This window comes from Impatiens glandulifera, chromosome 1, assembly GCF_907164915.1.
Source record: "Impatiens glandulifera chromosome 1, dImpGla2.1, whole genome shotgun sequence".
NCBI lineage: Eukaryota > Viridiplantae > Streptophyta > Magnoliopsida > Ericales > Balsaminaceae > Impatiens > Impatiens glandulifera.
Genome location: NC_061862.1, coordinates 41559172 through 41631260, shown reverse-complemented (window position 1 = coordinate 41631260; position 72089 = coordinate 41559172). Strand labels below are relative to the sequence as shown.

Here is a 72089-nt window from a genome sequence, read left to right as displayed (position 1 = left end):
ATCTTGCATTAGCATGACATACCTTAGGTTTGGCAAACTGTGAAGTTACAAGTCTTGAAAGCTTGCTCGGTTGGAATGAAGTTGAATTAACTTTGTTCTCCGATGGATTTATGGTATCATCATCAAAGTCATCTAATGTTTCAAATTTTCTGCATCACAATATCCAATCATTAATCACAAATCATGACGAGGAAATATTATAGCACAGTAGAACGAGACTAATACCTATTTAGCAGTGGCAAACGACGATCTGCTTTATTATCTTTTTGCTTAATAGTGTTTATAATACCCTTGTGCTTCAACTTCTCTTCAAGGGCAGCTCTTACTTTAAGCATTTCTTGGCTCTGTACTCCAAGTTGATCATTCTACCTCATCATAGAAACGGAGATTTTATGAGTGTTCGTTGAAATCACGATGAAACTTGAAATCAAAAGAATTAAGTTTCAATCAATTCACCTGACGCTTGCGTTTCTTCTCTTTATTTACAACATCCTTTGTGCACTCAATGTTTAATGCATCTTTAGGCTACAATAAACAAAATTAGACATTAATAGTAAGACACAGTGTAATACAAAAAAGTTATGGAATTTGAGAAACCAACCATTACCATTGTCTCTGGTTGTTCATGTACGACTTGAAGATTTTTGGCCAAACCGTCAGATGTTAAAGTTGGCAATTTGACAATTTCTTTAATATGTTCTTTCTTGCTCAAAATATCCTCCACAATGTCAGGAAGATAGGAATCAAGTTGTTTCACCTGTCCAGTGGAGGTGGTAAGATCAGCAATGTAAGATAGAAGTATCTTTTTGTTGCATAAGAGATTTTAACCAAAATAACAATGAAAGGGAATCAATAGATTTTTGCAAAAGACTCTTGACCAAGTAATTTTTGGATATTTTTTTAATGGATTTGGCAAAGTGTGAATAGTTTGTTATCAGACTATATTTTGCAACCAAAACATCTGACTGCATTTTTCAACTGAAATGGAATATTAGAAACAGATTGTTTGAACTTAATGAGATGCAGATTCAGAAATTTTAATAACACTTTCTCAATATTACTCCACAAAAATACATTTACAAAACAGAATGTTTGAACTTAGTGTGATACAGATTCAGAAATTTTAATAAAAGTTTCTCAATCATATCAAGATTGAGAATCAGAAGCCAAAGACATGATCTGTTCCAACTGGGGAAGAACATATGTTTCTCAATAGGATTCAACGATAAAGCAAGAATAGAAAGAATTTACCAACCTTGTCCAACAACTCCTTGAGTTCAACAATGCGACCTGTGACAGGATGATCACGGGCTGGCTCCCCTTCGGATTTCAAAAGAAGATAAAAGGTTATGGATTGGCAATATGCTAGCAAGAGAAGTTGCTTTAACTCAATATAGTTTATGGATCCCTTTTCTCCATTCTGTGCTTCCTTAACCTTCAAAATTATAAAGGCAGGCTTAAATAATGCAGTACAAACTCCTATATTTCCTTACAAAGCTAAAAAAAATCACTTCAAATAAGTCAAAGTTCCAGCAAAAAACTCTTCAGCATTTGGGAACAAAAATCAAGTTCTTCAGGTTGTGTAATAATACCTTGCTTAGAAGAGGGTTAACCTTGTTCTCAAGCTCATCCATGGCAGAATTCAGCTCTGAGAGCAGACCAACCAGCTCAGGAGCCGAACTGTCATAAAAACATTTTTATATTAAACCTTAAATATTAGTAAGCATTTAACAGGGGATTTCAATTATTGAACTTTCGTAAGAAAAGCATATTTTTTTCCTTGTTTCTATACTAAAAAGACAACTCACCTATAGACAACTTCCATCTTCTCTTCCTTAGATAATGCATTCAGATCTTTCTCAACTTCTTCATAAGCCATGTCATCATTATCAAAAGCCTCTTTTTCCTTTAAAGCCTTTGCCTTGGCCTTCACCCCTCCAACAAGAATTTCCTATAAAGACAAGTAGAAAATTTATCGCAATCCCACTCTTAACAGTTCTACATTTCCAAACATAGTACAAAAAATAAGGGCTTACCTCCATTGTTGGCTCTTTCTCGTTCTCATCTTCACTAACATGCTCAAGACCAAAGTCTTCTGCAGACAAAGACTTCACTTTCTCTCTCTGAAGTCTCAACACTTCCTCTTCCTCATCGTGAAGCTCTTCATCACTTGATTGTATCTGTAAAATTGTTTAACCAAAGAAAAAAAGCATCAATATGAAAAGGATCAAACTAAACAAATGGTTACTGTATAATACATATATGAAGGGGAATGAATTAACCTCATAATCAACATTCTCTCCACCGTAGTATCCTTCCTTTCTTCTACCCCATACAGTCTCTTTCTCTTCCGCTTCTTCATCATCATCATGTGTTTCATCTTCCACTCCACCCTCCTTGACCCGAAGATACTTTTGTTGCCTTGCAACTAGAGGTTGCAATAACATATATATTAAGTTTAGTTTGATGCAAGATAATGATGTCTATTTAAAATAGTTCAATCCAAATACAACTCCATAGAAGATGCTTTCAAGAAACAGATACCAACTATGTATAAATAATTTAACGCAAAACATTATCTTACTTTTAGCAGCAAGACCCGTGAGATCGCTATCATCTTCCATATCTTCATCATCTTCATCCTCATCGTCATCTTCATCATCATCATCATCATCCTATAAGATTAAAGCATGAAGCAAACATATTACAACAATAATAATTAATAACTTCCAATCAAATAAATCAAATTTTAGTTGATATAACAAATACGAATTTTAATACAAGGAAACACTTGAGGGTTTTCTACCTTGGAATCAAATACGGGGAGATCAGTCTCGTCATCGGAATCATCCGAATCATTTACATCCAAAGGGATGATATCTCTTTGTTTGTGAACTGTAATATATAAATTATAACACAAATTAGAACCAATCGGATGATAATAACATGATACAAGAAAAATAAGCAAAAGAATTATTTTTTTTGCAATTGTTTCCGATTAACATCCAGAATGTTAAAACGATGATGGAGCAAGAGAGAAAACATACAGGTGTCGATTTCGTCGTTCATCATATCATCGTCGCTGTCGTCTGCATGGGCTGTAGCTTTTCTCTTTGGGTTTTTGCTAAACCCCTTCCCACTTTTCATTCGACCCATCGCTCAGAATATTCACGACGGCTGAACCGCTGAACGTGACTGGTAACTTGTGAGATGATGAGTCTGCAAGAGTGAAGAAGAACTGAAGAAACAGAAGAAAACTAGGTTTAGGTCTGGAGAAGAAGAAGAAGTGAAGACTAAAGAGACGCGAATCTGAAAAAACAAAATATATTTAAACGAAAGGAGTGGGCTTCGGGCTACTTGGCCCGTGGGTGTGCTGCTGTATGTTGGGCCTATTTTTTATGGATACATAAACTATTAAAAACATATTAACCCATAGTTAAATTATTTTTTGTAGTGTGAATTAAATTTAAAATATTATTTGTTATACCAATTAACAAAATATAAACTTATGTAAGAAAACAAATGTTATTATTATAAAACATAGAAATTCACTTCCTTGACGTCATTATGCAATATAACCATAATTATTATTTTATTAGTATAATTTATTTTTAAAATATTATATTTATTGTTATCTTGTATGATTCTATTATATATTAATCTCAACAATTTTACTTAAAATATTGATTTTATTTACATTTTGTGTGGATGATATTAAAAGTGTATGCGGTTCAATTAGGTCATAATTTACAAGGTTTTAAAAACCGTTCCGGTTTCATCAACCTGTTTTTTTTGGGCAAACTTCGGTCCGACCGGTACAACTAGTGGAGTTCCATTGGTTGGACCGAATTTTAATTTTTGTATAGGTAAAACCAATAAATAAATAAAAATGATTATTTAAAAGTAATAAATAACCATTGCAAAATCATATACTTTTACTTTTAACTTAACTATGATTAATTTTTAATCTTTAATATATTTTCTCTCTCCAAGTATCGTCTTCTTCAATCTATTGTCTCTCTCCTTCAAGTATCATCTTCTGGCTGTATGATTCACCGTTTCATACAATCTCATTTTTCAGCGAAGTTAAACGAAGGCTCAATCTCCATGTCTTTTATTTGACTTCTCATCTTAGCTGAAAAGATCTAATCAGACGAATGATCAGATCAGACGAAGGAGGACACAGAGGAAGACAAAGGATCGACTAAACTTGAATATATCTGATAAGACGAAGGAAGACAGAGATCTACTAACCTTTAATATATATCTAATCAAAGAGGAAGACAGAGAATCGACTAACCTAGAACAGATCTAATCAGACATCTTCTTAATGCAAAACGATCAGAGTTGAGGTCTCCTCACAAATCCATTGAAATAATGGGTAACCTTTCTAACCGGAAATTTCCGGTTGAACCGGATTTTGACCCGTTCGAAAGGTTACTGTATATAAGTCAAAAGTCGAACTGCCTATTCCACCGTATCGCGGTCGGACAGGTTAGACTGCCGGTCGGACCGCGTATTTTAAAACATTGATAATTTACGCATAAATTCACAATTAAATTATTGAGGTCGGTTTGAGAAAATTTCAAATCATCAATTTCGGTTTATTAATTTATTTGATTGGTCGGTTAAATTGGTTTATTTGTGAGTAAAAATTATTGTTAAATAATAAAATTTATCTAAAACTCATTTAGAGATGTATACTATAGTTTAAAATTTAATTATTAAGATAAATATTTAGAAATCACTCTAAGGCTTGTTCTGGTAAGGTTTTTAATTTAATCTCCACCAAATCATTTTTCTTTGGATCAATTACTTCTTATTCATCACATCACTTAAAACAATTTCCAAAAAACTAAAATACCCTTTTCATTTTAAATACTAAATATTTTAATAAAAAAAATTATTCTTTTCATTTCATTTATTTTTTACTAGGCCTAGTTTTTTTTTTATATTTTACTATATTAATTTAATAAAATAATATTATAATTAGCTTATTAATATTATAAATGCATCTTGTGTTTATTTATTATATTATATTTAATAAATTCTTAAAAATAAATTCAAAATCAAACAAAATTTTATTATTAACACTTTTTTATTTATTTTATTTTTGATTGTACGAGAACAATACTATAAAAAAAATAGTAAATGTTAAGATTCAATAATGCAACAATAAATTTGTGTGAAAATTTCATCTCAAAAAATATTCATGGCATTTGGTTCAATATACCTTTCATCTTACTCGTCTTTCATGTAATCGTCATTAGTAGTTCCAGGTCTTCCTTCATTTTGATGTCTATCAAAATTAATGGGAATTTCTTCTATCATATTTTTTGCATAAAATTATGCAATCCCGTAGTTGCATTAATAATATTCAACTGTTTTTCAATTGAAAATCCTCGAAGAGAACCCGAATAAAATATTATGTGCCATTTGTTTTTCCAAATTCCAAAAATTCTCTCAATCACATATATGATGGACGAGTGTTATTTATTGAACGCCTCTTTATTATATGATTGTTGTTGTTGTGAGGGAAATTGATGCGGGTGATATGGGGTATGGTGATATGGTGCCATGTAACCAACCATATTTTTATAGCCTACATCAACCAGGTAATAATATTTACCTACCAAAATAATACATAAGTTTTGTTGCATATTATTTCACAATTAAAACAATGAAGTGAATAATATACCTGATATTAGATGCGGAAAACCATATATTGAATTATTCCGAACTTTGTTAAGGACCGATGGATCGTGCATAGAACCCTCAACACCAATGACAAAATATGTAAATAACATATTGTGGTCACATATCGCTATGATGTTTGTAGTTGTATAACCAGTTCGACAACGCCAATTTAGTGACTCACTTGCCTTAGGATGTACTTGTATATGAGTGTCATCAATAGCACCAATACAATTCTATTAAAAACAAGACATGAAAATAATTTTTTATTAATAATATATAAAACAAAGTGTTGGGTATTGGTTGGCCCAACATTGTGGCCCAATCTCTAGTAACCCGCTTATTGGACTTGACCTAATAATATAAATAGATACTACTCTCTTGGTGGGAGGCAGATGTCAAATTCCTTTGTGGTGTTTGGATGCTAGTGAGAGGGTTGCCTCCTTTGTGTGAGATAGTGGTGCAACGGAATTGATAAACAAGAGGACTGAGCCAAACTTCAATCGCATTCACACCCAACAGTGGTATCAGAGCTAGGGTTTAGGGTTTGTAATTGGAGTTTGAGATTGGGTTGGAGGATATAAGTTATCTTCACCAATAAGCGTAGATCTGTCCTTGTTTCTTCCTTAATCCTCGTCTTTTATTCTCTACTTCTGCTGCTACTAGAGGAAGAAGAAAGTCGCTGCCGCCTCTGGAGAAGAAGTCGTTGTTGTCTTGTTCAACCGTTGTCGGTGTCGCATTTGTCGCGACCATTGAGAATCGAAGCCGCCGCCGTGCCGCTACTGTGCCTCTACCGTGCCGCTGTCGTGCCGCTACCGTGTCGTTGCTGTGCCGCTGCCGTGCCTCTACCGTGCCGCTATCGTGCTGCTGTCGTGCCGCTACCGTGCCGCTTTCGTGCCGCTGTCGTGCCGCTGCTGAGAAGACGAAGCAGCAAATCCCCGAGCGGGGTGGGTAAGTCGAAACTTTCTTTAAGTTTCGCAAGGTATCATAGCTTGAACCCTCTTATTAAATTCTGCCAATTGATTGTTGATTGCTTTTAATTTGTTTGATAGCATGTCTGGTGTTAATCAATATGGTATGGTTCCGTTTGACGGAAAAACTAGTTTTAGGGAAGTCATGCATGTGAGGGGTAGATCTCAGGGTAGGTCTAGTGCCCAAAAATGTTATAATTGTCATGAGTCTGGTCATTTTATCAAAGACTGTCCTAAGCCTAAGAGAAATCAGCATGTTGAAAATATTAATGTGGCTGTTTGTGAGGGCAATGTGAGTGATATTTTTATGATTAATAATCTATGTGATTATGCTAGCTTGAACTCTGTGTTATCTGATTCTTTGTGCAAATCTGATTGGCTAGTTGACTCTGGTTGTACTTTTCATGTGACTCTATTTAGAGATTTGTTTTCCAACTATAAAGAGATTGAACATGGTTTTGTGTCTATGGCAAATTCGAAAAATTGCAAAGTGTTAGGAATAGGTGATGTATGCCTAAGATTCTCTTGTGGCTCTGTGTTTACTTTGAAGAATGTGGGCATGTTCCTGATTTGCGTTATAATTTGTTGTCTTGTGCATCTCTTGAGAATGATGGTTTGGAGGGAAAGTGGGGGAAAGGTGTTATGAAAATTTTACGTGGGTCTCTTGTTATCTTTACTGCTAAAAACATGAACAATCTGTATGTGTGTCATGCTGAGACTGCTTGTGACTCTGTGAACTCTGTGATTGGTGATAAATCTGTTCTTTGGCATAATAGATTAGGTCACATGAGTAACAAAGGTCTAGAAATTTTGCATAAAGGTGGTCACTTTGGTAGTGATAAATTGTCCCCCATCCCCTTTTGTGAATCATGTGTACTAGGAAAACAACATAAGGTGAGTTTTCCCATCTCCTCTTACCCAAATGTGTCTAAGTGTACTGATATCCTTGAATTACATGCTGATGTGTGGGGTCCTTCTAGTGTTGTTACACATGGAGGGAACCAATATTTTCTGTCCATCATTGATGATTATTCTAGGAAAGTTTGGGTGTTACTTTTAAAACATAAGTCTGATGTTTTTGAAAAGTTTAAAGAGTGGAAGATTTTGATTGAGAATCAAACAGGTAAGAGAATTAAAACTCTTAGAACAGATAATGGTCTTGAATTCTGTAACAAGCAGATGAATGATTTATGTGTTACCTGGGGTATTAAAAGACATAGGTCTGTACCGTACACACCACAGCAGAATGGTGTTGCTGAGAGGATGAACAGGACACTTCTAGAGAGGGTGAGAGCTATGTTAGCGTCATCTGGTTTGTCTAAGAAGTTTTGGGGGGATGCTTTGCATACTGCTGCTTATTTAATAAATAGGTCCCCTAGTGTTCCCTTAGGAGGGAAATGTCCCGAATCTGTGTTTTCAGGTAAACCTCTTGATTTGAGCAACTTGAAAGTTTTTGGTTGTGTTGGCTATGTGCATCAGAAGGTTGACAAGTTGGAGCCTAGGTCCAAGAAATGTGTGTTCTTAGGCTATCCTGAAGGGGTAAAAGGTTATAGGCTTTGGGATATGAGTGAACCTGGGCTTAGGATTGTGATAAGTAGAGATGTTGTCTTTAATGAGAATGATTTTCCTTGCTTGTCTATGTCCCCCACTCCTGTTAATGATGCTCGTAATAAGGTGGAGCATGTGCCTGTAGTTTTTGATCAACCTGTTGAACATGATGTGAATGCTCCAAATGAGGTGGAGCATGATAATGTGCATGATATTGATGATTTACATGATTCAAATGTTTTGTCTGATTCAAATGATTTGTTTGATAATTTGCATGACTATCAACTTGCTAGGGATAGAAGTAGAAGAACTGTTATAATGCTTTCTAGATTTAGGGATGATAATTTGAATGATTGCAATATGTCTGAATTTTCTTTTAACATGTTTGAATCCCTAGACTGTAATGAGCCTAACTCTTACAAAGAAGCTTTGAGGTCTAAGTTTTCTACTGAATGGATTATTGCTATGAATAATGAGATGAATTCCCTAAGAATCAATGATACTTGGAAACTTGTTCCTAAACCTAATAATTGCTCCTTAGTGGATTGCAAGTGGTTGTATAAGGTGAAACAAGAGTCTGAAAAAGTTAGATTCAAGGCTAGGTTAGTAGCCAAGGGATTTACTCAAAATGAGGGAATAGATTATGCTGAAATTTTCGCTCCTGTTGTCAAATTCACTACTGTTAGAATCATGCTTGCTTTAGTTGCTCACTTTGATTGGGAATTGAAGCAAATGGATGTTACTACTGATTTCTTACATGGTGAACTTGATAAGAATATTTATATGCATCAACATGAGGGGTTTGTTGACCCCCAGTTGCCTGATCATGTTTGTTTGTTAAAAAAAGCCTTGTATGGTTTAAAACAATCTCCTAGGCAATGGAATATCAAGTTTGATAAGTGCATGCAATCTTTGATGTTTAAAAGAAGTTCTTCTGATCATTGCCTTTACTTCAAGAATATAGACTCTGTGCCTGTATTTCTTTTATTGTATGTGGATGACATGTTGATTGTTAGCCCATGTCTAAAGTCTGTTATGCATGTGCAAAAATTGCTTTGTGAAAATTTTGACATGAAAGACTTAGGTGATGCTAAGAAGATTTTGGGCATGAATATCATTAGAGATAGAACAAAATTTTCTCTTGTGTTGAATCAAAGTGCATATGTTGCTAAAATTTTGAGTAAATTTTCTATGTCTGATGCTAAATCTGTGAATGTGCCTCTTGCTTCCCACTTTGTGTTAAGTAAGAATCAGTCTCCTAAGACTGAAACTGAAATAACTGAAATGAAGAATGTGCCTTATTCCAATGCAATAGGGTCTGTTATGTATCTCATGGTTAGTACTAGGCCTGATATTGAATATACAGTTAGTTGCTTAAGTAGATTTATGTCTAACCCTGGTATTCCTCATTGGAATGCTTTGAAATGGCATTTGAGATATCTAAAAACCACTGTTGATGTTGGCTTGACTTTCTCTAAGTGTTCTGTAGGTACAAAGTTGGTTGGTTATGTAGATTCCAATTATGCTAATGATAGGGATAATAGAAAGTCTACTACTTCCTATGTGTTTACTTTGTGTGGCTCTTGCATAAGTTGGAAGTCTCAACTTCAACCCATTGTTGCTTTATCTACTACAGAATCTGAGTATGTAGCTGCCACTGAAGCCTTTAAGGAAGCAATTTGGCTTATGGCTGTTTTGTATGAAATTGGTTTTCTTGACAAAAATGTGATTGTGTTTTCTGATAGTCAATCTGCTATTCAACTATGTAAAAATCTTGTTTTTCATGATAGAACTAAACATATTGATGTTAGGTTTCATTACATTCGGGATATTGTTGAAAAAGGCATTGTTAAGTTTGAGAAAATTCCTTCAAAATTTAATCATGCTGATATGGGTACTAAGTGTCTACCTGCTGAAAATTTTATTTCGTGTCAACGGATTTTAAATTTTGACTTAGGGAAAACTCTTTGAGGTTCATCTTTTATGGGAATGGCATGCTTTGTGATCTTGCCTTCAATCTTTGTGATTTTCCCATGCTTTGTGCTCTTGCGTTAGATCTTTGTGCTCTTGCGTTTAATCTTTGTGATTTTCTCATGCTTTGTGCTCTTGCGTTAGATCTTTGTGCTCTTGCGTTTGATCTTTGTGAATTTTGCATGCTTTGTGCTCTTGCGTTTGATCTTTGTGATTTTCGCATGCTTTGTGCTCTTGCATTAGATCTTTGTGATTTTCCCATGTTGTGTGCTCTTGCGTCTGATCTTTGTGATTTCCGCATGTTTTGTGCCTTTGCCCCTGGTCTTTGTGATACGAGTTTACCTTGGGTATTCTCTTTGTTGCCTCGGTGGTAATAAATTGGCGATGATGTGTCTTGCGATTCTGTGATTATGTTTTGCACTGTTTTGGCCAAAGGTGGAGATTGTTGGGTATTGGTTGGCCCAACATTGTGGCCCAATCTCTAGTAACCCGCTTATTGGACTTGACCTAATAATATAAATAGATACTACTCTCTTGGTGGGAGGCAGAGGTCAAATTCCTTTGTGGTGTTTGGATGCTAGTGAGAGGGTTGCCTCCTTTGTGTGAGATAGTGGTGCAACGGAATCGATAAACAAGAGGACTGAGCCAAACTTCAATCGCATTCACACCCAACACAAAGGAACTAATATTATTAAACGTGAAAAATCAAAAAATACTTACCTTAAATAATTTTCGAATGTTAGTGGTGGTGAACTTAACATGTACTTGTGTTTGATCAATGGGTTGCATCTCATACGTGCATAGTTGTATTAATGATTTTAACACTTTTAGTACGATTTTAGACATCGTAGACTTCGAATGACCAAAAAAGATGCCCACCGCTCCCATACTTCCACCATGGGCAAAATATACTAAATTGATTAATACTTCCTCTTCAATTGAAATTTTACGTACACCAACTAAATTGTAATGTGTTACACAACAATTTATAAATCGTCTAACACATTCACAATTCATTCTTATAGCTCGAAAATATGAATTATCATTATTCATTAAGACTTGTACAATTTCAGCACCACGAGTGGAAGAATCTTTAGGTAAACGTTGAACTTGTTCAATCAATAAATAATGTTCCGCAAACATTGTAAAACAAATTGCGACCAAATAATTTACAAAATCATCATCAGATAAAGTACTCGTGTCAATTTCATCTAAATTGTTCATTCTTTCTAATTTTGTAAAATAACTCAGAAATACTAATAATTAAAAAGGAGAAGTGAAAAAAAAAACTCAACAAAGAAGAGAGTGATGTGTTATGATTTGTGAAAAGGAAAATATGAACATAAAAGATAGAAGGATGTATGCTTCTTTATAGGTAAAAACTCAATTATTGTTTTTAATTTGTCCATAAGATAAAACAATGTATGTACTTGTTATTGTTTGTCCATTGGAATAAATGATGTATGTGCATCTTATCTCAATTATTATGTACTTTTGGTCCATAGGATTAAACAATGTGTACTTATTATTGTTTGTCCATTGGATAACATTTGAAATGTACATATTATCTCAATTATTATGTATTTTTGGTCCATAGGATAAAATGATGTATGTCTTTATTGTTGTTTGTCCATGGGATTAAATTATGTATATTGTTTTAATTATTATGTACTTATTTGTTATTTATTAATAAAATAAATTGATGTTTGTACTAAACATAAATTGGGTAAAAGAATGTTATTGTTCGAGTAAAATAATGTTATTTTGAAGATAAAAACATAATTACAAATATGTATTATACGTATATATTCAATGAATGAATAACTTCTGATTTTTTTTTTAAATTTTATTAGTCATTTAATATATTATCATTAATTTCTTATAAATCAGTTTCAAATAATCATACTCTAACATAACATAATATTTAAAGTAATTAATCTTCATTTAACAAAATAAGCATACACCTTACATTACACTAATAAAGGTCATCACAAAAATAAAAACGATATTATAGTTTATAAATACAAAAATGAGCAGTGATTAAATCTTCATAAAGGGAAATATTAACCTGTAAATAATAGAAATCTTTCATTTTTCGGCAGAAGGTAAGTAATATAGATAAAGTAAAGGGAAATACTAACCTTGTTTGTGATTTGAAACAAATGAAAGAAGAAATGAGCGGTGATTAAATCTTCAAGTGGTAGAAAATGATGAAAGACAAAACATTGTGGTGAGTAAAACCTTTTGCAGAAGGTAAGTAATTTATAAAAAATTATTATTAATTAAAGTAGATCTTATGAAAGTGAAAGCTGAAGATGGAGATACGTTAGTTGAAATTTAATGAAAATATAGAGAGACGTCGGTTGTAGCCTTACGCTTTTGAAAAGTGGAGAGCCGGCAACAAGATCTTCAAATCTACTTAGGCCTTGTTCTTTTTGTATTTTACAATAACCCAAACAAAATCAATTTTCTATTCAATTACTTCTTAACAATCACATCACTCATTTCATTAATCAAAATACTAAAATGCCCTATATTTTAAATTATTATTTTTTATTTTATTTATATATATATCAATACTTTTTAAGTATTTTTATAAAAATTAATTATCACATCCTCAAAATCATCAACCATCATTATTGTTTTAAAAAAACTCTAAATCCGAACAAGGCCTTAAAAATAAAGGGAAATAGAAGGTAAAGTATTGAAGGTAGATTGGAAGGTATTAAATGAATGAACGAACAAAGGAAGAAGACTTTATATGAATTTGTAATTAATAAATGGTAATGAATGATATAGAGGGAGAAGATGAAAAACTGGGAGAAAAAAAATAGAGAAAGGTTAAATAAGAGCATCAGCAGCGCACAAGACCTCTGCCATCTTATTTTGTGAAATCAATATTCTACATCAGCAGAAAACGGGCACACATTGTACTTGGCCAAAACACTCCAATGCTTCCGCCCGCCCCTCTTATCTAAATAATAAATTTTATTTATACTATTTTAAATAAATAACTAATTTATAATATAGGAATATTATAACTAATATTCCTATATTATAGGAAAATTTGAGATTTTAAACTCACGTGTTAATATAATTAATAAAAAATATATTAATTTATTTAAAATATATATTTATTAATTAAATATATAAGTAATATTACTGTATTATATATATTATAGGAGAATTTGAAAATTTCACCCTTAAAATATATATTTTTATAATTTAAAATATATTATAATATTTTTATAATTTAAAATATATTATAATATTTTTATAATTAAATATATAATTAATATTATTATAATTTATTATATAATTAATATTCCTATCTTATAGTAAAACTTTAGAATATATATTTATTTAACGTTATTATAATGTTACTTAAAAATAGTAAGAAAAAATATTATAATTAAATATATAACTAATATTCCTATATTATATTATATAATTATGAAAAAGTCAGAAGAGAAGACGGCATGAACGAGGGCACTGCCATCTTTTTGCTTTTATCTACAATGCAAAAAATGAAAAAAAACCAATGACCTGCCCTTTTCCACGTCTGATGCGGGCACAGGTCATGCGCTGAAGATGCTCTAAGGAAAAAATATAAATTATTATTTTAATATTAAAATAGTACGTATAGCCTGTTGGTAATAATTATTTTGAGTTTTTTTAAAAACTCGAATTCGAACAACACCTAAGTTATACAACTATCACTTAGTCAGATGGGTGATTTGACATCATTAAATTGATTATTGAATCGTTGAGTATGATCTAACAGTTTTATCTATGGTTAATCATTCAACTTTATTGATTTATTGATTTTCGGCTTGAGTTGTAGATGGTATTGGGTGCATTTTTATTGGTCGGAGGTTAAGACCCTCAGTCCTGGGTCAGAATTCCTTCGGCTAGGTGCAGAAACCACCGGTCCTAGTTAGCCTGGGGCTAACTTCATCGGTCCCAAATTTGGGAGGTCTCGGTCGGATGCAAGACTCCTTAGTCCTAGGTTCGAATTCTCGGTCGGATGTCAAAATCCTCGATCGGACCTCTCGGTCATGGCTAGAATTTCTCGGTCCTGGCTGAAATTCCTTGGTCGGACTTCTCGGTCCTAATAGAACCTGTCGGTCCTCAAGAATATCAAAACTACAGATTTTGCAATTTTGATTGAGACTTAGATTCTTCAATTCAAGGGTCTAGGTAGTTTCACAAAGTTCTCAAGAACATTATGAACATCATCTCAAGTTTTTAATTCAACCTAGATGATGTTCGTTTTTATCAAAACAATTTTGAGACCAAAAATTAGGATTTTGGTTTTTAAGTTTTAATGAAGTGTAAGGAGTTTGCCAATAGTTTTCTTATATTTCATATGATGAATTTGTACCCAAACATAAAAACTAGTTATTCATTTTGACAAAATCAAGAATTTAAAATTTTCATTTATTTTGAAATTTGAAATTTTGATTAAACATGAACGAGATGAATCAAATATGATTCAAATAGGTTCTCAACATCATTAGAAACATGTTGGGAAGCTTTCTAGGCTGATGCATCTTAAGAACAGAAAACCCGAATTTTTTTTCCAAATTCAAATATGGGATTTTCTATTTTAGACTGATTGTTCGGTTTTAGCTTTAATAGAAAACTTGCAAATGATCCTAGGTAGTGGTGTTCAATATTTGGTCTGAACCGAATATCCGATCGAATTCGAATAAACCGAATTTGAATTATATTTTCGGTTTTTGAATCGAATTTTAAACCGATTCGAATTCAAATACGGTTTTCGGTTTGGTTTTCAAGTTTATGTTTTAACTCGAAAACCGAACCGAAAACCGAATTCATTTTTATTATTTATTTTTATTATATATTATATAACTTATTACATATTATATATTAAATTATCATAGGCCTCCTACTAGATCCCTACATTAAATCCATAATCCCTAATTCATTTTCTCATTTCTCTAGTTGCCCACACCTCTCAACCGCCATATATTATCGTCGTCGACACTATTTTACTTTCTTCGTTTAATTGTCTAATATATATTAGTTTTAGTCACTAAGTTAAGTTTATGTGATTTATATTTTTTATAATTTAAGTAGATAAGATCTCTTTAACAACTTATTTATTTTGTTAACTCTTTTAAAAAAATTATCTTATGGGTATGTGATGTTCTATATTTGGTCTAAACCGAATATCCGACCGAATTCGAATTCACCGAATTTTATAAACCGAATTTGAATTTATTCAAATCGGTTCGATTTTCGAATTTGCTTTAAAAAAATAAAAATTTGAAGAACCCGAACCGAAAACTCGAATAACCCGAAAACCGAACCGACGAACACCCTTAATCCTATGATCGTTTTCAATAACAAAATTCAACAACCAGACAATATAAAAACTTATGAAAACTAAAATATAAAAATTTTAATTTCAAATTGCAAGACTGAATTAAAGGGTGATTGACCAAGTATTTAACAACACTCCTTAGACCTTAGGAAAACTTTTGGGATGCTTGGATCCGAGCTTTAATGCATGATACATAAATTTCAAAAATCCAGAAGCTTGGTTATTTAATGGCGGTTTTTCAGAAAATATAGATTGAGGGCTTGAAAGTTGACCTCTTACCTTCAGATTCATCAAGTGAGGCTATTTATAGCCTCTCAAGGTCGGTTGATCGATCAAGTAGGTTGGATTGAGTCAAACAACTATGATTCTATTTTGACTATTCTTTCGGTTAGTCGTCATTGCAGGACATCACGACGATCATAGGCGTAAGGTAACTGATAATTGAAGTAGGGTGATCATTTCACTTTTTGAATCAAGTCAAACGATCAAGAAATGACGAATTTCCATCTTTGAAAAATCAAAGATGGTTGTGGATTATTATCCATCAGGCGTCGTGATGAAGACGACAATCTAGGAGGAAACGACGACGTTTCAGGCATATTCGGCGAACGTGGGTCGCTTTGTTGGCGTTCTATCAACGTTTGGGCGTTCCGTCCATCTTGGAGGAGACGAGGTTGGAGAAACCGTTTGTTGCTTTGCTTCTTCGCGCACGCGTCTTCTTCCATTACAACGGGGAACGCGAACAACTCTTAGGCGTTGAATGAAAATTTAGCGCATATCTGATGGCTACGGTTTTGTCTGTAGCGATTCTTATGGATTTCGGCTACACCCGATTACATGTTTATTTATTTTTATTTAAACCTTAAGGATGTATTTGAAATTGATTTTTCTTTCACCCTTTTGACTTTATTTTTAAATCTTTTAAAATATATAAAATATTTAAAATAAATGTGTCATATTATTTTAGTTTTGTATATATTTGGGTTTAATAAATAATTTATTTGAGATAAAACAGATACAACATTTATCCTAAATTATTTATTATAATCCCTTTGTTTTTTTTTAAATTAATTTGAGATGAAATGGGTACAACATTTATCCCAAATTATTTTCTTTATTTTCCTTGGCCATTATTTTTAATTAATTTAGGATTTAATTATTAAAATGATTAATCCAATTAATTGTTTGATAAGGTTTTCGCCTTAGGTTAATTATTTTGATTTTATTTATTCAAAAATAATCAAAATAATTATTTTAAAATTTATAAACTGAGTATGTAGATTTTTAGTGTTACAATAGAGTTATAAATGAGTCAAGTTACTCGTGAGCCGAGCCACTCGGTCAAAGCTCGACTCGAGATTGACTTTGATCAAGTTCGAGTCGAGCTCGAGTCGAGTTGTTTAATAATTGAGCTCGAGTCGGCTCGTTTAATAGTCGAGCCGAGCTCAAGCTTATATAATATTTATTCGATGGTTTATCGAGCTTTTTTCGAGTTTGGAAATATATAATATTTATATATTATTTATTTTAATATTAAAACTTCAAATCTAAAATAAATATGTTTTTGTCTCTTCCAATTTCATATGACCGACTATGAATGACAATGAGTACTTGTATACCCGATACTCGTGGGTACCCGATGGTCGGGTTCAGATTCGGGTATTTTAAATCGGGTTTGGGATCAAGGATGGAGAGTGTGTAAAACTCAAACACGATACCCGAAATATTAATATTAAAATGTATATTTGTTAAACTTTAAAATGACTTTTCAAATTTTATATCAATACAATCGTTACAAATTTACAATAAATATATTATTTAATTACCCATACCCATACTACACTCCAAGCATCATCATTTTAACTAGCATTTAGCCCGTGCATTTGCACGAATAATAATATAAAAACAGTGAAAAAAATTACGGATAACATTTTTTATTTTATTTTTAACCGTTTTAAGTTTATGGGTGAGTCAACCCACAATCCGACCCAATTATCCATTTACTCAACATCATTATATATTAGTTAGTTAAAAAGTTGAACTTATATTAATATTAAAACGTCTCGCGTTTATCAAATTTGGTGTTGAATTTAAAATATAAAGTCTTTATAGCTTAGTTGGTTAAAAAGTTGTATTTGTTTTGTTAGGTTGCAAGTTCGAAACATACTTCTAGCATTTTTAATTTTATTTTTAACCGTTTTAAATTTAAAAACGGGTCAACCCACAATCCGACCCAAGTATCCAAATTAACCACAGCTCTCGACCCGGCAATCCGGACACTTTAAAAATTAAACATCATTATATATATATATAGATTAGTTAGTTAAAAAGTTGAACTTATATTAATATTAAAACTTTCCGCGTTTATCAAATTTGGTGTTGAATTTAAATTATAAAGTATTTGTAGCCTAGTTGGTTAAAGAGTTGTACTTGTTTTGTTAGGTTGCAAGTTCGAAACATACCTCTAGCATTTTTAATTTTATTTTTAACCGTTTTAAATTTAAAAACGGGTCAACCCACAATCTGACCCAAGTATCCAAATTAACCACAGCTCTCGACCCGGCAATCCAGACACTTTAAAAATTAAACATCTTTATATATATATAGATTAGTTAGTTAAAAAGTTTAACTTATATTAATATTAAAACGTCCCGCGTTTATCAAATTTGGTGTTGAATTACCTCTAGCATTTTTAATTTTATTTTTAACCGTTTTAAATTTTAAAACGGGTCAACCCACAATCCGACCCAAGTATCCAAATTAACCATAGCTCTCGACCCGGCAATCCGGACACTTTAAAAATTAAGCATCATTATATATATATAGATTAGTTAGTTAAAAAGTTGAACTTATATTAATATTAAAACGTCCCGCGTTTATCAAATTTGGTGTTGAATTTAAAATATAAAGTCTTTGTAGCCTAGTTGGTTAAAGAGTTGTACTTGTTTTGTTAGGTTGCAAGTTCGAAACATACCTCTAGCATTTTTAATTTTATTTTTAACCGTTTTAAATTTAAAAACGGGTCAACCCACAATCCGACCCAAGTATCCAAATTAACCACAGCTCTCGACCCGGTAATCCGGACACTTTAAAAATTAAGCATCATTATATATATATATAGATTAGTTAGTTAAAAAGTTGAACTTATATTAATATTAAAACGTCCCGCGTTTATCAAATTTGGTGTTGAATTTAAAATATAAAGTCTTTGTAGCCTAGTTGGTTAAAGAGTTGTACTTGTTTTGTTAGGTTGCAAGTTCGAAACATACCTCTAGCATTTTTAATTTTATTTTTAACCGTTTTAAATTTAAAAACGGGTCAACCCACAATCCGACCCAAGTATCCAAATTAACCACAGCTCTCGACCCGGCAATCCGGACACTTTAAAAATTAAGCATCATTATATATATATAGATTTATATTTCCAATGACTCTTAATCTTCTGTTTCTTTAATAACTAAATTTTTTTTTTTCTCTCTGTTCACTTTCAATTTTTATTTTCAAGATTAACATTTTTTCATCTTTTTTTTCAACATTCTCTTTAGTTTTTGTTGAACTTCATGTATGTAATAACAACAAAGTCGTTATATTTTTCAACTTCTATAACATAACTATGAAAAAAGTAATATTGTTATTTGTATTTTTAATATTCAATATATTTAGAAAAAATCATATTTTAATCGTGTAATGGGGTACCCGTTGGGGATCACCTGATGAATCGGGGATGATGATACAAATAGAGATACCCGTCAGGTTCAGGGTCGGGTAATAAAATAAAAATCGGGTTCGAGAATGGGTACTTCATTACTCAGCGGGTAAGGTACCCATTACAATCTCTATCGACGACCCACATTATTATATCATATTGGCCTAAAAGTCTAAAGTCAAAACCATAATTCCCTAATTCATCATCATATCCTAGTATAGACTCTTCACTCTTCACCATTTTTCTGACTTACTCCTAAGTCGTTGCTTTATTTCTTCATATTATTTCTTTTGCCTTCTCATGATCCTCGTTAGTGACTTCTACCTCGTTGTTATTATCATTTTCCATCTCAAACTAGAAGGAATCTAGACTAATATGTGATAAATGAGATCGACTTCTGGACTTTAGTGAGTCCATTTTAATTTCGAAAAATTCATTTATCACGTTATCTTCTTGAAAGAAACTTGAGAAATTATATCATCATGTTCAATTTCAAATTTTGGAGCTTCTACCTTCTAACCAAAGATGATATCTCTCACTAAATAAGAAGAAGGCTCGAGATGAACCGGGAGACTAATTACCTGTTTGGGCGATCTAATAACCTCCCTCGCAATGAAAAACTTGTGCGATTTTAGAGACGGACGTGAGAAGGAATCCATTTTGAAATCGTTTGATGGATCGGAGGAGACGTATTTTGTTGTGAAGATTTTCTTTTCGCCGCCAACATTATGGATGTCTAGAAAATTTTTGTCGCCAATATCATGGATTTTTAGGAAACCACGATGAGGGAGGAGCTCCCACTCGTCAAGATCTATTTAATCTGAATTTACTACCACTATCACTACGAATGAATGCACTAGACCAGAGAAATGAATTAACACTTTATATTATTGAATGAATGTAGGTGTATCATGTGATATGATTGAACATGAGTTAAAAAAGGCCAACATATTGAATGTTCAAACAATTTATGTAATTTGGTACTTCGATTTTAGAATGTCGTGTATATATTTTTAATTAGTAATAGTAGTTTAATTTTTGGACTATCATGTTTTGAAAATTTTAATAGTTATGATAGTTTTATATTTCCATTTTGAAATATCATGTTTTGAATGTTGAATAGGTATACAAGTTTGATATTTTCATTTTAAAAATAAATTTAGGTTTGAGTTTAAGCTATAAAATTTAATTTTAGTTCAAGTTTTTCGAGTCGATCCAAACTTATAGGTAAATAGTCGAGTTCGAGCTCAAATTTATAAACTCATTCGAGTTCAAGTCAAACTAATAAATACTAAATTGAGTCAAGCTCGAGCTCAATATGGCTCGAGCTCGGCTTGGCTCATTTGCAACCCTAAATCAATAAATGGGTATTGAAAGGGTGGTAACAAATATAATATGGATTTGTATAAAGGTTTTTCTTAAATATTTCCTTATATTACACATTTTTTAGTTACCTAAAAAACTAATTTTGATAAATTAGAATGCATAAATCTCAAAAATAATATTTATTTTAAAAAAATACATTCAAAATGTCTCTAAATATCATTTTATTCAACAACGTGACAAATTAATTTGATAAACAAAAATAATACAATTGATGTTTGGTTCATTTGGAAAAAATCTTAGGGGTTGAGTATTTTGGAAAAAAAATAATGAAAAGTATGGTGTAATTAATAAGTTTAGAGGGGTTAAGTATTTTGGAAAAAAATAATGAAAAGTATGTATAATGAAAAAAATGGCATAATGCATGGGTAAAGAAGGAAAAAGTTCTATGGAAAATAGAGATGAACTTCAGCAACGGCATTAATAAATTATCTAGTCACTTGACTTTCTTGTGAAATTAAAATTGAAGAATGTTCTATTACTACCTAGAATCACAGTATTAGTTTATGTTTTACTAATAAGTTGTAAAGACAGTTGAAATTATAATAATTTAAAAGTCAGATTTGACATCAAGAATCGTGATCGCTTCAACTTAAAACACATTAAGCTAATAAATTTTCTCACAAATACCAAAAATAAATTTACTAAAATATCGGTATTTACCCGATTCTGATAACTATGTTACTATCCTTTCCAATTCTATTTCATCATGGTTCAATTTTATTTGTGGCTCTATCAAACACTACTCAATTTTGAATTTTCATATAAAGTTCAAATTATCAAAAATTTTAATCATTTGAGACTTTTTTCAAATAACAAAATATCCGTCATATATTTTAACGTACTATTTTTTAAAATTAATTTGTCACGTTATTAAATAAAATGATACTTGGAAACGTTTTACGTTTTTAAAAGATTGAGCTTTTTGAGATTCACGCACTCTAATTTGTTGAAGTTGGTTTGAGTGACTAAAAAATATTTAATTTAAAGAAAAAATTTGAGAAAATTTGAATAAATATATATTTTTTAAAAAACTTAATAATAACATAATTTTGTGCACGTTCTACTAATTTGGACGTATTTATATTTTAAATTGAGTATTTTTTCGAAATATACACGTTCAAAACTATCGAATAAAGTTTCAATGCTTTAAAAAACGATGTAATGTGTGAAAATTTTTTTAGAAAAATCAAACAGAATTAAAATAAAATAGTATTAAATGACTAAAATATGATAAATTAATTAAGAAAAATAAAATTCTATGTTAAAGTTAGACATTCGTTTCGGAAAAAAAATATTAAATGACTAAAATTGTGAAAATTTAAACTTCACCCGACACAATTCAAAGACTCTGTACTTTATTTTAATCTTTACCAAATTAAATTTTCAATCAATCACTTCCCACTAATCACATTTCTCATTTCATTAACCAAAATATTAAAATACCCTCTAATTTAAATTATTATTTTATATTTTATTTATATATATCAATACTTTTTAAGAGCATGGTTATCCATGACCCAAAAATGGGTCATGATGCCGATTGTCGTTGATTGTGTGGGTTTATCATGACCAAAACCACATTCACTTCATTGCGTCTTGCTTTTTGTCAAAATTTGACAAAAATTCCAACCAAACCCATCCAATAAAATGCTGTCATTTGTCAGTTTCTGATTGGTTGCCCATTTTTTTTTATCTCTTAACTTTAAAACCAGATTTTAGCATTATTTATAATTTTAAAAAATAAATAAAATATAACAAAATTCATAATTTTTCGAGATCTATAAATAGAGACCACTCTTACTATATTTCGGAACACAAAAAAAATCATTATTTTCTCCGTTTCTTACTAATTATCCTCCTTTATTTACAATTATCCATAATTAATACTAAATTATTATGGATAACTACAACAATAATCCAAACACTTCGGCTGATTTTGATCTCGAAAATGAAAGTTTTTGATAGTTCAAGCGTAATAATCCAACCGGGTGGCAAAATATGATGTCGCCGAAAGATAATTACGGTATATCTCAGAATTCGCCCCAAAACTTCTATCAAAATTCCCAACAAAATTTCGATACCTACCCATAAAATTACTAGAATTCCGAAGATAGCTATTTCTAGTCATACACCATAGTCCCGGAGACACAAAATTCGTACGACCAATATGACGTAAAAGACGATGCCTCTAACGTTGATGTTTGTTGAGGAAAGAAAGCTGCAGTAAAAAAGAAAAATACGGGCAAAGAAGCTACCGGCAAGGAAAAAATTCCATGGGAGAAAACGGAAGATGAAGTGTTCATCGCTTCGTTCATGAAACACAACACCGATGCTATTGCATCGACTAACCAAAAGGCTACCCAACTGTGGAGTAAGGTGCAGAAGTCGTTTGAGGAGGCTCAAAGACAACGACCGTACGAAATCCACGTACGAAATGGGAACATGCTTCGAAGTCGGTGGAGAAGAATTGCTACAGTAGTGACCAAGTGGGTTCCTACATATGATGTTGCGACTAAGAGAATGAGTAGTGGTCAGAATGAGGGTGATGTCCTAAAAAACAATATAAAGATATATGAACACCAGCATGATTCTTGGGATTCTGATCATGCATGGCGTCTTTTGTGGAATTTCAACGAATGGGAAGAACTAGTCAATCCTAGAGAAAAAAACACCTAAAGTAAGATCGGTAGACGGAAGAAGTTAAGCAGGCTGTATGTTGAACAAGATGGTGATTTTGAGTTCTCGAGTGAACGTATTGTGGATATCAATACGTAATAAGGACGATGTTGGAGATAAAAACACGCACCTGCTACTGAAATCGGACTTGGTCGAAAAATATGGCAATTATATGGAGCGACTGATATGTGAAATATGGTTGTTGGTGTTGTTCTCTTAATTATTGCCGTCTGTTTTAATTTCTACTATATTAGTTTGTAATTTTCGGTATGTTAACAATGTATTTTAATTTCGTGTTTATTATCATTTAATAATTAATTATTATTTTTAAAAATTAAAAAACATTATTATGTATAAAATTAAATATTAAATATTATTTTTATATTTAAAAATTATTTATTATTTTTTTTAATTTAAAAATAAAAATAATATTTTTTAATTTATCATCAAGATTTTTTTTGGTCATGATAAGCACCATGACCAAAATCTTGGTCATAAAACTCTTTTCATTATAATGACTATGATGATGACCAAAAAATTGGTTATTGATAGGGATGTTCTAATTCTTTTTACCAAAAATAATCATTATCTTCTCAAAATCAGAACCCTTTCCTGTCCTACCCATTTTTCAAACAAATTTTCCCAAACTACCCACCTTTTCATTTCCATTCCCAAACTACCCACCTTCCCTCTCTACAATATTAATTAACCCATTAATTAACTCACTCTCTCTCTTAACCCACTAATTAACTCCCCCTCTCTCTAAATTCATTAATTAACTCCTCTCTTTCTCTCTTTCAACTATTAATTAATATCCTCACTTTTAAACTATTAATTAATTCATTTTATCTCAATTAAATAATTAAAATATATTATATAAATATTAAAATAAAATAACACATATGTTTTATTTTTATTTAAATCTATAAATATAATATATATAGTTCAAATTAAATACACTAAATTAAATAATTTAAATAGCTATTATAAATTAAAATAAAATAGAATACATAAACGAAACTTGAAACTTGAAACTTCAAAATAAAATACATTACATAAACATTATAATAAAATAAAAGACATAATAAATATTAATCACGTTCAATACATCGTGAACTCCGTCTTGTGTGTCCTTGTCCGCATCGTCCACAAACTCTCACTTTTCGAGGGTTGTCCATTTGAGTTCGAATACGCAAACTTTGACCCCTCATACCAGGTTTAGAAAAGTACCATCGATGCTAATAACAGGCGGAGCATGCTGCCATCCATCAATCTTGGTTTAAATCCCCACCAAATACGTTTGCACACAGATGTATTGGGTTTGTACTATGAGCTTCAGCATCAATGAAAGTAATTGTTCCTGGATTAAAATGTATCAAAGCGCTAAAAAATATAGGAAGTTTAGCGTAAGAAGTCATCCAATCGCCATAAACATCTGATATTGCTTTTTGCTTTCCGATCCATGCTTTCTTGTAACTAACATGATAGTTGTACATAGATGTAATTTGATTTCGAATGTTGCTTACTTTCAGATAAGGACTATCTATAACCTGACATAAATATAGGAAGATAATTTATAATATGACATAAAATGAATAAATTTATAAGTAATAAAATATTCAATATACTTACTTGTAGTTTTATTACATCTGCAATCATTCTGGACGTTATTTTCTTATGATCTCGTTCTAGTGTCATCAATACACAAGTGTGTTCAGCAGGTAGTTTAGTGGTTACAAACAACCTAGATTTCTTTGATCTCATCACTCGAATTCTCCATGGACAATCTTTCATAACACATGATGCCTCATATCGTGTTGTATCACTTTTCACAACATGAAAATTTCTAGAACTTCTGATATGATATTCTTTTATCGCACTTATTGCAGATTGTTTATCTGTAAAAGATTGACTTTCAAATAAATTGTAATCGAGTGAACCGATGTTTGAACAATTACCTGAATTAACATTAATCTCTTCTGTTTCAAACCAAGGAACAGTTAGAATATGTTCATCATCGTTATCAGTGCTATAATCTGAGTCATTTTGCTCTACATTGTGTATTTCATCGCACTCAGATTCATCACTTTCTAACTCATTTTCATGATTTTGATCAGCATCAACACCACTTAAGTTGTATATTGCATTTGATCTTTCAATTTCGTTGAGAAGATTATCCATCTATCACAAATAAAAAAGTATTAATAATAAATTACAAATACATAAAAATCAAACTAACATAACTAAAAAAAATCTAACCTTGTGAATCTATTTGAATTCTCAATACTATGAGGAGTTATTTGACACTATAAATATAAGATTGATAAAAGTTGTATTGACAAATCACTACAAAAGTTGATATGAATCTTTAAAGTTGAATGGACAAATCACTAAAAAATAAAATTGGCAAAAGTTGGATTGGCAAATCACTACAAAAGTTGATATGAATCTTTAAAGTTGAATGGACAAATCAATAAAAGATAAAATTGACAAAAGTTGGATTGACAAATCACTACAAAAGTTGATATGAATCTTTAAAGTTGAATGACAAATCACTAAAAGAAAAAATTGACAAAAGTTGAATTGGCAAATCACTACAAAAGTTGATATGAATCTTTAAAGTTGAATGGACAAATCACTAAAAGATAAAATTGACAAACGTTGGATTAGCAAATCACTACAAAAGTTGATATGAATCTTTAAAGTTGAATGTACAAATCACTAAAAGATAAAATTAACAAAAGTTGGATTGACAAATCACTACAAAAGTTGAATGTACAAATCACTAAAAGATAAAATTGACAAAAGTTGGATTGACAAATCACTACAAAAGTTGATATGAATCTTTAAAGTTGAATGTACAAATCACTAAAAGATAAAATTGACAAAAGTTGGATTGACAAATCACTACAAAAGTTGATATGAATCTTTAAAGTTGAATGTACAAATCACTAAAATATAAAATTGACAAAAGTTGGATTGACAAATCACTACAAAAGTTGAATTTACAAATCACTAAAAGATAAAATTGACAAAAGTTGGATTGACAAATCACTACAAAAGTTGATATGAATCTTTAAAGTTGAATGTACAAATCACTAAAAGATAAAATTGACAAAAGTTGGATTGACAAATCACTACAAAAGTTGAATGTACAAATCACTAAAAGATAAAATTGACAAAAGTTGGATTGACAAATCACTACAAAAGTTGAATGTACAAATCACTAAAAGATAAAATTGACAAAAGTTGGATTGACAAATCACTACAAAAGTTGATATGAATCTTTAAAGTTGAATGTACAAATCACTAAAAGATAAAATTGACAAAAGTTGGATTGACAAATCACTACAAAAGTTGAATGTACAAATCACTAAAAAATAAAATTGACAAAAGTTGGATTGACAAATCACTACAAAAGTTGATATTTTAAAGTTGAATGTACAAATCACTAAAAGATAAAATTGACAAAAGTTGGATTGACAAATCACTACAAAAGTTGAATGTACAAATCACTAAAAGATAAAATTGACAAAAGTTGGATTGACAAATCACTACAAAAGTTGATATGAATCTTTAAAGTTGAATGTACAAATCACTAAAAGATAAAATTGATAAAAGTTGGATTGACAAATCACTACAAAAGTTGAATGTACAAATCACTAAAAGATAAAATTGACAAAAGTTGGATTGACAAATCACTACAAAAGTTGATATTTTAAAGTTGAATGTACAAATCACTAAAAGATAAAATTGACAAAAGTTGGATTGACAAATCACTACAAAAGTTGATATGAATCTTTAAAGTTGAATGTACAAATCACTAAAAGATAAAATTGACAAAAATTGGATTGACAAATCACTACAAAAGTTGATATGAATATTTAAAGTTGAATTTACAAATCACTAAAAGATAAAATTGACAAAAGTTGGATTGACATATCATTGTAAAAGTTGATATAAATCACTAACTCAAAAGTTAAATGAAAAGTCATTAAAAGATAAAGACCAATGTTGAAAAAAAAAATTGAATTATAAAGATAAAAATATGCATTTTATTGTATATTGAACATGATTAATATTTATTATGTATTTTATTTTATTTTAATGTTTATGTTAGGTATTTTGTTGTGATGTAATGTATTTTATTTTAATATTTATGTAATATATTTTATTTTAATATTTATGTAATATATTTTATTTCAAGTTCCCGTAATGTATTCTATTTTATTTTAATTTATAATAATTATTTAAATTATTTAATTTAGTGTATTTAATTTGAACTATATATATATTATATTTATAGATTTAAATAAAAATAAAACATATGTGTTATTTTATTTTAATATTTATATAATATATTTTAATTGAATTAATTAATAGTTTAAAAGTGAAGATATTAATTAATAGTTGAAAAAGAGAGAGATGAGTTAATTAATGAGTTTAGAGAGAGAGAGGGAGAGTTAATTAGTGGGTTAAGAAAGAGAGAGTTAATTAATATTGTAGAGAGGGAAGGTGGATAGTTTGAGAATGAGAATAAAAATGTGGGTAGTTTGAGAAAATTTGTTTGAAGAGTGGGTAGAACCGGAAAGGTCTACCACATCATTCAATTTTTCTCAATCTTTATTTTTAAAAAATTCCATGGAACAAGACTGGACTCTCATCTAATATAAAATATATATATTTTTAAAAATAAAATAAAAATCTAAGATAAAACAATAAAAAGGTCTATTTTGAAGAAAAATAAAAATAGAAGTTAGATTTCTCTACGAATTAATTTTAAAATATTCAATTAATAAATAAAAAAAACCTTCCATCATAATAGAATTTAAAAAACAAGTAACTGTATTTATTTTTTCAGTCAAATAATCACAAAATTCCAAATTAACACCCAAAACAGAAGCTTGTTCTCATCCGGTAGCAGCGCCGCCTCGCCGACGTCGCCGTTAGCAGCGAAGCTGGCCGTAGATGGCATGAGCTCATGGCATGCAATCTCTTCTTTCTTTATCTCTAGACCTATGCTGCCTTTCTCCACCAGGAATTCCTTCATGATCCATAGATCGGAAACTACGTTATGTTGTCTCAAGAACCCCATTCGAGCTCATTCCTCACTCTTACACTTCATAAAGGTTCTTTTTTTCCTTTATCTGTATTCTAGAGAATGTGAAATTAGTTCCAAGTTACAGAAATTCAGTCTTCATTTATCTGACCTGTGTTTGACGGTCTATAGGCTTACAGAAAGCTTTATGGCAGCTCGAATTCCAATATTTTCGCAACTTCTGGTTCAACGCCCAGAAATTTGAGAGTACGTCATCGAAGCGATGCAATAGCTACTCAGGGTGAAGGTTTTGAAAACACTAGGTCCAAGGATAAATCAATGATATCTGATTCTTCAAATGGTAGAGTTATGCTTATTGACGGGACATCAATTATTTATAGATCCTACTACAAGCTTATCGGTATGTTTAATTCCTTATCTTTGGATAGAGAACTTCTCTGTATTTTAAACTTGTTTTGATTATTGTGTTTCTGTATATGGGTTTTTGTTGCTCATATTAACAGCAAGATTGCATCATGGCTACTTGCCACTTGCTGATGGAAATGGGGATTGGGTCCTGACCATATCCACCGCTTTAACCCTTGTGAGTATTTTTTTCATATTATTTTCTCTACATACCCATCTATACACAGGCTTTCAGTTGCTAGAGGAGATCAGACAGAGGAGAAGTTGCTTGAAAATGATGAATCTTTCTTATCTCTATACTCTATAGTATTTCTTAGTAATCACGGTGTAGTTCAAAGATTTCTTATATCTATTATCTATTCTCTGCAGATACTAGATGTTCTTGCATTTAACCCTTCACATGTAGCTGTAAGTTTCTCTCTCCCTCTGTTTGGCACATGACATTCTCGTAAAATAAAAGAGATGAGCAAAGTTGTGCCAGATAATTGCTCTTTTCTTGTTCCTTATTATCGTTCTTCTTTTTTATTTCTTTTTGTTTTGTTAATAACCACAAACTTAAGATTGTTGATCCCTGTTTATTAACAGTTTCTTCCCATTTTCTCTGTAGGTGGTGTTTGATCATGATGGTAAGTACTATGAATAAACATAATTTTGAGGCGTTCAGTTCATTTTGTTGGTGTTTTCTTGTGCTTTAATGTTCTTTAATCGTTGCACATATCATTTGTCTACTGCATTTATATGTTGGATTTGAGGTGAAAAACAATCAATTGTTGCCCCTAATTAAGCTAAATCCGTCCCACTTTAGTTGGAAATGAATTAGGCCAACAATGTTAACTAGGTATCTGATGCTGATTATTGTGTATATGTCATAATAAAAAAAATGGTCTCTTCAGTTTTTTCCTTTTGCAATTAGTTTTGAATTGAATTATTAAGATGGCGACATCTATTATGTACTCCAGAGTACATAAACACAAACATAAGCTATTGTTCATAAACACAACTTGCTAGAACAATCATGCTGCTAGGAGGAGAGTTTTTGTGGTCTTATTTGAAATCCACCATCAGTTAAGAGTTCACTTGGGAGTTGTGGGACCCTATGCTTTGGTTCCATTGAATTGTATTATCTGTTGATTTTTTTGAACCAGTGTATGAGTTAAAGGTTGAACTAATTAAGTGATATATGCACAAAATATTATCCGGGTTTCAAACAGTACGATGATTCAACACTATTATGATAAAAGTACGTTTTTTTCTTTCAGGAACTCCATTTGGTCAAACTTCTGCTTCCTCCAAACAAAGTTTTATAGCAAAAGGTATGTGGTTCTAGTATTTTGTGCGATGAATTAAAAGCTCGGTAATGTGAGTTGCTCATGAAGGATTTCTCTTGCCTGTCATGCCTAGTACCACTCTGGATTGCAATATACCACTTATCTTTTTTTGGCTCAGACAGGTGTAATGAAATGAATGTGAGTAGAAAAGTTTTAATATGTATCAGAGATGTAAATCTAAATAAAAAACATGCATGTCTATTCCAAAAGGCCATCGACATGGAAAAAACAACACAAATCACCTGCATGATCATGGAGTGCTGTATATGTTAACAATTTTTGTTGTCGAGAAAGTACCATTTTGTTATGCTCGTTCAATTGTTAAGTAGAGATTATAACAGAAATAGGATGAGAACATGGAAGGAAGGAGATGAGAAGTTGAACAATGGGTGGCTAGATGGGACTCAGTCTACTGAACTTTCAGTTCATCCACATCATTTATGTGTTCAATTTTTTTTTTCACTTCTTACACATTCACGTAATCTTTGATCTTACTGACGGGATCTTTGTAATATCGAGTCAGCAATTTCCTGCATCTTTTTCTCCATCTTTATCTTGACTTTTTTAAATTTTATTTTAAAATACCGAATTGCACTGGAGCTAAACAATAAATATGATTTTACTAGCCAAGTAGGTGATATCTCCCTTCCTTTTCTCTCCATTTGTGATGAGTTCATATTTAGAATGTTTAGAACTAGAAAGCATTTCCATTGGTACTATTATCTCTTCTTAGTTATGTCTACATATTTTCACATACGCTTGAACTTTGACTTTGTTGATACAGTCATTCCATCACCTATATGTTGCCATTTTATTTCCTACTCTCCTTTTACTGAACTACTCTGTATCTGTCCATGATTTACCTTTATATCATTCTAAACCAATCATGTGTGTACTGAGATATCAGATGCCTTGAAATTACATGATTTTGTAACATATTTATTGCAATTGTGAATTTGATTTGTCTGATCTTAAGTTGCTGCTAATTATGTTTCCTTGTCATGTTTAAGGTCTAAATTTTCGCCATACGATGTACCCTGCATACAAGAGCAATCGCCCCCCTACACCTGATACCATAGTTCAGGGACTTCAGTACTTGAAAGCATCTATCAAAGCTATGGCTATCAAGGTCATTGAGGCAAGTATACTGAACACATATTTTTCACTGTTGACAATGGGAATTGCTTACAGACTAGCCTAAAATAGGTTCCAGGAGTTGAAGCCGATGATGTTATTGGGACATTGGCTGTAAGAAGTGTTGATGCAGGGTTTAAGGTAGCCACCATCTTTACTGTTTTCCATATTTAAGGAGTGCTTACAGTTCTTGATATACCTTTGTCTGCACTTGAGATCATGGATGGATCTAGAAATTAGAGTTGGTGAGTTTGAAAACAATTTGGGGTGGGCTAAGAAAATAACGGAAAAATTATTAATAAAACGAGTGGATGAACGTAGGTTTTGCCATTTTTTTTAGAATTAGAGAAGCAAATAGTGAATTAAATTAAATTTTTTATTTTCAGGGTGGGCTGAAGCCCACCTGACCCCTAACATAGATCCCCCTGCTTGGGTTAATTATTTGTTCCTTGGAATTAGTTCACCTTTGTCATAAATTGGTACTTCCCATGAAACCCTCTTCTTGATTTACAATTTGTAAAGACAAACGGTACTCTTATTACAGCACTCTAACAACAACTTAAACCTCATTGCACTCAAATTGGAAAAGAAAAGGCTGGGATGGAGAACTAAGTAATTACAAAATGTTCTCATTGGCTTAGGCAAAACCTTAATTTTGCTAAAGAAGTTTGTTGCCAGTTCACAATGATTTTGATCTATACTTTTTGAAACAAGGTTCAGAAGCATTCTGACTAACATGGGATTGACTTTAATCTTCATGGCCTTGGCATCATCTATTTTACTAGTAAATAGAAAATCCACTAAATCTAGTTCAATGTAAGTTGAGTTTGCACCTGTTTTCACTCAGGTACGAGTTGTATCTCCTGACAAAGATTTCTTCCAGATACTTTCTCCTTCATTGCGTCTTCTACGAATTGCACCACGTGGATTTGAGTTAGTATCCCCTTCAAACTTTGCCTTTGATTCTTTTATTAATATTTGATATATGAAATATTGTGATAGAGCATTTAAGGTTGTCTCATTAATCAACTTTTGGGTGTCCACAAATTTTACTTTGTCCAACTTTTTAACATGTTTCAATTCTCTTTTCCAGGATGGTTTCCTATGGAATGGAGGATTACGCAAAGAAATTTGGAACATTAAAACCTTCCCAATTTGTTGATGTCGTATCACTTGTTGGTGACAAATCTGATAATATACCAGGTTCTTTTCTAGGACCTTGAAGATTTATAGTTTTGAACCTTATGGTTCATTAGGGACGTTTCTGATTAGTCTTATGTTATACTCTGTCCATTATTTGGCCATATATAGCTTATAGGTATTATATACTTACTTTATAACAATCAATGTCTATTTTTTGTTATATGACATTGGAAATGGATAATAGACATTGAGTTGATGTATACGAAGATCATTGTGACACTTTATAGTCATTTTTGTTTACTTGCACCAAAAAAGTTCAAATTGCCAGGGAAGATTAACAATGTGTCAGATGGGCAGACTCATTTTGTGAGATCACTATTTTGTTACATAGTAATTGGCCGAGATAGCAAATTTAGGAGAGGTGATGTTACCCCCAATCTCTCTCTACCCCCTCGTAGAAGATAGTGAGCAGTGCCTTTTAGAGCCTGTATGGTTGTGTTTTAACAGGATGTTGAGGTGTAATATATGTGGCATTATGTAGTTGTCATGTAATACAGGGTGCGACATCATCATAACATGAAAATAGATGGTGTTAATGTTATTCCATTAGATAGACCTTTGAATTGATCATACAAATTCCAGCCTTATTTTAATTTCTTATACAAGTTCATTGTAGTTATAATGCTGAAAATAATTGAGCCCTTCAAATTTCTTGTGCAAGTTGGAGCCCTAGTCTGCTATTCCACCCTTTAAGTAATTTATTGTTATACAAGCATCAGTCTCTACTAGTTTACATGATTCATGCATGATACAATCCATTTTTGTCTGATGAATCAATCAAAATATGAGTTTGTGTACTATGAAAAATGTTATGAAATATGGAAATCTTTAATGAAAACCAGCAAAAATTTACATTTTCTTAAAATTTCTTATGCAGGAATTCATGGAATTGGATATGTTCATGCTGTGCAGTTGATCACAAAATTTGGTTAGTCATTTTGTTCTTGGGTGGTCATTGTGATAGTAATAGTTCATGCCCTTACTTGTTCCCAAGAAAATACCAATTTTCATAATACCTTGCTTCTGCCACATGGAAATTAGTTTTAGGATCAAATTGATCAAATGAATTCAACTTACGGAAGCTTGAGCAAAGTTGGTTGCTAGTGACTAATCTGTGGAACCTGTCATTGGGTGCTTGGCTTCGTAGATACATAAATATCTTTTCCTAAATGTCTGTTTATAAGATCTTATTTTTTTCATTTGTTCTATAAGCTCTTTCAAAATTTTCACGAAAGAAAGCTGTGAGAGGCTTTATTGGCTTGGTTTCACTTATCCTCTATGTATACTTGTTTGTAGATTCTCTTAGGGTGCTGTGGGGGTTAAAAAATGGCTAAACTTTTTGCTTCTAGCTGTACACATTTCTAAGTTCATTTTTTCCTTTTGAAAATTTGATCCCTATTAAATTGAAATTTTGCGAAATACGATTTGACGAATGTTCTCATTTCTTCTTTTATATAATTCTATGTAGATTTTATTTTAATGTTTCTTTTCTTTAGGAAAAGTCAAATTTACATTTCTGACTGAATTAGTACATTCATCTATGTGGTTATAGGCTCACTGGAGAATTTGTTACAACATGTTGATCTTGTTGAGGAAGAACGTATTAGAAAGGTCAGTGATTGCTGATAACGACTGATATAATCAATGCCTCATAATCATTATTTGGTTTTAGCATGATGAATCCCTTTTCTTAATGGCACTTATAAAATGCAATCCATGTAAGCAAGTTCTTGTGAAATTTATGTTTTTGGAGAAGTTATAATCTACTTTGGGCATGTCTTACAGATCTAAATATCCTTTACCAATTAAGCTTGAACCATAGGACAAATTCTTAATGACAAATCATTGATTAGTTGACACTCTCTGAGTAGTTTGGGTTTGACTTTATATCACACAATTTAGAGTGTTACTATATCTGCTAGGCTATTTAGTCTTTACCGACGCATTGAATATTAGTTGTAAAATATGAATATATATATTGCAGATTTTGAAAAATTAAGTAATTTAACCATTTGTTTAGTATACATTTTCTAACTCTGCCTTTTCTTTTTCCTTGTATTCCATATTGTAGTACTTGATTGAAAATGCTGATCAGGCCATCCTGAGCAAGAATTTGGTAATCCTATCACTTTTCTGATTTCTGTTCTGCGATTATGCTCTCTTTGATATGATTGTACTGACATATCATCAAATTTGCATCTTGTGGACTTTCAAACAACTAAATGGAGTGTTTACACTTCTGTAAATAACCCATCATTTCCTTCCTACAAGACTGCTACTTCAAGGACATGATAATCTTTCAAGTAATTCACTCTTAACACGTTTCTTGCAATATCTTGCAGGCTCAGCTGCGGTCAGACCTTCCATTTTACATGGTTCCATTTGCTATAGATGATCTTGTTTTTAAGAAGCCTGAGGTCTATCCCTTTCCATGTCCATTCACGATTGTTTCTTGAAGGATGAAACCCTCATTTCTGTTATTCATAAATGAACCTATTTGGAAACTAGTATTTTTGCATGATCTCGTTGGAAAATCACAAAAGTTAAAATTGAGATTGATTATTTTCTTTTCCATCTGGTATAAGAATTTTTCTGCAACGTGATCAAATTATTTTTAATTTCATGATCTAGATTATATTTTGATTGTTGTTGCTCTATTTGGTATACAAATTATTTTATAGATCATGATCCAAATTATAATCCCTGTGTAGTGTGGTGCTACGCGTATCATCTGCGGCAGTTGTGCCCGCTGCTGCTGTCATGGTTCCTGCCGCTGCCCTCCTAATTTTTTGCTTCATTTAGTATAGAGAATTTTCTCGATCATGATTAAATTATTTTCTACTCATTGTGATTTTTGTCAAATTTTTTAGAACAAAGATCAATCTGATATCATTGAAAACAAAACAACCCATATATGTTTGTTGGATAAAAAGGATGATTGGTTGGTTCTTATCATAAAAATATATGGTCAACAATTTAAAGTAGATTATCCAATTTGTTTCTCATTTTCCGTGTGCAGGATGACGGTGAAAACTTTAGGAATCTCTTGACGGCTATCAGTGCGTATGCAGAAGGATTCTCAGCTGATTCCGTTGTTAAAAGAGCCACCCATTTGTGGAAAAAGCTTGAAAGATGATACTAATTGGTAAGCATTCCAACTATATATTTTTTTTCCTTAACTGATTTCAATATGAGTACATGCCCTAGGGCTACAAATAGACAAACCCACACATTTTTTTGTTGTTGTAAATTTTGTACATTCATGTGAACCATTTGAACATAGATGGTCATAGGATTGGACAATGAAGAATTCTCTTTCAGGGAGCAACAGACTTCTTAGGAGGAAATTCGAGGGTTCGGAGTTTAGCAATAGATAAAGCCGAGATGACAATTAACAGAAGAAGCCCGGCAAAGGAGGCAATTAATGCACCACCAGCATGGTCACAGAAGGTATCAAATTTGTCGCAAATCTTGTTCCACATGGTATGTTTATTCCCATTCTTCCCCAATTCACCCATGAAAGCTGCTGCACTAGCCCCTCCTGATACCAGTGCTACATTAATCTGAATAAAAAAAAGTTATTTCATTCGAATATGCCCAATTTAATTTTGCTGAAATGTACATAACTGTCCTTACCATGTCTAGAATTGCAATGATTAGATACTGAGCCTGAAAGATCTTGAAACTCAGTAAGTTTCCAAAAGTTATTGATAGGATCAATAAGTTATGAAGACTAGCAATGCCATTAGCTATCACAAAGAAGCTGCAGCATAAAATAAAATCTTATGTAGTAGTGCATAGAGTTAGATATATTGATAGATAAATAGGTAAAGAGAGTTAGTTATACACAAAGGCTGGCGTGTGTTGAAACTTGGCAGTAATAGTGGCAGTTATAGGGGAACTTCCGATGGTGGCGACAACAATAGTTCTAGTTTGCTTATTTAAGGCCATAACTAATGTCGCTGAGGCAGTTGCGGAAAAACATATCAATCTAAGGAATGGAACTATCCAATTCTTGCATTTTGTTGTTTCTTTAACTTGACTGCTTTCTATCTTTGATTCGCCTCCTTCAGCCATGGATGAGTGTTTTTGTGTGAGAATAGTTAAGATTAGATTATTGGGTTTTTAATTTATAGACATATGATATGGTTAGAAGTGGTGGATTACCTAAGGAAAACTGAATATTAGCTAGAAGTGAGTTTGAGTGTGATCATGTCTTTTGTACTTTTTTTAAGTTTCCTCTTTGGTGGTTGAGAATAGTTAGGTTTTTGTTAGAATATTTTAATTTTCAATTTAAAAATAGTTTGACCAATTTCACAACCTTACTTGAGAATGGGTTTTGAAAATATATGTTTAGTTAGGCATATTACTTGATGTGGGTTAATTTATTTATAAACTAAGGAAAAAGAAAAAAATAATCATTTATGACATTAAAAATTTGAAAGAAACGCTACAAAATATTTATTTAAATATGTATTATCCTTTAGTGACCAGGGCCACTTGGGTTAGGCCCAGAAGACAACCTTTGAAACCAATAATAGGGCATGGTGTTGAGCTTAGCCCTCTCATAGCTAGACGAAACCGGATACATATGATTTTTTTGGTCTTCATCGGAAAGTACCCTTGCCGCTGCTGCCGCCCCAATATGTCCTCGGCTCAAAATTGCAACAATTACGACTATAACCATAAATTTGACAACAATTTTCCTTGAAGAAAACATTTGTTTTTTCCTATTATAATACAATTTCTCTTAACAGGAAACACACACACATCAATGAGAAGAGAAAAGATAGAATGTGGTTTAGCTAAAATTTAAGGTTTAGGGTTTGAATATGATTTGAGTTATTTATAGTAAATAAGTGGAATGGGGCTTGGCCTTGCACCGTACGGAATTGTGTTTGAAAAATTTAATTTTAAAGCGCCATGTTAACGTGTTGACTTAATAAACCAAAATTTTAACTTGTTACTTATTACTGGAGGACTGGTCCATACTTATTTTTCTTAATTTAGTGCGAAATTGGGGGGCCTTTGTTTCTGCCGGGCAATGAGGAGTCGTCAGTCGGTCGCACATCATACCCATAGTGCCCCCACTCCTATATTACTTGGGACTTATTTTTCCATTTAGTGGCCCCATTTGAAAACAGGGTTATGAATCAAACTGAGTTTGAATTAAAATTTCTTCATAAAGTTTTTATTTTGTCATTTTGTTTCATTTGGATGTATGAATAAGACAATGTTTTTAGACATAATTTAGTGTTATATATATATATATATATATATATATATATATATATATATATATATATATATATATATATATATATATATATATATATATATATATATTTACATATTTATATTTACATATTTATATTTTTAAAGGAACTAGAATAGTACCACTTATAAATATTTTCTAGAATTGAACTAAATATATTTATAAATACATGTCTAATTAAATTAGGTTTCAGAAAATTATTCAATTGATGAGATATGACTAATGGGTAGGGACGAAATTGGTATTTTAAATCGGGTTTGGGTTGGACACAAGGAGGAGAAAAAAATACCCAATAGGGGTCGGAGATGGGAGAGTAAGCGAAATTAAAATTTGATACCCGATTGGGTCGGGATGGGAGGGTCTGAAACCCAAATCAAATTATATTAATATTAAAAAAAATATATTTTTTTATTAAGGTTTAATGTGCCATTTCAAATATTTTATGACTAATATTATTATAAATATGTTATTTATTTTATTTTTTTACATCCTATTACAATTTTTTTTTATATATATATATTTTTTATTACTTTCATCTCTAACTCTTCTTTTAATAACAAAATATTATTTCTATTTCATTATTCTTCTCTATCTTCATTTTCAAATTTATTTTAAAATTTTATTATAACTTTTCTTCGACTCTAATAACAACAAAATATTTAACATAAATATATAACGTTAATTTCTTTTTTAAACATTTTAATATTATTAATTTTAAAAATATTTATTATTTAATAAAGTTATATTTCTTTTTTAACCTTTATAACTTTATAAATATTTAATCGGGTAATAGGGTACTGTCAGATCGAGTACCTGACGAATTGTTAGAGACTCACATATCGAGTACCTGACGAATTGTTAGAGACTCAAATGACGAATTGTTAGAGACTCAAATGACGAATTGTTAGAGACTCAAATGACGAATTGTTAGAGACTCAAATGATGGATATGCAAGCATTGAAAATAAGTATTTCACTATTCGACTTAAAATGGACTCCAAATCAACTCTATCAACTCTCATTAAAATGTCCATAAATACATAAAATTTATTATTAATTTTTTTATTCACTCAAATTGTTTTCAAATGACCCAACATTTTTTTTTATTGGCGATCAATTTTATGTTTTGTATTTTCGAAAGATAAAATTATTTCCTACCTATAACAAGACCCTTGATTTTCAGTTTTGTAAGATTTTTTTTTTGTTAAGGTTTATTCAATTATTTTATTTGAAAAAATTATAAATTATTTGAGATTTTTTAAAGATAAATTATAAAATGTATTTTGATATATTTAAAAATATAAATTTAATAAAAGCACAGTAATATTATTTTGGTATTTTAATTAATAAATTAAATAATTAAATTTATACATTTTGATTTTTAATTCAATATATTATTCAAATAAATTTCAAATTGTCCTTTTTCCATATTGTTTGTCCAAAAAGTTAGAAGTGACTTCCAGCGCTGGTGATGTATTGATAATAATAAGAATGCAAATAACATTATTTATCAATGGACTTTCATATATAGTATGTTTTCAATTTTGTTTTTAATAAATCATCATTTTATTAATCTTTTTGGTTAGATAATAACAAAAATACAAGAGCTTAGAACTTATTTGATGTGGGGTTATTTAAATTTTTAAAAAAAATATTATTTGATAAATTATTTAAATTTTTAATTGATTAAATTCTTATAATATTGTCTTTATATATTTAAAAGTTAAATTTAATACAAAATTAAAATAAGGATATTTTGATTTTAATTTAAATAATTAAATAGTTGAATATACAAACACAACATCAAAAAACTCTTATTATCAAATATTCTCTTCTTGTTCAATATGATCCAACAAAAAACAGATAAATCTCCCACATGGGGGCATGAGACATTGTTGAAAATCAAATGCACTATTATGAGTACATCTCTAGACATTCGAACTGTTTGAGTTTCTCTAGCGATGAATAATGTTTTCCATTCTAACCGCCACAAGCTTCGGATCTCGAAACAACTAACACAATATCTAATTAAGATGAACATAATCCAAAAGGAAATATGCCATTTTCTGAAAATCAGTCATCAGATTTTGATTTCATATAGGACTTAAGGATGTACTCGTATTTCTCGATGCTGTCATACATTGTGGGCGTCTGCAAAATAGCGGTTTCCAGCCAATTTTCGACTACTACCACCTCCTCCTTACGGGTCACGTTCTGATAAAATGAACCACATTCGAGGAACAAGCGCTTGAGTCTAATACTCTTCTTTCCACTGAAGATGAATTTGATCATGTCTTGGAATAACCGAGTTATGTCCTCTGCTTCTATTATGTAAATATACTGCAAACAAATCAAAGTGTTAACTACAAAAGATTAAACAATGTTCATCAATTTTCAACAACATAATTAGAAAGAAAGATTTCAGATTTATTTTACCAGAAATATAAAACCCAGAGTTGCCAAAATCACTTGCACAAATTCATCCACTATCCCAGCAATGCCACCTTCCTCTGACTCCCCAGAGCTTCCACCGCCGCCACCTCCACCACCACCACCACCAGGACTGTTTCCACCCTTATTTCCATCATTATCAGGAAAGTACTCTTGTTTATCGATCTGTTGCCTAAGTAAATCTTCTATTGATTGTTCCTTCTTCAGCCTTCCCATTGCATTCTCTATATTCTTCCAAGGAGATGATGATGCCTGCAACAACAAATTCCAAATACAAAGAAATTGATTCGGCTTTTACATTGTTATTAACTCATTCATTTTCAACCATAAACCATTCATAAACGCAACACAACATACTGTTCTTTTTTAAAAAAAGGTTCATCAACTCGTATTCAAAATCTAATTGATGGGTATTACCTCGCTGGGATTGTCTGGTTTCTTTTTGTCACCAAATAAGCAAACAGGCCCAAATCGCTTATGAACCGAGACAGCATTCGTCAGCCTTAACGATGCTTTGGGGGTCAGTCTTAACGATGCTTTGGGGAGTCGATAACCACGATTAAGTGTACTGTTCTTATTCAAAGATGGTAAGCAAGCAATTGCTTGAAGGCAACTCATGTTTCAACAATATATCAGCTCAAATTTTACTGCACATCAAAAAGAAATGATTATAGATTAATGTTCATCAAAGGCAACTCAGGATCAATTTCAATAGCATATGTAAAAACATTAAGAACATCCCAATTGGCTGTGTTAGAGTAAAATGGAAGAGTTTATGAGTACGTTGAATCTCAATTTCACATAAGCAGCTGTAATTGTGAATCTTTTCAATGGTTCAGTTCAGTTGATGCCCATGGCGATGGAGTTCCTGATTCATACCCACTTCACGTTTCTACCCATTTCACGTTTCTACCCACTTCAATCTCATATTGGTCTCACTTTGATTCGATTGTATTGGCGAAGTTGAAGATTTACGAAAAGAAAATGTGCAGATATACTATAAAGGTTATAGATTTACCTTGTATTTTAATCTTGAAACGCTTCAATGGAGGCTTTCTTCGAAGAAGCGAACATGACGACGACGACGGAGAAGACGAGCTAGAAATGAGATATGTTGCCGTTTTAGTTTTAGGGTTTGATTGTTTTAGTAATAAATATTTTTGACGAAAATACCCATATATATATATATAAAAGCAACCATTCATTTCCTTATCCATATCCGTTTGACATGGCTTCCTCTCTCCTGCTTCCAGTGGGTAATCTCTCTTTCTTTCTGCTATTGAATTCAATCATGGAATTCTATTGAATACATTTTGCATTGATGGTTGTATAATTGTATTGAATCAAGCTTAAGATTTCCTGATATAAATTCAATCAATGTGCAATTCGAGGTTACTTTTTAGATACTTCCATTTGTTCAGCTTAGGTTCATATCATTATCACTATTAGAGTGTGTTTTTTGACCTTTATGATAAAAACCTAGCTATCATGGATTGATGTTTTCTTTGTTTCATGTGGAATTAGGTTGTGCATTTTCTAGAAATTTTAAAGCTAAGCATTCTGCAAATGTGGGAACCAAGTCCAGGAGTGTAGTAGTTGTGCAATGTTCATCTTCTTCTTCAAGAACTGATAGGGTTTGTCGAAGGGGATTGATAGGGTTCATCACTATGTTTGGTGCTTCAAGTCACTTGCTCTATTCTAAGGAGGAGGATGTTGCAGCTGAAGGAGCTGGCCTGCCTCCAGAGGAAAAACCGAGACTATGTGATGATGATTGCGAGAAAGATCTTGAAAATGTATGGTGAGATTACTTGCTCTTCTTCTTCTTTTTCGAATAATCTAATAATAATCGGAAATGAGAAATCATCTGAAACATTTTTTTGTTACACACTTACTTGATATGATCATGAAAAGGTAGCAATGGTAACTACAGAATCTGGGCTGCAGTATAAGGACATTAAGGTTGGTGCAGGACCTAATCCACCAATTGGTTTTCAGGTATTTCAATAATGAATTGAATCGACGACATCCCTATAGCTATATTAAACACGATTATTGACAGGTAGCAGCAAATTATGTTGCCATGGTACCATCTGGGCAGATATTCGATAGGTGAGGGGCGACAAAAGAAGAGGAAATGTGTGTTTCTTTTAGCATTTCACTAAATATGTTGTCTTATAATGGAATGTTTTTGAAACGGAATGCAGTTCGCTAGAGAAACGACAGCTCTATATCTTCAGGGTTGGGTCTGGTCAGGTATTATAAGGCTTTGAAACCCAATTCAAATTAAGAATTTTCATTTTTTTTTATATTATGAATGAATTTTTGTTGTTGTTAACTATCAATATTATTAGGTGATTAAGGGACTTGATGAAGGGATTCTCAGTATGAAAGTTGGAGGAAAAAGAAGAATTTATATTCCAGGGCCAGTAAGTTTGCTTTCAATTCATAACTAAACTGCTGTTAACTTTTTTACAGGTTGGATCTCTGATTTGTGGGTCTTGCTGATTTTATTTTTGTTATTAGTTGGCATTTCCGAAAGGTTTGACTTCGGCCCCTGGAAGGCCACGAGTGGCTCCAAATAGCCCGGTTGTTTTCGACGTGAGTTTGGAGTATATACCAGGTCTTGAAGAAGAGGAAGAAGAGTAGGATAAGTGGATAACTGTATCTCTTCTTTCTATCAACTCCCTGTAAAAAAGATGCTACTTAATTTTTAAACACAAGATTGATTTAAACGAGAGGTTTGAGGTTGGTTGATTATGAAATGAGCAAAAAATTAATAAATGTATATAAAAATAAAAGTAGACCAACCTTTGATTTCTCCAGTCTTCTTTATTGTCAAACTACTCATGTCAAAATGAAAATTATTGAAAAAGGTCCATCCCCAAATATTTTTACTTATTCATTCATAACAATACATAACCTTACACTTTGTACATGAAAAACCATCTTGATAGAAAACATCCTTTCTACAAAGATTACAAAAGCTAACCTTTTCCCTAAAAACCATGACGCAAGTGAGGGGATGTGGATGGTGAATCCTAGAGTTGACATAGTTTCCTGCACAATTGACATTTTGAAATAGATTGAGCACTCTTTTCACACACATAGTGTGAGCGGACCTGTCGCATTCTAAACAATGGTAGATCCATCTATTTTTGTCCATTTCCTCCTCGCAAAATTCACAATAATACTCTTGTTTATCTCCATTGTCGTTCAGAATAGGAGTAGAAGGCTCATATGTTAATTTGAATCCATGTTTGTCATACCAATGTATAATCTCCTGAGGCAATAACAGATGTCAATCATAAAATGGCAATCATCACAAGCAAATGAGAATGGCACTTGATTAAAGAAAGATGGTAAAGTACCACATGAGTAGCAACTCATGTTAGATTTACCGTACTTCAAAAAGAGTTGATGCTCATGAGTTTCGTGCTTGACGGAACTCGGAAGAGAAGCACATCTAACGTCCAATCTATAGTATTTACATTTAGTGCATTGATAATTGAATCCGTTTCCCAATTGGTGACAACCTCTGCATTTGAAAAAGTCAGGGAATTTATGAAGGAGTAGCTTGTGTCCCGTATTTGGGTGAGCTGGGTGTTCAATCTCTTGGGGCAATTTGGCACACCATTTGTGTAAAGTGAAGTACCACGATTCATGACGACTGCAACTATAAAAGGATGAATCATTTGATAGTGGAATGGTGCATGCATTGCATGTTTGATGCAGAATCTTGTTACTGATAATTTTGGGTACTTCAAACTGGAGACTAGAAGATGATGATGACCCCTTGTCAATTTTCTCATTATTTATAAGAACAAGTGAATGATCATGACATGGATGATTGAGGAGGTGATGGTCGTTCTTGATATCTTCTGCATCATCCATAATTCCCATTTTTCTTTTATAAAATGAGCTACCATGTTTTGTAATGATTCGGGAGAAAACATTGGAAATTGGATCAATTCCCTGTCTCCTCCTACCGGTGGCTCAATTACTTTTTTTTTCCTGCACCAAATTACAGATTAGTTAATAAATATTTAAAATATAATTACAATAATAATATAATAACATTTTACATGACATAATATTTACATTTGACACAATAATATGTATTAGAATCGGTGAATACAATATCAGAAGGGGGTTAATTATTGTTGTGTTAATTTTCACTTTGAATGCGATTTTAATCCTGTTAGAGATTGAAAATCCGTCTCTATTCTTCGACAAATCGTAGCAAGTTCTTGAACGGATTCAAGTGCGGAAAGTGTTTGCTAGATTTGAAGCGACATATGCAAGACTGAGTAAAGCAGTAAGGAAATAACACAGAATTTTATGGATGTTCGGAGATAAAACTCCCACGTCACTCATTCTTCTGTTTCCAGAAGGATTCCACTAAAAGACTTTGATTTGTATAGAACCTACACAAACCTAGTCAAAATTCAGAACTTAACAGCTGCCTGTTCTGAACTTCTAGCACTCACTCTGTTGAACAGACAACCTCTGTTCAACTTATACAAATGAATTAACTCTCAGCTTATACCATGTATATTTTTACAATTAGAGAGAGAGAGTAAGAGAATCAAGATCGTGAAGCTTTTTCAAAACTGTTTTTGGAAGTCGTTGATTCAAAAGGTTATTGTGAATGTATTCGCCGTTGTACTTGGAGTCGTTATATATTGACGCGTAGCAACGGTCGAATTTGATTCTTGGAAACTTGAATTGACTGGAAGGATTCGCCGTACCGGAAATACAGGGATTTGCTGTTCACAAATCCAGTGATTCGACGTTGTACTTTGATGTGCTTTTAGTTGAGATGTAGCAACGGTCGAATCTAATACGTGTCGATTTTCTAATGATTGAACACTTGATGACAATTGTATTAAGTTGACTTGGAAGTATGCTAATAACAAACTCTGCTGTTCGCTGTGTTGATGAGCTATGCAGATAAGCAAGCGTTTCTTCAAACGACTGCTAAAACAAGGCGTCTACTCGTGCTTCCTCAGACTACTGCTGAACCAAACGTCTGCTCACACTTCCTTAACTCTGCTATTGAGTGAGACGTCTGCTCGCGTTTCCTCAGCTCTTTACTGTTGAAGTGAGACGTCTGCTCACGCTTCCTCAGCTCTCTACTGTTGAAGTGAGACGTCTGCTCGAGCTTCAACCATAATTGATATAAAAATAATTATTGTTTGTTTTAATTATTCTAAACAATATTGAGAGATCAAATATTTGATTATTTTAAATTATAAATGAACTAACACAATGTTTTGATTTTATTTATCATATTTGATTAACTACTTATTTAAAAATAATTATTATTTGTTTTAAATATTTTAAACAATATTGAGAGATCAAATATTTTATTATTTTAAATTATAAATGAACTAACACAATGTTTTGATTTTATTTATCATATTTGATAAAACTATTTAAAAAACAAAATTATATTTATAATCTATTTAATGGATTATTAGTTCACAAATTAATTTGTCACCAAACTTATTATAGATAATGAAATATTAACTATATAATAAAAACACTAATTACAAAAAAAAAAAATTTAATTATCAATAAAACTATATACTGATATTATTTTGTTTATTTTATTAACCAATATTTCATATAATATAATTACCGGCCAATTAAACATTCATCACCAGTTCTAGAACATCTTCTACTAGTGCCACCGGATCTTTGCACCAACTACATTTTCAATAATGTCTTTCAGGACATCTATTTGATTTGTTATGCAAATTATTAAAGATAATAAACACAAATATATATTGTTTATAAGTATAAGTAAAGTAATAATATTTTACCTTGTATTTCTTGTTTGAGAATTTATCTCATTACATTGAATAACATTTTTGAAAGTAATCACTACAATAATAATAAAAATAGTTAATCTTCAATAAACTATATAATTTAAACATTTATATAATTATACATACCAACAAAAAGAAAGCAAACAAATGCAGACACAAATCTTCTTTGCATTTTGAATAAATAATTTTTTTTACTTGGTTTGAGAAGATATATTTTATACAAACTATGATCATCTACCATACTAATATAAATTTAGTATTAGGTATTAAAATCTTGTAAATTATGGTAATAAAATCATTTATTCAAAATAATTTTCGATGTAGAGCTTTATTATGTTAATTTAATCTGTATATGTTAATAATTTAAAATAAGATTTTTAGTAAATATAACTAGGGGTATTCAACCGGCCGGTTAACCAATTAAACGGTTCTAATTAATACCGATTTTGACTTTTATTTTACAAACCGGTTAACCAACTGTTAATGATATCGGTTTTACCGGTTTTAGTTCTACCGGTTTTAGTCGGTTCTGGCCGGTTAACCGGGTTTAACTAGAACCGATAATTCAATTTTTTAAAATTAAATAATAAATTTATAAAATATATTTTTTTAAATTATTATTTGCACTTTCTTATTATATTATTCTCTATCATTTTTTTCTCTATTATAATATATTATAATATTATTATAATATAATATAAATATATTATATTATAATAATATATTTTATTGATATATTTAGGAATATAAGTTATAATATATAATTTTATTGTAACAATATAATATATTTTATAGCTATTCTCTTAAGTTTTTATATGTTCCTTGAGAAAATTCAAATTCATTATGTCGATTAGTCTTTGACCAACCAAGTATAAGCGAATATGATAGAATTCCCTTCTCAACCAATAGAACAAAAAGTAGAATCGGTAATTATAATTTATAACTTTAATTTTAAGTGTTTCCGTATTGGACGTGTTGGAGAGAAAGTTAAAACATGAAGTGAAGGTTGAACTTTGAAGACATCAAGTTTTAATTTGCTTAACTATTTTGATTTTATTAATTTATAATTCTAAAAAACAATTTTACATATTTTAATGAAATTATTTCAATTTGTTTTTAATTTAATTTTGTAAAATTTTATATAGATTATAATGTTTTTTAAAAATTATTCTATAAAAATTATTTATAAAATAACTAATACAAATTATAAAATATAAAAAATATAATTAAATTATTATCGGTTTACCGGTTAAACCGTTAGAAAAATAGGGAAACCAAAAACCGAACCGTTTAATCGGTAAAAAACCGATTAATTGGAACCGCTAGAGCCGGTTAACCAATAAACCGTTAAAATGAAACCGGTTAACTATCGATTCAATTGGATTACCAGTTTTCTAGTTTTTTTTACTCAGCCCTAAATATAACATTAATTGAAATTTGTCCTATCTTTCACACTAATTATAAATTTATAAAAATGTTGTACATGAAATAGATAAATATTAATCAAACTCTACATAGAAAATTATTTTTAATACATGATTTTATTACCATAATTTATAAGATTTTAATACTTAGTTTATATTATTATTTAAGTTTCTACCTAGTTGTTAAATTATGAAATTAAACTTATTTACTCTAAATTTTAATCATAAATATAATTTAGTTATTTTATTTTTAATTATTATACTTAATACCTTTGTTAAATTTGGTATTTAATAAATTATAATAAATTAATAGTTGTATAAATATTAAATTGTAAGTATTATAATATTATTAATGAATAAAATAATAAAATGATAAGTTTCTAAAATTTATAAATAAAATTATTAAAGTTTAAATTTTAAATATTAATTATTAATATTTTTAAAATAATTTTTTAAAATGGGAATAATAATTATAGTGATATTAATAAAATAAATGGTATTATGTTAGGTACAACAATAAAGACGGGGCTGACTATGTTGAACTTTTACACACTTTGTTTCATATTAACTCTGTTAGAAGTTAATATCCGTTTTCTATTCTTCACAAGTCTTCACAAACTCTTGAACGAAATCAAGTGCGAAACTGTTTGTATGGAATTGAAGCGACAAATGAAAAGGGGTTGGAAAATTAAAGAAGTAAAGAACACAAGACATAAAGTTTGTTTATGGATGTTCAGAATAAACTCTCCTACGTTACCCTTTCTTCTCAACCTTGAAAAGGATATTCACTAGAAGATTTGGTTTGAATACAACAAATAGACAAACCCAATCGAACAACCAGGACTTAGATACTGCCTATTTTCGAACTCTTAGCACACAACACACTCTGTTAAATAGAACAAACTCTGTTTAACTTACAATACTGAATCTCACACAGAAATATCAGTGAATGTAATACAACGAAATGATCTAGAAAACTTGTGAACTTTGAGAACTTGAGAGCATGAAAACTTGAGAGATAGTTTGCTTGGATTGCTAGAATGCTTGTCAAAGACGGGTGAAAACAGTTCGAAAGGTTATCAATCAAGTAAGTGCAACTTGACCTTCAACTTCTTCTTAAATAGGTAATATGCCACGGAAAAATTTGCTTCAGAGAACACCTATCTTAATTCGGTTGGAAGAGTTCCAGAATAGTACATTAGAGAATATGCGCTTTTTGATCATGTTTGTACTGGATGAGATAGTGAGCCGAATATTCATTAATGGAGCCTGGTGTACTAGGAACGTACAATGCATGCAATTTGAATTAGTTGAGCATGTGGAAGTCTTCTATAGGTTTAGATTTGCTGCTATGTCAGACTGCCAATACCGGATGCTTGATCAAAATCTGAATTTGATCTAGTACTGAAAACACTTGATATAATACCGAATTAGTAAAATACCGGAAGAGCATTGTATAAAGCCGAATCGATAAAATACCGGAAGAGACTTGTATAAAACCGAATTGGTAAAATACTGGAGACGCTTGATATAATACCGAACTTGTAAAATATCGGAGACGCTTAATAAGAGCCAAGCCGAGCCGAACAAAATACCGAACGCGCTCCTTCAAAATACCGAACTGCGTTTTGTATTGGAGCTTGAGGATGAGGTGTTGTGATTATGGCTTGAGGACCGACCTCATCTTCAGGAGCTTTATTACTCAATCTCTGAATATCAAACACTTTCTCCTTTGCAGCCTGCTCTGTTGGGGAAGTGTTTTCAACTTGGAGAGAAGAGGAGGGAACCTTATCAACTACAGACGATGCTTTTGAGCAAGCTTGATCTTCCTCGTCTTCTTTCTTGCTTTATTTAGACTTAGACAAGGTAACACCCATAGATAATTTTCATTAGATAAGGTCTCCTCTACTTGCAAGGCTGCCCGAATACGGTCCATGTCTGCCTTAAGAACAAAGTGCTTCTCTTTAATGCATGGCCCCCTCTGATCATAAATGTGGAACATTTGATAACGACGTTCCTCTGTAGACGTCATTTCTTGCTCAATTATTTATTTCTTCGACATTTCCTCTTCTCCTTCGAAAATTTGTTCGGATCTATAGATGAAACGAACCTTTTCCTAAGGGGTTAGCATATCTTCAACAGATTCCATTGGCTCATCCTCATCATAGTAAGCCAGATCTGTTTGAGGAGTGAGAGCTCGATATTCATTAGAGCTCCTTGAATCTGTGCCATGTATAAATTGAAGAGTAGTGGAGCATTACTCCTCCATTAACCTGATGAGATGATTCACTACCTTCGCATCACTTTTGCAGTATCAGCAAGCAAATTGTAGTTTTGTCTGTAGATGGTATAGTAAGGAAAGAGGGCACGTCCTCTCGCATATGTTGCCATAAATACTCTTCTCTTGAGAGGTTCAGACACATATTTTGTTTTGGTTAAGGAAAAGATAGTCTTTTCCAGTTTCAACAGTTGAGACCATTTCTCATTTTCCTCAACGTCTGGAAGCATATTGCTAAAGCTTAAGCAAAGTCTTGCGCGGTGCCACATGTTGAATAAATTAATCTTGACACTCGCACCAGTTTCAACCTCTTAAACTATCAGATTGATAGAGGCTTGTGGTTCAAGAGAAACATTAAGAGGGGAATCGGGAGGAAAATCAGCAATATTTTCCCCGACCCCTACGACGTCAATAGGTATCGGTTCCTCTTTAGGTTCTCTGAACTCGATTCCTATAACTCGTCTCATCTAATCAAAGGGGGAAAATCGATTTGAAGAAACCTATAATCTTCACATCGATTGTGACCTCTTCCATTTCCCCATTGAAAGTAGACGAAGAGGGCAACATCTCCTGTTGAGTGGAGGGAATATGAACATACTCTTGATCAATGGCTACTGCGACCACCTTATCAACAACTTTAACTGTTGAGGAGCTCTCACCCACAAGAGGAACTTCCTGCTGGATGATAGGAGTAACGTTAGGCTGCCCAACTACTGTGTTCTCTAACCGGTCGGTTTGAAAGGCATCAAACCAGCCGGTTTCAGGAGCATCCGACCGATCGGTTTGAAGATTATCGATTATACTAGTTGGAACATTGACAATTATCATTTGAACCTCTAAAACCGCAGGTTCAGAATGAATAACAGTAGGCGCCGCAACCTCAAACCTAGTCTTCTTGCGAGAAGAGTTGATTTCTCCAGCTTCTTCAGGCCTGGTTTTGATAATGCTGTTTGAGCTCGTAGTAGATTCGAATCTAGAAGTTTTGAGCCTCTTTGTAGACGTTGCTCGGCCAAAGATATTGATACGTTTAGAACTAGCTGATTTACCACCTTTCGACTTACCACCACTAGACTGCTGACCGGAGGCCTCGGAGTTAGACTCATTGCCTTTCTTTGTCCTGGTGATATACCTTGCAACAAAGACAGAGGACACGGCCTTATTAGGGTTCAAAGGGGTACATGAACCGATGGAAACGTACAAATACTTCAATATCCATCCAATCTAGACTAAAAAGCCCAGATTCCTTTTTGTGTGAGGAGACACCATTTCATAGAGGATGTTAAACAATACTGATCCCCAATTCACTTCTTCACCCCTTATTATCACAATCATCATATCGAACTTAGATTGGGTTATTGAGTCGAAGGCTCCTCCCCTCCCTTAGAGTGCTTTGACAGCGATATCGCAAAGAATGCGATACTCGCACTTCAGATCCTTTTTCTTTCCACTACAGCTAATTGGAACATCAAAATCGGAAAAGAAGGTTTTCATTTCAAATAATATATCAGTTGGAATCGCCTTAGAGAAATTCAGGCCCTTCATCGGAAGCTTTAGAATCTTTGTGAAAATGAATTTAGAAAGAGTAAACTCCGTTCCATTCACCTTAGCATAAATAGAGTCGTCGATGATCTTTTCTGAATCAAAGAAAGCTCATATGTCTTCATCGTAACAGATAAACGGACCCCCTAAGAACTTCCTGAGGCCGGAACCCTCAATAGCTCGAAAAACTACCACCATCTCCGGTATCCCAGATTCGTAGATGAATTCGAAATCCACCTGTATCACATTGTTAGAGAAAACATTATCTTTAGCGATTTGAAGTTTTAGAATAACTGAAGAAGATGAAGAGGTTTTTTTTTAGAGAGAAGGCAGAGCAAAAAGGAAGTTTAGGGTTTAATAAAAACCACAAAGATAGCATGAGGCGATATTCTTCGCATGCAAGGAGTTTTTGAAGGGCTTGTCAGATGTGTTTCAAAAATGCATTAAATGCAAGAGCAGGAAAACCGTTATGTAATTAGAATGTGTCTTTCAAACGCCATGATTAAAAATAAAAACAAAGCGCAATTTTAAAAAGCACATCCCCAATATTAATTACTGCCTTAAACATAATAATCCTGTAACAAAAAATTACCAAAAATTATCAAATTGATTAAAAACTCCACTGCATCACCATCAAAATTACAAGGACAAAGATTAGTTAAAAACAAAAGTTCAAAAATATTAGTTCATAACTAAAAATAAAAAGAGGACATTTAGGACCACATCCATTTGTCATTATCAGAAAGATTAAACTTCTAATGCCTTTGGGAGCCTAAAACCCTTCTCTTCTTGAATTTTGCCTTTTCTACTCCAATGACATAATCATAGACTCCATCATCGTTCAAAATATAGTGAGACTTAATGCGGACCCTGGGTCCAACATTAACTATGAGATAGAACTTCTAATGCCTTTGGGAACCTAAAAGCCTTCTCTTCTTGAATTTTGCTTTTTCTACTCCAATGACATAATCATAGACTCCATCATCGTTCAAAATATAGTGAAACTTAATGCGGACCCCGGGTCCAACATTAACTATGAGATAGAAGAGGAACATGCCGAGCTGAGCATAATACCCTGTTGGCTTCTTTGGAGAAGAAATCAGTTTCACCAAGTTATCGAAGAGAATTTTTGACCAATTTATGGGAATGACCCTAGTTATGGCCACCATCATTTCAAAAATCTTTTTGGAGTAGACATTAATGGCTTCTTTAACCAAGATGGATATAGAAATGATGTCGTTGAGAAGATAAAACTCAGGTTTCAGTGAAGACTTAATCCCATGAGTTTTGACAGGATAGGAGGTCTCTGAGAAGACTAGCTTCATCTCGTATAAAATGTCGTTTGGAGAGGTGGGAAAATATGAAAACCCCTCCATTGGAAGTTCAAAAAATAGAGAAAAAGTTTCTTCAGACTAAGCCACTCCAAGAGACTAAGTTTTCCTATTTTAGAAATATTTTGGGTCTTCTAGATCTTAACTAAACTTTCTAAAAACATGGCATGCATTTATGGAGAACCTTCTTCTCTTGAAAATATTTTTATTGCATTTATTTTATAAAAATACCATGCATAAATTTAGAGAGAAGTTTTCTCTATAAAACCGTTTTTATGACATATACATGCATAAGTTGAGAGAGAAATCAACCGGAAAAAGATACCAGACGGTTCTCTCAATTTGAACTGATCAGATCATTCGACCGAAATCATTGTAGATTGGACCGAAATTGCCTTAGCAATTTGGTTAAGTCAGTCGGTTATTTACACCTTAAACATAACACCGCTCGGTTTGTCCTTACTATAAGCGGAAGTGGTATTATCAAATAAATAATCGATCTCTTAAATACAGGATATACAGACAGCTATCTCGGCTATTTACATGAAAGTTTCGGTAGTCTCATCCTCGGATCAAAATGGGACAGCGGTCCTATTTTGTCATTATTTGTTCAAGCATTTTTCCCTCTTAGAGATTGAATAGTCACATTTTGAATAACTTGAAGACACGTATCTCTCAAAGTTAAAATATGACTAATATATCTGATGAATAATACATCTGACTGTAACTTCTACTCTTTTTCTATTTGTCTGATAGACTTGATGATGGTTCTTAAATGATGTTTTCTCTTTTAAACTGATGACTTTATTGGGAACACATTTCTTTAAGGAGTAAATTGTATCTATATGTTAGTCATACTTTATAGAGAGTAACTTACATATCTGAAGTGATACACTATCCTTTTAGTGATTCTGAGTTCTTATCTTCCTTCGCTCTAGAAATCTCCTTAAGATTAAGATCTACCCACAGCCAAAAGTAATCTCCATTGAAATTAAAAAATGGCCTCCTTTTCTCGAAATACTCTACTCATAAACTTTGAATCTGTATCTTCTGTGATGATTGAACAAATGGTCACAATGTTCGAATCCCTCGAAGCTTCAGGCTTGAAGAAGTTCCTCGAGGGATCCCCTATAATTTACGAACAAGATGTTCATGAGTTCTTTGAGTCTGTAAGGATAATAGGTGATATGATTATCCTGGCAAAAATAAAAGGAGAAGAAGTTTCCTTCTCTGAAGAAACTTTTTCTCTATTTTTTGAACTTCCAATGGAGGGGTTTTCATATTTTCCCACCTCTCCAAACGACATTTTATACGAGATGAAGCTAGTCTTCTCAGAGACCTCCTATCCTGTCAAAACTCATGGGATTAAGTCTTCACTGAAACCTGAGTTTTATCTTCTCAACGACATCATTTCTATATCCATCTTGGCTAAAGAAGCCATTAATGTCTACTCCAAAAAGATTTTTGAAATGATGGTGGCCATAACTAGGGTCATTCCCATAAATTGGTCAAAAATTCTCTTCGATAACTTGGTGAAACTGATTTCTTCTCCAAAGAAGCCAACAGGGTATTATGCTCAGCTCGGCATGTTCCTCTTCTATCTCATAGTTAATGTTGGACCCGGGGTCCGCATTAAGTTTCACTATATTTTGAACGATGATGGAGTCTATGATTATGTCATTGGAGTAGAAAAAGCAAAATTCAAGAAGAGAAGGCTTTTAGGTTCCCAAAGGCATTAGAAGTTCTATCTCATAGTTAATGTTGGACCCAGGGTCCGCATTAAGTCTCACTATATTTTGAACGATGATGGAGTCTATGATTATGTCATTGGAGTAGAAAAAGCAAAATTCAAGAAGAGAAGGGTTTTAGGCTCCCAAAGGCATTAGAAGTTTAATCTTTCTGATAATGACAAATGGATGTGGTCCTAAATGTCCTCTTTTTATTTTTAGTTATGAACTAATATTTTTGAACTTTTGTTTTTAACTAATCTTTGCCCTTGTAATTTTGATGGTGATGCAGTGGAGTTTTTAATCAATTTGATAATTTTTGGTAATTTTTTGTTACAGGATTATTATGTTTAAGGCAGTAATTAATATTGGGGATGTGCTTTTTAAAATTGCGCTTTGTTTTTATTTTTAATCATGGCGTTTGAAAGACACATTCTAATTACATAACGGTTTTCCTGCTCTTGCATTTAATGCATTTTTGAAACACATCTGACAAGCCCTTCAAAAACTCCTTGCATGCGAAGAATATCGCCTCATGCTATCTTTGTGGTTTTTATTAAACCCTAAACTTCCTTTTTGCTCTGCCTTCTCTCTAAAAAAAACCTCTTCATCTTCTTCAGTTATTCTAAAACTTCAAATCGCTAAAGATAATGTTTTCTCTAACAATGTGATACAGGTGGATTTCGAATTCATCTACGAATCTGGGATACCGGAGATGGTGGTAGTTTTTCGAGCTATTGAGGGTTCCGGCCTCAGGAAGTTCTTAGGGGGTCCGTTTATCTGTTACGATGAAGACATATGAGCTTTCTTTGATACAGAAAAGATCATCGACGACTCTATTTATGCTAAGGTGAATGGAACGGAGTTTACTCTTTCTAAATTCATTTTCACAAAGATTCTAAAGCTTCCGATGAAGGGCCTGAATTTCTCTAAGGCGATTCCAACTGATATATTATTTGAAATGAAAACCTTCTTTTCCGATTTTGATGTTCCAATTAGCTGTAGTGGAAAGAAAAAGGATCTGAAGTGCGAGTATCGCATTCTTTGCGATATCGCTGTCAAAGCACTCTAAGGGAGGGGAGGAGCCTTCGACTCAATAACCCAATCTAAGTTCGATATGATGATTGTGATAATAAGGGGTGAAGAAGTGAATTGGGGATCAGTATTGTTTAACATCCTCTATGAAATGGTGTCTCCTCACACAAAAAGGAATCTGGGCTTTTCAGTCTAGATTGGATGGATATTGAAGTATTTGTACGTTTCCATCGGTCCATGTACCCCTTTGAACCCTAATAAGGCCGTGTCCTCTGTCTTTGTTGCAAGGTATATCACCAGGACAAAGAAAGGCAATGAGTCTAACTCCGAGGCCTCCGGTCAGCAGTCTAGTGGTGGTAAGTCGAAAGGTGGTAAATCAGCTAATTCTAAACGTATCAATATCTTTGGCCGAGCAACGTCTACAAAGAGGCTCAAAACTTCTAGATTCGAATCTACTACGAGCTCAAACAGCATTATCAAAACCAGGCCTGAAGAAGCTGGAGAAATCAACTCTTCTCGCAAGAAGACTAGGTTTGAGGTTGCGGCGCCTACTGTTATTCATTCTGAACCTGCGGTTTTAGAGGTTCAAATGATAATTGTCAATGTTCCAACTAGTATAATCGATAATCTTCAAACCGATCGGTCGGATGCTCCTCAAACCGGCTGGTCTGATGCCTTTCAAACCGACCGGTTAGAGAACACAGTAGTTGGGCAGCCTAACGTTACTCCTATCATCCAGCAGGAAGTTCCTCTTGTGGGTGAGAGCTCCTCAACAGTTAAAGTTGTTGATAAGGTGGTCGCAGTAGCCATTGATCAAGAGTATGTTCATATTCCCTCCACTCAACATCATTTAAGAACCATCATCAAGTCTATCAGACAAATAGAAAAAGAGTAGAAGTTACAGTCAGATGTATTATTCATCAGATATATTAGTCATATTTTAACTTTGAGAGATACGTGTCTTCAAGTTATTCAAAATGTGACTATTCAATCTCTAAGAGGGAAAAATGCTTGAACAAATAATGACAAAATAGGACCGCTGTCCCATTTTGATCCGAGGATGAGACTACCGAAACTTTCATGTAAATAGCCGAGATAGCTGTCTGTATATCCTGTATTTAAGAGATCGATTATTTATTTGATAATACCACTTCCGCTTATAGTAAGGACAAACCGAGCAGTGTTATGTTTAAGGTGTAAATAACCGACTGACTTAACCAAATTGCTTAGGCAATTTCGGTCCAATCTACAATGATTTCGGTCGAATGATCTGATCAGTTCAAATTGAGAGAACCGTCTGGTATCTTTTTCCGGTTGATTTCTCTCTCAACTTATGCATGTATATGTCATAAAAACGGTTTTATAGAGAAAACTTCTCTCTAAATTTATGCATGGTATTTTTATAAAATAAATGCAATAAAAATATTTTCAAGAGAAGAAGGTTCTCCATAAATGCATGCCATGTTTTTAGAAAGTTTAGTTAAGATCTAGAAGACCCAAAATATTTCTAAAATAGGAAAACTTAGTCTCTTGGAGTGGCTTGGTGAATATATCAACCACTTGTTGATCGGTTGGGACATATTCGAGCCAAATATGCTTTTGGGCAACGTGATCTCGGATGATGTGGTGCCTGATGTCAATATTCTTCATCCGAGAGTGCAACACCGAATTGTATGTTATGGATATGGCGCTGGTGTTGTCACAAAATATGGGCGATTCCTTAGCTTGGATACCAAAATCCCTCAATTGTTGTTGAACCCACAATAATTGAGCACAACAACTGCCCATGACAAGATACTCTGCTTCAGCCGTTGAAGTTGCTATGGAGGTCTGTTTCTTGCTATACCATGAGACAAGACAATCACTAAGGAATTGACATGTTCCATTGGTGCTATTCCTGTCCACCTTACAACCTACATAGTCTGCATTATAAAACTTATCAAATTGAAACTGGAATCCTTCGGATACCACAGTCCCACATTTTGAGTTCCATTAAGATATTTCAAAATTCTTTTAGTAGCTACATAATGAGATTGTTTAGGGTTAGCCCAAAATCTCCCACAAGTGCCAACAACGAAGAGGATACATGGCCTGCTTGTAGTTAGATAGAGCAAGGAGCCGATGTTCCCACTATAAGTCGTGATGTCAACAAACTAGCCATCTTCATCCTTGTCCAGCTTGATTGATGAGCTCATTGGTGTTGAAGCAGTAGAGCGGGTCTTCATGCCGAACTTCTTCAGCAGCTCCTTTGTGTACTTCGTCTAGTTGATGAAGGTGCCTCCTTCAAGTTGACGCACTTGAAGGCCCAAGAAAAACTTAGCCCCCATAATGCTCATCTCGAATTTTTCTGTCATCATCTAAGTAACTTCTCACACAACTTATGATTAGTTAACCCAAATATAATATCATCAACATGTATTTGAACAAGCAAAATATGAGAATCCTTAACAAATTTGAACAAAGTTTTATCAACAGAACATATGGTGAAGTCATGATCAAATAGAAATTTGGTAAGTGTATCGTACCAGACTTTAGGAGCCTATTTAAGACCATACAATACTTTATCTAGTCTAAAAACATGATTCATCAGTAGAATTTTTGAAACCGGGAGTCTGCTCAACGTAAACCTCCTCATTAATTATTTCATTAAGAAAGACACTCTTAACGTCCATTTGAAAAACCTTGAAGTTTTTATAAGTAATAAATGTTAGAAAAATTTGAATAGCCTCAAGTCTGGCGACAAGAGCAAAAGACTCCTCAATGTCAATGCCTTCCTCCTGTCTATAGCATTGGACCACTAATCTAGCCTTATTCCTCGTAACCAAACCATCTTCATTAAGTTTATTGCGAAAGACCCATCTGGTTCCAATGAAGGATTGATTAACTGCTCTTGAAACCAAATGCCATACTTTGTTTCTTTCGAACTGGTTTAGCTCCTCTTGCATTGCAAGGATCCAATCTGAATCAAACAATGCTTCGTCCACCTTCTTAGACTCAATTTGAGAGATGAAAGTAGAATTCGCATACTCATCTAATGATTGATGTCTGGTCCTAAGAGACGTAGAGGGGTTACCTATTATGAGCTCAAGAGGATGATTTCTATTCCATTTAAAGTTTGGTCCCAAAACATTTTCTGACCGACCGGTTGGCTCTTAAGGATCTGACCGACCGGTTGGTTGATCAATATATGACCGACCGACTGACTCAACAACTGACTAATCGGCTAGCTCGTCAGTTTCATGTTGAACTTTAACAGCTTTAACATTATCAATCGTCCATTCAATTGTAATGTTTCAGTTGACTTGGACTTCATCTTAGTTGTCAAACTGGAGATTGACAACCTCCATTCTGTTAGAAAAAACAATGGGTATAATGGTGTTACTTTCGACAGACTCATCAAACACAATATGGGATGATTCTTCAATAGTTAGAGTTTGTTTATTAAACACTCTATAAGTTTTACTAACTGAGAAATATCCTAACATAATACCGACATCGAATTTGGAATCAAAAGCGGTCAAATAATTTTTGTCATTATTATGAATGTAACACTTACAACCAAAGATCCTAAAATAGAGAACATTAGGAGTTTTTCCATGGTATATTTCATAAGGCATCTTATTAAATCTTTTATTAATCATTGACCGATTTTGAGTATGACATGTTGTGTTGATGGCCTGTGCCCAAAGCTTTTGAGACACTCCGAAGTCGGCTATCATTGATCTAGCCGCCTCCTTAAGGGTTTTGTTTTTCCTTTCAGCCAAACCATTTTACTGTAGAGTTCTAGCACTAGATAACTTGTTTATAATACCAGACTCCTGAAGGTAAGAAGACAAAGTCCTGTTAGGGAACTCAGTACCCTTATCACTTCTAATTTTATTTATGCTTATTGATGTTTTATTTTGCACTCTTTTAAGAATTTTAATCAAGTTAGAGGCAGTTTGATCTTTATAAGGTAAGAAAATAACCCAAGTAAACCTAGAGTAGTCATCAATAATTACTAAGGTATACCTCATGCCTCCTAACCTAGTTTCCTTGATTGGACCGAAGAGATCCATATGCAGAAGCTCTAAGGATCTTTAAGATTGAATGTTACCTTTACTTAAAGTTGATTTAATCTATTTGCCCATCTGGCAAGAAGAACAAATATTGTCTTTAGAAAACTTCAACTTATGAATGCCTACAACTAATTACTTAGAGCAGAAAGAGTTAATAGTTTTAAAATTTAAGTGGTTAAGCCTCTTATGCCAAAGTCAAATTTGATCGTTCTTAGCTATCATGCAAATAGAATTGGATGATTTGTTTTTCTAGTTGACTTTATAGACATTACCTGTTATATGCCCTGTCAACAATGTACTTCTCTGTAGATTCTTGACTATGCATGCATGCTTATGGAATTCAACAAGATATCCTATATCACACATTTGACTTATACTAAGCAAATTATATCACAGATTTTGAACAAGTAGCACCGTGTTTATGGTGAGGTTACCATGGATAATCTTACCCCTGTCCACGGTATTACCCTTGGAGTTGTCATCAAATGTGATTCTTGAGCTAGATTCCTTTACAACATTTGTTAGAAGCTTTCTGTTAGATAAATTCAGACCGGTTCAAATAAACCTAACTTAAACAAACTTCCCATGCAGGAACAAGGAACCGGACCGGATGAACAAGAGAACTGACTGAAGAAACCTAACCGGTCTAGCTACCAAACCGATCAAGAGTTTTCGGAACGTGACCGCACAAAGGAAGGATCGGTCAAAGCTCAAAACCGGAATCATCAAACAACCGATCATCCACAAGACAAGAATAACCGGAAGAAGTCCGGTTACATCACTACCAAAAGACATTCGGCCAAGTCAAATGACCGACCAGTACAAGAAGACAATTTGGGTATCTGTTGAGAATGATACCAAAGGAACAGACTGAATACTTCCATATCCATGCAAGTCTGAGGAAAGACTGTAGGCTGCAGAAAAACAGTACTACCGGATCCTTCTACTTCGGGATAAGCCAGAAAGGAAATCTTCAAAGTACAGACAACTGTCCAAACAGATAGTGCCTATATCAAGTAAAAGACAAACCCGGCAGGCTTGTCCTACACACCGAATGAACAGACCGCCAGGTCTGAGACAGGATACCAGGTCTGAGATTGACCATCAGGTCTGAGGAGACGACCGCAGGTCTGAACCTCTGAGACACTGAATCACTGCACCTCTGATCAGCCAATCAGATTCAAGGCAGTGAAATATGACCGTTGGCATATTTCACCTATAAAAGGAGGCAGTTGCAGAAGAGTAAATGGGGGACATACATTGAGATAACGAGCGCTAAGAGCATTTACTACAAGTGATAAGAGTGTGCTGTTTTAGAAAGCCTAAGTGTTAAAAGTTAAAGTGTGTTTTACAATTTCGGTGTAAATTATAAGAGTGTTATCGAGCAGGAAATAAGTCTCGATCGGCTTGTACTTGTATTCCTTAGTGAATATCCTTCTCGCGGTTTCGAGAAGAAGGGGTGACGTAGGAGTTTTATCTCCGAACATCCATAAAATCTGTTGTGTTATTTACTTTCTGCCGGCTTCATTATATAACCGACTTTACACTAACCATACCGAATATCCAGATTACCGAAACCGACCCACCATCTCCAAATCTTCATCATCCGAAACCGACCGTGCCTATCATACAAGCGTACCGCTTCAACCTGAAAGCAAACCTCTTCCGCGCTTGAACCTAGTTCAAGGGTTTGTGACAGGTTGTGTAGTATTGAAACCCCGGTGTTAATCTCTAACCGGATTAACCACCACCCTACGAGTGAGAACCGCTAACCGGTCCAACCCCCGGTCCACCAGCGGCGACCTAGATCCTAACACTTTCTATTTCCTATCATGTGGTTTGAGCATCCACTGTCCAAGTACCATTATGAATCCTCTAGGAAGTTGATGATGAAATGGAATCCATTCTAACCGAAGGACCGATATTCATTGATAAAGATAGAAAAGAATGGACAGCTGAAGATAGGAGAAGGAACAATCTGGACAACCATGCAAGAAACCGGATCTCCAACAGCGTAGACAGAAACACATACTGCAAGATCAGAGATTGCAAAACTGCGAAGGAGACATGGAACACCGTCATTCAGATCTTTGAAGGAAATGAAAGAACAAGGGAGAACAAAATAATGATGGCCACACAGAAGTTCGAAAGTATCAAAATGAAACCAGGAGAAACTATGAAGGAATACAGTGACCGGTTCACTGGTGTGTTAGATGAACTAGCAACTCTGGGCAAGAAGTATGACAACAAAGAGGTCATTATGAAGGCTTTGAGATCTCTTCCAAGTGCCTGGGATATAAAGACAATGGTAATGAGGGAATCAAAGAGCCTACGTAAGATGAAACTATACGATGTATTCGAAGATCTAAAGGCATACGAATTCGAAATGAAATCTAGAACCGAAGAGGAAGTCTCGGCCTCAACATCAACCAGAGAACTAATCACATCTACAGAACCGGCTGTACCTGCTCCTGTACCCACACCGGCACCAATACCGGCTCCTGCACCCGTACCTATCAGAACAGCCGAATAGTTTACTAAGGACGCCATGGCTATGCTCGCACAGAAGTTTGGGAGGTTCATGAAAAGGAGCCAACCGACAAACAACTACTATGGTGACAAATCCAATGTAAGATGCTATAACTGTAACTGTTTGGGACACTTTAAGTGGGAATGCAGGAAACCAAGGAGGGATACCCAGAAACCGGACTATCAAAATGATAGAAACAATTATCAACAAGCCGGTGAAGGAAGTGAGGTACCGAAAGCACTAATAGCCGACGATGGAGGAAGTCTATGGGCTCGCAGTGACAGTGACGATGAACTCACATGTCTCATGGCCAATGAGGAACAGGTATTTGACTCTCCTTGTGAAGAATTTACTAAAGATGAGTTATACAATGCATTGAATGACATGGTAGAAGAATATAAGAACCTATTGACCATGTTACCTAAACACCTCAACATCAAGCCCGATTCCATAACACCTATTCCAATAAAACCAGAGGTACCCATCACAACCGAACCGGAGGTCATACAATCTGATGATACCCATACTATAGAAACCGAGTTAGACCCTAAGACCGAACAACCTAGTGAACCGACTAGAGAACTAACCGAGGAAGAGAATGCCCGATTTCAATATACGATGGCCGCCTATAAGAGATCTAGCGATATAGTAAAGAATATGAATAAACATTACAGGCATCCTCGTTGTAAGCGTGGTCTAGGATACACAGAGAATAGCTCTAAAGACCGAAAACCCATAGAGAAAGCAAGGCTTACAAAAGGAAACCTTCCTTTTATAAAATTTCTTAAGAGCACCTGGACAGCTGAAGAAGAGGAAACCGCATATTATAGGGAAGAGAAGCTAAAATACGATTATGTTGGCCCAACCGATTCATGGCTTGACCTTGAGAAAAGAAAAGCCGAAATCCTTAAATATAAGAAAGACTTTCCTGAACCACGTAGGTCAAACTACAGATCACTGAACCAAAGAACATCATCGTTTAGGACATTTGAAGGAAAACCGAAATACACCAGACCAAGTGTAAAAAGGGCAGTTAAAACCCTAGCAAAGAAGACCGTCCGGTTTATTAAAGTTTGGGTACCTAAGGGACTAACCGCATGTGGACCCAAGTAAATGTGGGTACCAAACAGTTTTAAATATGCACATTTTGCAGGATCAAAGAAACGGCTAGGAAACTCCGAATGGTTCTTGGACAGCGGTTGCTCCAGGCACATGACCGGAAATAGCAATTTGCTAATCGACATCAGATCAGTAACCGATGCTCTAATTACCTTCGGTGACAACTCAAAAGGTAAAACTGTGGGCAAGGGTAAGATTGTCCATGGTAATCTAACTATTGATAATGTACTTCTAGTTGAAAACCTACGTTTTAATCTACTTAGTATTATTCAGATGTGTGATGCCGGATACACGGTAGAATTCCTTAAACATGCATGCTTAGTTAAGGACTCTCAAGGTATTGTACTACTAACCGGAAATAGGATAGGTAACATCTATAAGGTAGACTGGAAAACAAGAATAGAATATCCTATATGCATGATAGCTATGACTGATCAAACCTGGCTATGGCACAAGAGACTAAACCATCTAAACATGAAAACCTTAAGCTACATTCGCGGTAAAAAGCTAGTTGAAGGTATTCCTGATATAGTATTTAACCAGGATAAGGTCTGTTCAGCATGCCAAATGGGTAAACAAACTAGGTCATCTTTTAAGAGTAATGGAAATATTCAATCTAGCCGATGCCTAGATCTTCTTCACATGGATTTATTTGGACCGATTCAGGTCATTAGCCTAAGAGGTATGCTTTACACCATGGTAGTTATTGATGATTATTCTAGATATACATGGGTAATATTTCTACCATCTAAACGTGAAACTGTATCAAACCTGATCACACTTCTTAAGCGGTTGCAAAATGAAAAATCAACTCGTATAAATAGCATTCGAAGTGATCGAGGTACCGAATTTACTAATAGTACATTAACTGCATATCTTGATGAATCCGGCATTAGACACGAATTGTCTAGTGCTAGGACTCCTCAACAAAATGGCCTGGCCGAGAGAAGAAACCGGACTCTCAAGGAAGCCGCACGGTCCATGATAGCCGACTCCGGCATTGCTCAGAAATTTTGGGCTGAGGCTATCAACACTGCATGCCATACACAAAACCGGTCTCTGATAAACAGATTTCACAACAAAACACCATATGAGGTTTATTTTAACAGAGTTCCCAAACTCAAGTACCTCAGGATTTTCGGTTGCAAATGTTACATTCATATAAATGGTAAAACCCAACTCACCGCTTTTGATGCAAAGACCGATACCGGCATTATGCTAGGATACTCGACAGTAAGTAAAGCATATAGAGTATATAATAATAGAACTGCAACCATGGAGGAAACAATTCACGTTATTTTCGATGAATCGGTTGAAAGCAATATTGCTTCATGCTTTGATCTACACAACAGACTGGAAAATAACGATATTCATTCTGATAGTGAAGATGAGACTCCGGTCTTCAGGCGGTTTGTCCATGACCTAATGGGTAATATTGATACCCAGCCGGATCAAGCTGTTCCACAACAGGAAGCTGACACTTCGGTCCAATCCGAGGGAGTCGGTCGGTCTGACAATCTCGTTCAGCCTACCGACAAGTCTAGCCTTGATCAAACAAACGGTAACTTGGTAGACACTCCTGAACTGAATCTCAGAAGAAACAGTAAACATCCTCCTGCGCAAATTATAGGTGACCCTTCAGAACCTGTTCGAACTAGGAGTCAACTTCTGGAAGGATACTTTAACTCTGCTTTCATATCCCAGATTGAACCGAAAAGAATAGATGAAGCATTGTCAGATCCGGATTGGATCTTGGGAATGCAAGAAGAGCTAAACCAGATCGAGAGTAGTAAAGTCTGGTACTTAGTTCCCAGACTGAAAGATCAATCGGTCATAGGAACAAGATGGGTATTCAGAAACAAACTCAATGAGGACGGTTTGGTCACGATGAACAAAGCCAGATTAGTGGCTCAAGGTTACAAACAGGAAGAGGGCATTGACTTTGAAGAGTCATTTGCTCCTGTAGCCAGGATTGAAGCCATTAGGATTTTTCTTGCATTTGCTGCTTTCAAAAACTTCAAAGTCTTTCAAATGGATGTTAAAAGTGCATTTCTGAACGGTGATCTACGTGAAGAAGTGTACGTTGAACAGCCACCCGGTTTCAAAAATGCTGCATTTCCAAACCATGTATACCGGCTGAACAAAGCTTTATACGGTCTAAAGCAAGCACCTAGAGCCTGGTATGATACACTAACCGCATTTCTATTAGAGCATGATTTCACCATCGGTTCGGTGGATAAGACACTGTTCAAATTTGAAAAGAAGGAACATATCCTACTCGTTCAGATTTATGTAGATGACATTATTTTCGGTTCCACTGACCCCAAGCTTTGTGACAAATTCTCAAAAATGATGACTGACAAGTTTGAAATGAGTATGATGGGAGAATTAAGTTTCTTCCTAGGTCTTCAGGTTAAACAACTTAAAGAAGGAACATTCATCAGTCAACCTAAATATACCAAGGAGCTGCTAAAGAAATTCGGTATGGACACCTGCTCCTCGGCGGCTACTCCAATGAGCTCATCAGTTAAGCTGGACAGGGATGACGATGGCCAATCGGTAGACCAGATTGCATACCGGGGCATGATCGGTTCCCTACTGTACCTGACAGCGAGTAGACCGGACATCCTGTTTGCTGTTGGTGTTTGTGGGAGATTTCAAGCAAATCCAAAGCAATCCCATTACACAGCCGCAAAGAGGATACTGAAGTATCTGAAAGGCACTCCCGATGTCGGTCTGTGGTACCCAAAGGACTCATCCTTTAATCTAACAAGCTACTCAGACGCAGATTATGCAGGGTGCAAGATCGACAGGAAAAGCACCAGTGGAACATGTCAGTTCCTAGGTGACCGACTGGTGTCATGGCACAGCAAGAAACAGACATCGGTGGCTACATCAACCGCGGAGGCTGAATACTTGGCGGCCGGAAGTTGATGTTCTCAACTCCTCTAGATCCAACAGCAGCTGAAGGACTTCGGCATCATAGCCGAAGAGTCTCCGATTTTCTGCGACAACACGAGTGCCATAGCGATCACCTACAATCCGGTTCTCCACTCCAGAACCAAGCACATCGACATAAGGCATCACTTTATTCGGGAGCATGTCACGCTGAAGCATATCCGGCTGGAATATGTACCGACCGATCAACAAGTAGCCGATATCTTCACAAAGCCGCTACAGGAAGCTAAGTTTTCTCAATTCAGGCTTACTCTCGGCTTAACCGATATTAACCAAATCCTTCCAAAGGATGCTTAAAGGGAAGCCGGTTCAGACAGACAAAACCGATAATTCTTCCTAAGCTGTCGAACTTCAAATCTTCGGGGTGTCTGTGGAAGAACCGCCCAGTCTATCAGATGGAGTAAACCGACCGGCTACTTGGTGCATGCACCAAATAACCGCATCGGGATGAACAACTGATACCTGACCGGTTCGGAAGCAGGTTACCCTAGATTATTTGAATTTCAAACAGAAGAGGAATAGTTATCAGAGGTTAAGGATATCTGCTCTGCATCATTACCCTTTCAAAGTAACATGGTCGCGCCTAAAAAGACGTGAAGATCTTTTGATATCTTTCACAGTCCAGGGCTATGACCGATACCTAAACTGCAAACATGCCTATTCTTATGCAATATCCTCTATCCTGCAGTTAATAGATGTCATCCCATTTAATGCCTGGACAATAGGATAGCCCCTAAACTAGTATTTAAGTGAAGCAAAAGTTCACCACAACACTCACACATTCACAAGACAACAAATCATCTCACTAAGGCAACCTAACCATGTCTCAATTCCCAAACATTCTTCAAGTCGATTTTGAATCCTGCTCTAGTACCGAACACTATGAGGTGTATCGGATGATCAAGAAACTGGAAGATACTGGCCTCCAGTATTTTCTGGATGACAAGCAAACTATCTACCCTGAATCCGTCTTGGAATTTTACTATAACGCCAGGGTATTCCGGGGCACACCCCACTTTGATACCCACATCCAATCAAAGGTTGGGGGTATAATCTTCGATTTCACCGAGCAGGACTTTGCTCGGTGCCTCGGTCTGCCTAAGCAAGGAATCACAGACCTCAATCCTCCGGCCGACATTAAGGCTGAGGTCTCCCTCTCCTTTGCCCGGTCGGATGAGCCTGTTGATGATCATGGCTCTAAGTCTCTCCTGAGGGCTGAGTATCAGCTCCTCAACGATGTAATAGGAAGGGGCATCTTTGGAAGAGATGTCACCAACACCTATTGCGCGGCGAATTTCAACATGATGGCGGCCATCATCACCAACACACCGGTCAACTAGTCCCGGGTGCTATTCGACACCCTAATCTGGATGGTTAACATCCGGTCGGTCGGTCTTATTCCCCAATTAAGCACCCTTCTGGTGGAACTTGGTGTTCCAACTTGTTCTGGCGAGGGTTTGAACCAGGCCCAGGTGTTAACCAGAGAGACAACCGATTCATTTTATGATCGGTTTGAGAGAGAATGGAGGAGGAGGAACTTCAACCTCCCTCAAGAATTCAATCCCCGCGCCCGCTAAGTTACTCCTTCCTGCATCCGGTCGTTTTGCAGCATGTACCGGATGTATCCTTAACCAACTCAAGTTTGATCATATCGGCTTCATCCATATCTATTTCGGCTTTATTTGTTTCCTTCATCGTTCATGTATGCCACGTTTCGGCATTGTCTCTACCATTTTCGGTTTCTATCTAATCAATATCGGTTATGTGTTAAATGCATTTAATGAGATAATCCCAATTAATGAGATAACTCCCAACCACCCGCACATTTAATTTCCAACTAATCTGGTTACTTCCCAACTAACACTTACCTCGAGCCTTGCAATCTGCCGCTTCCCCATGCACCTTGAAAAGGGAAAGATTCTTTTCCCTAATAAAACAAAACTGACCATCAATGCTTAGATTTTCCCTCCAAAACCGATCCTATATAAGGAGCCATCCTCTCCTCATTTTATCACATCCAAAAATACAAAAATCACTTCTCTTCTTCTTGAATCCCGTTTCTCTCTCTCTATACCGAAACCATGCCGAGCAGAACTTTGGGAAACTTTCTATGCATCGATTTCGAATCTTGCACGGACATAAGGGATTGCACCACTAAGCAGAAATGCATGTATGACTCCCTTGCTGAGACCGGACTTCAACTGTTTCTTGAAGAGGCCGGTCCCATTCTTATAGATGATGTCAAGGCCTTCTTTCGAAGCGCCTGCATCAGGGAAAAGTACATCGTCTCTACTGTCAGAGACCACACGTTCTGGATCGACGAGGTTGAGTTTGCCTCACTATTCGGTCTACCCACTGAAGGTTTCTCTGACTTTCCGACTATTCAGGACCGTGCGGGATCTGAAACCGCACAATACCTGTCGGCCACCTCCTCTCCGGTGGAACACTTTGGGCCAAAAACCCAATTTGATAGTCACGGTCAGCTACTACTCGAAATCGTGACCCGGTCCATTATGTGTCAATCACCTAATCAACGGTATTCCAAGAATACCTACAATCTCATGACCAATATTCTTTGCAAATCGGCCATCAACTGGTCATCGGTCACATGGGAAAACTTAAAGAATATGGTGCTGACCAAGAAAGGTCTCGGGTATGCACCGCATATCAGCAAGCTGATCCTTGGATACTGACCAGAGTTCGGACCGGGTACACCGGCCTCCTCTTCAAACATCCTCAACAGTGATTCGGCAATAGAACGACTCTGGAGAATGTCTTTTGAATAGGCTATACTTTCCATTACTTCTGTATGCCTATCTCTGTACCGAATCTTATAATCGGTTTTCTTCATCTGCTATTTCTTGAATTCCATTATAACTTCAGTTTAAATGACAGTGTCTTCTCAATTCTTTGAATATTTATCTAAGTAACCGATCTTCAAACTATGACCGCGTTCCTATCCGGTCTTATAAAATCTGCTTAAAACTATTAACACTCTGATCAATCAAAATGTCTAGTTAGACTTAGAAACCGCTCAATCATTCGGCCTCAAAGAAAAGAATGCGTCATCCATGACATAGGCAAAAGGATTTTGGAGGGAAATCTCCCGCCCAAAATTGCCGCCCCCAGTTTTCGCCTTACCGCCCACAGTTTGGCGACTTTTCACTTTGGAGGGAAAATTCCCGCCCATTAATGATGGGACGGTTGGGCTTCCAAACCGCGTCTATAAAAGGGACCCTCGGTCATTTTCTTTCATTCTCACGCGAATTCACTTTCTCTCTCTAAGCTGTCTAACTCTTTTTGAAGCGGCCATTTGAAGCGGCTATCTCTCTCACTTTCCCAAACTCTTTAACATGGGTCGTGATTCGGCATTGTTCAAACTCTACTCTCAAGTGGATTTCGAGGAAATCCGGCTGAATGGGACGACCGAGGCGAAGAAAGTTATTGACCGGCTGATTAAAACCGGTCTGGGATATTTCCTAGGCGGTCCTCACGTAATTTATAAAGATGCGGTCGAAGAATTCTTCAACACCGCAATCATCGCCTACGACAGGATCATCGCGACGGTTTGCGGTTCCCAGATCGAGATCACCGAAGCATTGGTGGCCGAGAGCTTGCATCTCCCAACAACCGGCCAGGATGCAACGGCAGAAATAGACCATGACACCTTTGAGGCGGCTTGCCACATTTTATCGGCAACCACTGAGCCGATCACAACATCCGGGAGTAAACAAATGCTGAGGCCGGAGTATATCCCGGCATGTGACATTTTCGCTAGGGCGATACTGGCGAGGGGAGGAAACTTCAGCAACCTTACCAAAGACAAAATCAAGATGTTGATCGGTCTGATGGAAGGAAAAGAGGTCAACTGGGCAAGATCAGTGTTCTGCAACCTCATGGACATGGTGAAACCGGACTCAACCCGGTCGTGGGGATACGCCGTGCCCCTCGGTAAGATCTTCCTCCACTTGAATCTCAACGTCGGTCCCGGTGTTGCGGTAGAAAAACGTTGCCTCATTAGATCGAGGCAATTCCTTACAAGAACGCAGCCGGCCTCCAGTTCCACAGGTGGCCGAAAGAAGAGAGCCGCAAAGAAAGATGCCCCGGCAAAAGCAAAGACCGGAGGAAAAGGGAAAGAAAAGATAACCTTCGTAGACCCACCACAACAAACAGAAGATGAGGAGTGGGCCTCTGAGCAAACCGACACGGAAAGGACCGATGATAGAACGGTCAATGACGACGATCAGTCGGCTCGAAGTCCAAACGATGCCGAACCATACACCAATCCTGAGACCACCGAGGGTGAAGACGGGGTTGATAAAGTAGCCAATGATGAAGGCTACAACACGGAGAGGGAGGAGGCCGAAGAAGCAGAGGCCGATAGATTAGCCCAGAAAATCTTTCAGGGCATTAACAAGCGAGACGAGGACGTTATAGACCTATATTTGGAGTGGCATGAGCACCGGTTCAGTACAAGATATAAAGAAATCCTACCGAGCTTCACGCAAAAGGAATGCATCGACAGATTGGAGGAAGTAGAGGACCTGATGTTGCGCCTCACAAAATCCAACACAATTCAGGAGGTACAAAGCCGAACCTGTCTCCTGATACCGAGAAGCCAACTTCGGAAACTAAGAAAGCGCATCCGGAAAATTAAGGAAGAGTATAACGAGGGGGGATCGGTGGACACCGTAGCACCGCGGGTGTTAACAAAGCTTGCAAAAGGCAAATTAGAAATACTTCAAGAAATAGAGCGGCTGGAAGCAATATGCAACCAAAAGCGAGTACCGGTCTATACTGCTCCGGTAATCGAAAATTTTCCAGTTAACTGTCCAACACCTCCAAGGGAGGTCGAGGTACCGATATTGGAGGTTGAGGTACCGACCTTAGAGGTTGAGGTATCGACCTTAGAGGATGCGGTACCGACCTTAGAGGATGCGGCACAATTAGAACCTCCAAATGAAGATGCTGCATTGTTAAATCCCGGTGAAAGAGCCGATCCAGATCCCACCGAGCACTCACCTCCCCCACCACCGGAAGTCACCGCTTCGGACCCTCCTAAAGAATAGGCTGCTAAAGAATGGGTTGAGGACCGACTTCAAAAGCTTGAAGCATCCAATATCGGAGCGGATCTATGACCGCGTACAAGAACACGACGTGTCCAAGCTTCAACCATTCAAGGATAGATGCAACAACATTATTGATTCGGCCCTAAAGTTCACCGACGTGATAAAGCAGCTTCTGGATCAACATTAAGCACGACTCTCAGAACTCGGCGCCGGATTGTGGGAAGAGGCCGGTGAGCGCAAAAAATGTGTTCAGCGAACCGCAACTCTAGAGGATGTGACCTCCAACTTAAAGAAGGATTTCGAACGGGTTGACACGACAATTAACCGGGTCTCAGTACTCGAAAAGACAAACGAGAATCTCGTGGCTGAAGTAAAGGCACTTACCGAATAGATGGCCGAAATTCTAAAGGCTAAGGAGAACGCGGACGCCGCGGCTATAGAGGCTGATGCTCAAGTGGCTAAAAGGGTCCAGGATGCGCTGGACGCCGAAGCTAGCAAAGATAAAGAGGCGCCGCAATCGTCTCAACTGACCGAAGCGGAATTGGAAGCCGCACGAATTCAAAGAGGAGAGGCCCTGTTCCCAGGGTTTGCTGATAAAGTAGCCGCTCGAGCTGCAGAGGATGCTGAACGGTTTGAAAGGGAAGCACGGAGGCTGGAGGGCTATGCAAAGGAAAACGAGAAGAAGAAGAGGGCCGTCTCCGCTTCAGCACCGAAAAAGAGAAAGAGGGAGGCCCCTAAGAAAGTCCGGATAGCCGAGATGCTCCAAAAGGCCTCTGAACCGGTCATTACGGGTACATCGCAGCAGGCCAACCAAGTCGAGGATGAAGTCGAAGAACAACCGCGGTCCCTATCTAACAGGCGACGATCTTCCGAACAGACCGGGCAACCGCAACCGAAGAAAAAGAAGAGTGCCTATGACTTCACAGACTCTGAATAGGGACTATCCTTCTTTTTCTTATTGATCTTAGTGTTTCTATATGTTTTGTCTTTTCCGGTCATCTATAAATATATATAAAGTTATTTTTGAATCCGGC

General features: G+C 34.5%; 5 protein-coding genes across 10 annotated transcripts in view; 2 read left to right on the top strand and 3 right to left on the bottom strand.

Moving 5' to 3' along the window:
- LOC124920212 (something about silencing protein 10) overlaps positions 1 to 3286 on the bottom strand; it is a 4332-nt gene extending 1046 nt beyond the window's left edge. Inside the window, exons 1-12 of one of the 2 annotated variants that reach the window (XM_047460649.1) lie at positions 3048 to 3286; positions 2807 to 2895; positions 2585 to 2675; positions 2283 to 2428; positions 2037 to 2180; positions 1809 to 1951; positions 1593 to 1680; positions 1256 to 1435; positions 602 to 757; positions 457 to 525; positions 226 to 365; positions 23 to 149 (exon numbers count right to left, since the gene is read on the bottom strand). In XM_047460649.1, the coding sequence (XP_047316605.1) occupies positions 23 to 149; positions 226 to 365; positions 457 to 525; positions 602 to 757; positions 1256 to 1435; positions 1593 to 1680; positions 1809 to 1951; positions 2037 to 2180; positions 2283 to 2428; positions 2585 to 2675; positions 2807 to 2895; positions 3048 to 3156 (1482 nt within the window). In that variant the 5' untranslated portion in view covers positions 3157 to 3286. The remainder of the gene's footprint in view (positions 1 to 22; positions 150 to 225; positions 366 to 456; positions 526 to 601; positions 758 to 1255; positions 1436 to 1592; positions 1681 to 1808; positions 1952 to 2036; positions 2181 to 2282; positions 2429 to 2584; positions 2676 to 2806; positions 2896 to 3047) is intronic. The other variant, XM_047460650.1, reaches the window with a different exon arrangement.
- Positions 3287 to 28154: 24868 nt separating this feature from the next.
- Positions 28155 to 36019, top strand: LOC124922493 (DNA polymerase I, thermostable-like). 5 transcript variants are annotated; one of them, XM_047463227.1, is made up of 16 exons: positions 28155 to 28431; positions 28533 to 28761; positions 28865 to 28944; positions 29136 to 29174; positions 29374 to 29392; positions 30026 to 30079; positions 31105 to 31232; positions 31301 to 31369; positions 32076 to 32161; positions 32322 to 32431; positions 33309 to 33359; positions 33984 to 34042; positions 34503 to 34547; positions 34774 to 34848; positions 35451 to 35576; positions 35763 to 36019. In XM_047463227.1, exons 1-15 carry the CDS (start codon positions 28276 to 28278, stop codon positions 35565 to 35567), a joined length of 1317 nt encoding a protein of 438 aa, XP_047319183.1. In that variant the 5' UTR covers positions 28155 to 28275; the 3' UTR covers positions 35568 to 35576; positions 35763 to 36019. The 5 variants fall into 5 exon arrangements, with proteins under 5 accessions (XP_047319183.1, XP_047319180.1, XP_047319182.1 ...); XM_047463224.1 differs by having other exon boundaries at positions 35753 to 36019; XM_047463226.1 differs by having other exon boundaries at positions 35740 to 36019.
- LOC124922494 (CASP-like protein 1B2) lies at positions 35749 to 36682 on the bottom strand. The gene is made up of 3 exons (XM_047463229.1): positions 36279 to 36682; positions 36068 to 36194; positions 35749 to 35994 (listed from the first exon to the last, which is right to left on the bottom strand). The coding sequence occupies exons 1-3, from the start codon at positions 36506 to 36508 to the stop codon at positions 35749 to 35751; spliced, it is 603 nt and encodes a 200-aa protein (XP_047319185.1). The 5' UTR covers positions 36509 to 36682.
- A 2840-nt stretch (positions 36683 to 39522) lies between these two features.
- On the bottom strand, positions 39523 to 41316 carry LOC124922489. Its single transcript, XM_047463220.1, has 4 exons — positions 41175 to 41316; positions 40574 to 40803; positions 40142 to 40408; positions 39523 to 40045 (listed from the first exon to the last, which is right to left on the bottom strand). Exons 2-4 carry the CDS (start codon positions 40772 to 40774, stop codon positions 39779 to 39781), a joined length of 735 nt encoding a protein of 244 aa, XP_047319176.1. The 5' UTR covers positions 40775 to 40803; positions 41175 to 41316; the 3' UTR covers positions 39523 to 39778.
- On the top strand, positions 41296 to 42913 carry LOC124922490 (peptidyl-prolyl cis-trans isomerase FKBP16-3, chloroplastic). The gene is made up of 7 exons (XM_047463221.1): positions 41296 to 41412; positions 41681 to 41949; positions 42068 to 42151; positions 42216 to 42265; positions 42361 to 42409; positions 42508 to 42582; positions 42680 to 42913. Exons 1-7 carry the CDS (start codon positions 41385 to 41387, stop codon positions 42800 to 42802), a joined length of 678 nt encoding a protein of 225 aa, XP_047319177.1. The 5' UTR covers positions 41296 to 41384; the 3' UTR covers positions 42803 to 42913.
- Positions 42914 to 72089: the final 29176 nt, after the last annotated feature.

What these genes read in the sequence shown, in the direction of transcription:
- LOC124922494 (XM_047463229.1), bottom strand. Translation starts at nt 36,508, where the DNA reads ATGGCTGAAGGAGGCGAATCAAAGATAGAAAGCAGTCAAGTTAAAGAA. An exon ending in CAACACACGCCAGCCTTTGT is followed by an intron (nt 36,195 to 36,278) that starts GTATAACTAACT and finishes TTTATGCTGCAG; the next exon opens with CTTCTTTGTGATAGCTAATG. An exon ending in TCATTGCAATTCTAGACATG is followed by an intron (nt 35,995 to 36,067) that starts GTAAGGACAGTT and finishes TTTTTTATTCAG; the next exon opens with ATTAATGTAGCACTGGTATC.
- LOC124922490 (XM_047463221.1), top strand. Translation starts at nt 41,385, where the DNA reads ATGGCTTCCTCTCTCCTGCTTCCAGTGG. An exon ending in TCAGGGTTGGGTCTGGTCAG is followed by an intron (nt 42,410 to 42,507) that starts GTATTATAAGGC and finishes CAATATTATTAG; the next exon opens with GTGATTAAGGGACTTGATGA. An exon ending in GAATTTATATTCCAGGGCCA is followed by an intron (nt 42,583 to 42,679) that starts GTAAGTTTGCTT and finishes TTTTGTTATTAG; the next exon opens with TTGGCATTTCCGAAAGGTTT.
- LOC124922489 (XM_047463220.1), bottom strand. Translation starts at nt 40,774, where the DNA reads ATGAGTTGCCTTCAAGCAATTGCTTGCTTACCATCTTTGAATAAGAAC. An exon ending in AACCAGACAATCCCAGCGAG is followed by an intron (nt 40,409 to 40,573) that starts GTAATACCCATC and finishes TTGTTGTTGCAG; the next exon opens with GCATCATCATCTCCTTGGAA. An exon ending in CTCTGGGTTTTATATTTCTG is followed by an intron (nt 40,046 to 40,141) that starts GTAAAATAAATC and finishes ATTTGTTTGCAG; the next exon opens with TATATTTACATAATAGAAGC.
- LOC124922493 (XM_047463227.1), top strand. Translation starts at nt 28,276, where the DNA reads ATGAGCTCATGGCATGCAATCTCTTCTTTCTTTATCTCTAGACCTATG. An exon ending in CACTCTTACACTTCATAAAG is followed by an intron (nt 28,432 to 28,532) that starts GTTCTTTTTTTC and finishes GACGGTCTATAG; the next exon opens with GCTTACAGAAAGCTTTATGG. An exon ending in GTGTTGATGCAGGGTTTAAG is followed by an intron (nt 31,370 to 32,075) that starts GTAGCCACCATC and finishes GTTTTCACTCAG; the next exon opens with GTACGAGTTGTATCTCCTGA.